The 69,617-nt window shown below is 50.3% G+C and overlaps 2 protein-coding genes and 1 long non-coding RNA gene across 5 annotated transcripts; 2 read left to right on the top strand and 1 right to left on the bottom strand.

The window, feature by feature from the left end:
- Window positions 1-43,872: 43,872 nt before the first annotated feature.
- On the bottom strand, window positions 43,873-50,265 carry BAK1 (BCL2 antagonist/killer 1). 2 transcript variants are annotated; one of them, XM_070360832.1, is made up of 6 exons: window positions 50,018-50,265; window positions 48,042-48,121; window positions 47,039-47,174; window positions 46,587-46,730; window positions 45,342-45,522; window positions 43,873-45,222 (listed from the first exon to the last, which is right to left on the bottom strand). In XM_070360832.1, exons 2-6 carry the CDS (start codon window positions 48,109-48,111, stop codon window positions 45,118-45,120), a joined length of 636 nt encoding a protein of 211 aa, XP_070216933.1. In that variant the 5' UTR covers window positions 48,112-48,121; window positions 50,018-50,265; the 3' UTR covers window positions 43,873-45,117. The 2 variants fall into 2 exon arrangements, with proteins under 2 accessions (XP_070216933.1, XP_070216934.1); XM_070360833.1 differs by lacking the exon at window positions 50,018-50,265 and adding an exon at window positions 48,783-48,929.
- A 1,077-nt stretch (window positions 50,266-51,342) lies between these two features.
- Window positions 51,343-56,383, top strand: LOC102266829 (gametogenetin-binding protein 1). The gene is made up of 6 exons (XM_005891406.3): window positions 51,343-51,800; window positions 52,627-52,739; window positions 53,134-53,228; window positions 53,388-53,537; window positions 54,497-54,636; window positions 56,173-56,383. The coding sequence occupies exons 1-5, from the start codon at window positions 51,343-51,345 to the stop codon at window positions 54,515-54,517; spliced, it is 837 nt and encodes a 278-aa protein (XP_005891468.2). The 3' UTR covers window positions 54,518-54,636; window positions 56,173-56,383.
- Window positions 56,384-62,332: 5,949 nt separating this feature from the next.
- LOC138984980 (uncharacterized) lies at window positions 62,333-69,113 on the top strand. 2 transcript variants are annotated; one of them, XR_011462214.1, is made up of 5 exons: window positions 62,333-62,752; window positions 64,155-64,435; window positions 67,486-67,626; window positions 68,123-68,298; window positions 68,433-69,113. It is a non-coding gene; the product is annotated as an uncharacterized lncRNA (long non-coding RNA). The 2 variants fall into 2 exon arrangements; XR_011462216.1 differs by lacking the exons at window positions 62,333-62,752; window positions 64,155-64,435 and adding an exon at window positions 67,170-67,280.
- Window positions 69,114-69,617: the final 504 nt, after the last annotated feature.

Below are 69,617 nucleotides of genomic sequence, written 5' to 3'. Positions count from 1 at the left end.
GGGTCGTCCCAGTGCACCAGCCTCAAGCATCCAGTATCGTGCATCGAACCTGGACTGGCAACTCATTTCATTCATGATATTATACATGTTTCAATGCCATTCTCCCAAATCTTCCCACCCTCTCCCTCTCCAACAGAGTCCATAAGACTGTTCTATACATCAGTGTCTCTTTTGCTGTCTCGTACACAGGGTTATTGTTACCATCTTTCTAAATTCCATATATATGCGTTAGTATACTGTATTGGTGTTTTTCTTTCTGGCTTACTTCACTCTGTATAATAGGCTCCAGTTTCATCCACCTCATTAGAACTGATTCAAATGTATTCTTTTTAATGGCTGAGTAATACTGCATTGTGTATATGTACCACAGCTTTCTTATCCATTCATCTGCTGATGGACATCTAGGTTGCTTCCATGTCCTGGCTATTATAAACAGTGCTGTGATGAACATTGGGGTACACGTGTCTCTTTCAATTCTGGTTTCCTCGGTGTGTATGCCCAGCAGTGGGATTGCTGGATCATAAGGCAGTTCTATTTCCAGTTTTTTAAGGAATCTCCACACTGTTCTCCATAGTGGCTGTACTAGTTTGCATTCCCACCAATAGTGTAGGAGGGTTCCCTTTTCTCCATACCCTCTCCAGCATTTATTGCTTGTAGACTTTTGGATCGCAGCCATTCTGACTGGCGTGAAATGGTACCTCATAGTGGTTTTGATTTGCATTTCTCTGATAATGTGTGATGTTGAGCATCTTTTCATGTGTTTGTTAGCCATCTGGATGTCTTCTTTGGAGAGATGTCTATTTAGTTCTTTGGCCCATTTTTTGATTGGGTAGTTTATTTTTCTGGAGTTGAGCTGTAGGAGTTGGTTGTATATTTTTGAGATTAGTTGTTTGTCAGTTGCTTCATTTGCTATTATTTTCTCCCATTCTGAAGGCTTGCTCATTTTCACCTTGCTAATAGTTTCCTTTGATGTGCAGAAGCTTTTAAGTTTAATTAGGTCCCATTTGTTTATTTTTGCTTTTATTTCCAATATTCTGGGAGGTGGGTCATAGAAGATCTTGCTGTGATGTATGTCAGAGAGTGTTTTGCCTATGTTCTCCTCTAGAAGTTTTATAGTTTCTGGTCTTAGGTTTAGATCTTTAATCCATTTTGAGTTTATTTTTGTGTATGGTGTTAGAAAGTGTTCTAGTTCCATTCTTTTACAAGTGGTTGACCAGATTTCCCAGCACCACTTGTTAAAGAGATTGTCTTTAATTCATTGTATATTCTTGCCTCCTTTGTCAAAGATAAGGTGTCCATATGTGCGGGGATTTATCTCTGGGCTTTCTATTTTGTTCCATTGATCTATATTTCTGCCTTTGTGCCAGTACCATACTGTCTTGACAACTGTGGCTTTGTAGTAGAGCCTGAAGTCAGGTAGGTTGATTCCTCCAGTTCCATTCTTCTTTCTCAAGATAGCTTTGGCTATTCGAGGTTTTTTGTATTTCCATACAAATTGTGAAATTATTTGTTCTAGCTCTGTGAAGAATACCATTGGTAGCTTGATAGGGATTGCATTGAATCTATAAATTGCTTTGGGTAGTATACTCATTTTCACTATATTGATTCTTCCAATCCATGAACATGGTATATTTCTCCATCTATTAGTGTCCTCTTTGATTTCTTTCACCAGTGTTTTATAGTTTTCTATATATAGGTCTTTAGTTTCTTTAGGTAGATATATTCCTAAGTATTTTATTCTTTCTGTTGCAATGGTGAATGGAATTGTTTCCTTAATTTCTCTTTCTGTTTTCTCATTATTAGTGTATAGGAACGCAAGGGATTTTTGTGTGTTGATTTTATATCCTGCAACTTTACTATAATCATTGATTAGTTGTAGTAATTTTCTGGTGGAGTCTTTAGGGTTTTCTATGTAGAGGATCATGTCATCTGCAAATAGTGAGAGTTTTACTTCTTCTTTTCCAATTTGGATTCCTTTTATTTCTTTTTCTGCTCTGATTGCTGTGGCCAAAACTTCCAAAACTATGTTGAATAGTAATGGTGAAAGTGGGCACCCTTGTCTTGTTCCTGACTTTAGAGGAAATGCTTTCAATTTTTCACCATTGAGGATAACGTTTGCTGTGGGTTTGTCATATATAGCTTTTATTATGTTGAGGTATGTTCCTTCTATTCCTGCTTTCTGGAGAGTTTTTATCATAAATGGATGTTGAATTTTGTCAAAGGCTTTCTCTGCATCTATTGAGATAATCATATGGTTTTATTTTCAATTTGTTAATGTGGTGTATTACATTGATTGATTTGTGGATATTGAAGAATCCTTGCATCCCTGGGATAAAGCCCACTTGGTCATGGTGTATGATCTTTTTAATGTGTTGTTGGATTCTGATTGCTAGAATTTTGTTAAGGGTTTTTGCATCTATGTTCATCAGTGATATTGGCCTGTAGTTTTCTTTTTTTGTGGGATCTTTGTCAGGTTTTGGTATTAGGGTGATGGTGGCCTCATAGAATGAGTTTGGAAGTTTACTTTCCTCTGCAATTTTCTGGAAGAGTTTGAGCAGGATAGGTGTTAGCTCTTCTCTAAATTTTTGGTAGAATTCAGCTGTTAAGCCGTCTGGACCTGGGCTTTTGTTTGCTGGAAGATTTTTGATTACAGTTTCAATTTCCGTGCTTGTGATGGGTCTGTTAAGATTTTCTATTTCTTCCTGGTCCAGTTTTGGAAAGTTGTACTTTTCTAAGAATTTGTCCATTTCTTCCACGTTGTCCATTTTATTGGCATATAATTGTTGGTAGTAGTCTCTTATGATCCTTTGTATTTCTGTGTTGTCTGTTGTGATCTCTCCATTTTCATTTCTAATTTTATTGATTTGATTTTTCTCCCTTTGTTTCTTGAGGAGTCTGGCTAATGGTTTGTCAATTTTATTTATCCTTTCAAAGAACCAGCTTTTGGCTTTGTTGATTTTTGCTATGGTCTCTTTTGTTTCTTTTGCATTTATTTCTGCTCTAATTTTTAAGATTTCTTTCCTTCTACTAACCCTGGGGTTCTTCATTTCTTCCTTTTCTAGTTGCTTTAGGTGTAGAGTTAGGTTATTTATTTGACTTTTTTCTTGTTTCTTGAGGTATGCCTGTATTGCTATGAACTTTCCCCTTAGGACTGCTTTTACAGTGTCCCACAGGTTTTGGGTTGTTGTGTTTTCATTTTCATTAGTTTCTATGCAAATTTTGATTTCTTTTTTGATTTCTTCTGTGATTTGTTGGTTATTCAGCAGCGTGTTGTTCAGCCTCCGTATGTTGGAATTTTTAATAGTTTTTCTCCTGTAATTGAGATCTAATCTTACTGCATTGTGGTCAGAAAAGATGCTTGGAATGATTTCTATTTTTTTTGAATTTACCAAGGCTAGATTTATGGCCCAGGATGTGATCTATCCTGGAGAAGTTTCCATGTGCGCTTGAGAAAAAGGTGAAATTCATTGTTTTGGGATGAAATGTCCTATAGATATCAATTAGGTCTAAATGGTCTATTGTATCGTTTAAAGTTTGTGTTTCCTTGTTATTTTCTGTTTAGTTGATCTATCCATAGGTGTGAGTGGGGTATTAAAGTCTCCCACTATTATTGTGTTATTGTTAATTTCTCCTTTCATACTTGTTAGCATTTGTCTTACATATTGCGGTGCTCCCGTGTTGGGTACATATATATTTATAATAGTTATATCTTCTTCTTGGATTGATCCCTTGATCATTATGTAGTGACCATGTTTGTCTCTTTTCACAGCCTTTGTTTTAAAGTCTATTTTATCTGATATGTGTATTGCTACTCCTGCTTTCTTTTGGTCCCTATTTGCATGGAAAATCTTTTTCCAGCCCTTCACTTTCAGTCTGTATGTGTCCCCTGTTTTGAGATGGGTCTCTTGTAGACAACATATGTAGGGGTCTTGTTTTTGTATCCATTCAGCCAGTCTTTGTCTTTTGGTTGGGGCATTCAACCCATTTACGTTTAAGGTAATTACTGATAAGTATGATCCTGTTGCCATTTACTTTATTGTTTTGGGTTCGAATTTATACACCGTTTTTTGTGTTTCCTGTCTAGAGAATATCCTTTAGTATTTGTTGAGAGCTGGTTTGGTGGTGCAGAATTCTCTCAGCTTTTGCTTGTCTGAAAAGCTTTTGATTTCTCCTTCATATTTGAATGAGATCCTTGCTGGGTACAATAATCTGGGCTGTAGGTTATTTTCTTTCATCATTTTAAGTATGTCTTGCCATTCCCTCCTAGCTTGAAGAGTTTCTATTGAAAGATCAGCTGTTATCCTTATGGGAATTCCCTTGTGTGTTATTTGTTGTTTTTCCCTTGCTGCTTTTAATATTTGTTCTTTGTGTTTGATCTTTGTTAATTTGATTAATATGTGTCTTGGGGTGTTTCACTTGGGTTTATCCTGTTTGGGACTCCTGGGTTTCTTGGACTTGGGTGATTATTTCCTTCCCCATTTTAGGAAGTTTTCAACTATTATCTCCTCAAGTATTTTCTCATGGTCTCTCTTTTTGTCTTCTTCTTCTGGGACCCTATGATTGAATGTTGTAGCGTTTAATATTGTCCTGGAGGTCTCTGAGATTGTCCTCATTTCTTTTAATTCGTTTTTCTTTGATCCTCTCTGATTCATTTATTTCTACCATTCTATCTTCTAATTCACTAATCCTATCTTCTGCCTCTGTTATTCTACTATTTGTTGCCTCCAGAGTGTTTTTAATTTCATTTATTGCATTATTCATTATATATTGACTCTTTTTTATTTCTTCTAGGTCCTTGTTAAACCTTCCTTGCATCTTCTCAATCCTTGTCTCCAGGCTATTTATCTGCGATTCTATTTTGATTTCAAGATTTTGGATCGATTTCACTATCATTATTCGGAATTCTTTATCAGGTAGACTCCCTATCTCTTCCTCTTTTGTTTGGTTTGGTGGGCATTTATCCTGTTCCTTTATCTGCTGGGTATTCCTCTGTCTCTTCATCTTGTTTAAATTGCTAATTTTGGGGTGTCCTCTCTGTATTCTGGCAGTTTGTGGAGTTCTCTTTATTGTGGCATTTCCTCGCTGTGTGTGGGTTTGTACAGGTGGCTTGTCAAGGTTTCCTGGTTAGGGAAGCTTGTGTCGGTGTTCTGGTGGGTGGAGCTGTATTTCTTCTCTCTGGAGTGCAATAAAGTGTCCAGTAATGAGTTATGAGATGTCTATGGTTTTGGGGTGACTTTGGGCAGCCTGTATCTTGAAGCTCAGGGCTGTGTTCCTTTGTTGCTGGAGAATTTGCTTGGTATGTCTTGCCCTGGAACTTGTTGGCCCTTGTGTGGTGCTTGGTTTCAGTGTAGGTATGGAGGCGTTTGATGAGCTCCTGTCAATTAATGTTCCTTGGAGTCAGGAGTTCCCTGGAGTCAGGGTTTGGACTTAAGCCTCCTGCTTCCAGTTATTGGTCTTATTTTTACAGTAGTTTCAAAACTTCTCCTTCTATACAGCACCACTGATAAAACATCTACGTTAAAGATGAAAAGTTTCTCTACCGTGAGGGTCACCCAGAGAGGTTCACAGCGTTACATGGAGAAGAGAAGAGGGAGGAGGGAGTTAGAGGTGACCTGAATGAGATGAGGTGGAATCAATAGAGGAGAGAGTGGGCTAGCCAGTAATCACTTCCTTATGTGCACTCCACAACTGGACCGCTCAGAGATGTTCACGGAGTTATACAGAGAAGAGAAGAAGGAGGAAGGAGACAGAGGTGGCCAGGAGGATAAAAGGGGGGAATGAAAAGGAGGGAGACAGATCCAGCCAGTAATCAGTTCCCTAAGTGTTCTCCACCGTCTGGAACATACAGAAATTCACAGAGTTGGGTAGAGTAGAGAGGGATTAGGGAGGAGACATAGGCGACCTGGTGGAGAAAAAGGAGAGTCCAAAGGGAGAGAGAGCAGTCAAGCCAGTAATCTCGCTCCCTAGTGAAAAATGGGTACTGAAGATTGGGTTTTTAAAGGTACAAAATTGGTAACAAATACATAAAAGCAAAAATTAAAAATCTAGAGTAGAATTTGGAATTTCACAAATATGATGTTAAAGAAAAGAAGAAGGAAAAGAAAGAGAGAAAAAACGAACAAACAAAAACAAACAAGATTGTGAAAATTATAAAGAAAATATAGGTACAAAATTGATAACTAATACCAAAAAGCAAAAGTTAAAAACCTAGAGTACAGTTTGGAATTTCAAAAATACAATGTTAAAAAAAAGAAGAAGAAGAAAAAGAAAGAGAGAGAGAAAAAAAAAAACAAAGTTGCAAAAATTATAAAGAAAATACAGGTACAAAATTGATATCAAATACCAAAAAGCATAAATTAAAAATCTAGAGTAGAGTTTGGAATTTCAGATATACAATGTTATATAAAAGAAGAAGAGAAAGAAACAGAGAGAAAAAAAAAAAAAAAAGTCACAGAAATTATAAAAACAACTATAGGTACAAAACTGATAATAAATACCAAAAGGCTAAAATTAAAAATCTAGAGTAGAGTTTGGAATTTCAAAAATACAATGTTAAAGAAAAGAAAAAAAAAAAAAACCAAGGTCAAAAAATTATAAAAAATATATATATGAAGTTTGCTGTAAAAAAAAACAGGTCTTTTTTTTTTTTTGCAAAGTAATGGGTTATAAAAGTGAAAATTAAAGGAATAATAGAGGACTTAAAAAAAATTTTTTTTTTTAAAAGAAAGAATGATCGTAAAAATAGTAAAAATATACCTAGGACTTTCTCTGGTTTTGTTGTGAGTATTGTGGGTTCAGTTCATTTTTGGCTAGTTCCTTGGTCCGACTTATATTTCTCAAGATCTATAGGCCCCTTGCTATGTAGTCAGTAGTAACCACAGGGTTTTAATCTATTGCCTGTAGCTTCCAAGGTGGTTCCCTCTGTTATAGATTCTTCTGTTTGCTGGACTCTTCAGTGTCTGGTTTCTGCCCTGACACAAAGGGGACGGTGGAGGAAACTTTTTTTTTTTTTTTTTTAGGCTCACTAGTTCAGTCGTGCTGAGGGGAGGGAGGGAGGGATGCTGCAAACAAATAACACTGGCGTGTGCTCGCAGTGCCTCAGCCACGCTGGGTCTGCCCCCGCTCATGGCGCGTGTAGCCTCCCTGCCCACACTGCTCAGGCTCTAGGTTGCTCCGCCGGGAACCATCCGTGGCCGGCCCTGGGCTGCCTGCACCTCCCAGGTCCAAGCCGCTCAGGATCAGGCACTTGGGTAGTCCTCAGAGGCACAGACTCGGTTGGGCCTGAGTTTTGTGCCCTTCCCAGGTCCGAGCAGCTCAGGTGATGAGGTGTTTGGCAAGCACAATTGCTGCAACTTATCGCCTCCCCGCCGCTTGGCTATCTAGGTGTACAACTGGCGCACCTTCTCAGGCAGATGTTGACCGTCCAGACCCCTAAGAAGTTTTAGTTAGCAAAGAAGCCTGCTTACAGATTTATAGATAATGTCTCTCTGGGCCTGCGATTGCCCCCTTCCGGTTCTGCTGCCTGTCACCGGAGGGGGACGGTCTGCAGCCGGCTATCTCTGTTCAGTCCTTTGTTCCGTGCGCGGGCCTGGCGGTGTCTTAGGTTAGGGCTGGCTTTTCGTGTGATAGATATCCCACAGTCTGGTTTGCTAGCCCAGATTATTTTGCTCAGATAGCGCTCAGGGTATTCAGGCCTGGTCCTTACTCTAAGCGATGCAGCCCGCGCCGTGCCTCCCTGCCCAGCCCCCACTTGCTAATGGTGTGTGCAGGCGTCTGTGCTGCTTCTCCGCTGGGGGAGTTACCATAGGGCTCGCAATCTGCGGGTTTTAATTGTTTATTTATTTTTCCTCCCTGTTATGTTGCCCTCTGTGCTTCCAAAGCTCGGCACAGATTTGGCAGTGAGGTTTCCTGGTGTTTGGGAACTTCTCTCTTTTTAAGACTCCCTTCCCGGGACAGAACTCCGTCCCTCCCTCTTTTGTCTGTTTTTTTGTCTTTTATATTTTTTCCTACCTCCTTTTGAAGACTTGGGTTGCTTTTCTGGGTGCCTGATGTCCTCTGCCGGCATTCAGAAGTTGTTTTGTGGAATTTACTCGGTGTTTAAATGTTCTTTTAATGAATTTGTGGGGGAGAAAGTGTTCTCCCGTCCTACTCCTCCGCCATCTTGGCTCCTCCCCCCTAACAAAAGATACTCCTATCAATCAGGAAATTCCAAGGCTTAGAGATTTCTCTGACAGGAACTGGGCACAAAAGCCAAATATATTCTAAGCACAGGAAGGAATGCAAACCTTGGTTGAGTGGCATGGCAAAGTTTTGGGAAAGAAACCACAGAAACAAGGCTTCCCAGACCCAAGTGCTAAGGTGGGAGCTGCCATGACCAGAGGGGAGGTGGGCACTTTGGGGTCACAACTGGCAGAGGCCGGAGCAAAAGTTTGGATGAAAAAAAAAAAAAGCAGTCCCCACTTTGTACACTGACCAACTCCCATGACCAGGGAGGGGTCACACGCACAAAGCAGGAATATTTATGGGGGTGGGGTTGGGGGGAAGGAGTGTGCACAGCCCAGCAGTTCTGAACCCTCACCCAAACCCACTTCAGAAAGAAACTCTAAGGCTGACAACGCATCCCACCTCCCTCAAGTGGGAGGATAAGTTAGGTAGGCCTCACTCTTTAAGAATTTTAAAATCTACCCGTATACACCCTAACCAGCCTAACTCAGGAGGCTAAACAAGTAAACAAAAGTATCACAAAGGATAAACCTCCATTGGTCAAATAGATATAGCATATCTACATAGTGAAATACCACGCACTATGAAGAGAATAAAGTAGATCTCTATAGAAAGACTTGGAAATGTTTTCATGATGCAGGAAGTTGCTCTAAGTGGAAAAACAAGGTTCAACTTGGTCCTTCTACAAAATATACATTCATATAAAATCTGGACGAATTTATTCTAAATTCCTGAAAAGAAGGATTGAGAGAAGTATTTGCTTTCAGTATTTTTTTTTTTTTTAAACACGAAGAACCTGTACTATTTTCATGCATATTTTCTGGCAGTCCAGTAGGTAGAACTTGGCGTTTTCACTGCTGAGGGCTCAGGTTCAATATCTGGTTGAGGAAGTAAGATTCCACAAGCCACATGGCTTGGCAAAATTTAAAAAAAAAAAAGAAGAAGAAGAAGAACCTGTATTACTTTCATTAAAAAAAAAGTTTTCTTTCAAATATTTTTATTATAGTGAAATAAAAACATCAGGATTTCCCTGGTGGTCCAGTGGCTAAGACTCTGAGCTCCCAACACAGAGGGCCCAGGGTGCGGTCCCTGGTCAGGAAACTAGATCCCACGTGCTGTAACAAATGACTCGGTGCAGCCAAATAAATAATGAATATTTTTGAAGATGTTTAAAAATATAACATGAAATATATTTACTCTTTAAACAGCAGCAAAGATTGATTTCTCACTCATATCACGTGAGGGCTGTAATTGGCTATGGCTTTGCTCCACGGCATCCATGCCGAAAGAACAATCCCAAAGCAGGCTTTGTCATGGTTGAACCCAACCAGTGATCACTCTTTTTTAAAAAGTTGTGGCAAAATGTATTTACACTTTAATGATGTTTAAGTGTGTAGTTAAGTGGCATCGGGTGCATTGCCACTGCTATAGAACCATCAGCACCATCCGATCTCGATAGAATTTTCTTCATCTTCCCAAAGTGAAATGCCTTTCTCATTAAGCAATAATTCCTCATCCCTTTTTCTTCTTGAAACTGATTGGATGTCATTTTGGGGGGCTCTGAAGAGCTCCGATACCATAGTCCTTTATGTCTCAACGCAGAAAAGAATTAAATGAGCAGCAGAGTTGTAGATAAGAAGTGATGGATTAGAATGGCACACTGGTGAGGCTTACAAGCCAACTGGTGGAACTTACTGGGTTACAGTTTTATAATCAAAGGAACAGTGGAGCGGAGGAGAAGACCTTTGTCTTTCCTGAGTAGACATCATGCTTCCATCATCAGCTCCTCCTCCAGGCTGGGCAGGGAAATTTCCTTGTTCCTACATGGTCAAGCTAGATCCACAAATTATTGTTTTTTTAATGTATGCAGGGAGCACGTCCTAGGATCACTAACTTGCTGAGCTCACGGGCAGCATGTGGGTCTCATACCACCAATGTTTTATTGTTTTGGTGCGTATCTCATGTTGCTAAGCAAGCCTGTATGGTTTCGTGGTTAAGCAAACCTGATTTCTTGAGTAATCATTAACTTACAGGGATCGCCCATATTTTTTCTACTTACAATTCCCTAGTGGGATTAACTATTTAATCTTAATCACCTATTTGTCCCTATCATTCTGAGTCCCTGGTAACCACCATTCTGTTGCAGGAAGAGGGACCCCTTCCAGGCCCTGAAACTGGGCTTTTATGTAACACTTGGAAATGAATTGTCCAAGGAGACACATGAGCTGACAAAGCAAGAGACTTTATTGGGAAGGGGCGCCCGGGCGGAGAGCAGTAGGGTGAGGGGACCCAGGAGGACTGCTGTGCCGCATGGCTCACTCTCGGGTTTTATGTGATGGGATTCGTTTCCGGGTTGTCTTTAGCCAATCATTCTGAGTCAGAGTCCTTCCTGGTGGTGCAAGCCTTGTTCAGCCAAGATGGAGGCCAGCGAGAGGGATTCGGGGAGGTGGTCGGACATATGGTGTCTCCTTTAGACTTTTCCTGAACTCTTCCACCTGGTGGTGGCTTATTTGTTCCCTGTTCTTTACCAGGATCTCCTGTCCTAAAGCAACTCATGCAAATGGTTACTAGGGTGCCTGGCTAGGGTGGGTGGGTGGAAGCCAGTGTGCTTCCCCTAACAATTCTATGTTCTGTCTCAAAAAATTTGATTCCTCTAGGTACCTCATATAAGTGGAATCAAACAGGGTTTGTCCTTTTGTGATTGTCTTATTTCAAGAGCATAATGTCCTCAAGGCTCACCCATGTTGTAGCATGTATCACAATTTCCTTCATTTTTAAGCCCAAATAACATTCCGCTTTTTTTGTTTGTTTATACATATATATATCACACTGTTTATCCAGTCATCTATTGACTACCTGGGTTGCTTTCACCTTCGGCTATTGTTAAAACGGTGCTATGAACACGGGTGTGCAACTATCTGCTGGAACCCCTGTTTTCAGTTCTTTTGAGTATCTACCAAGAAGTAGAATTGCTGGATCATATGGTAGTTCTATCTTTAATTTTTCAGAAGAACTGCCATACCATTTTCCACAGCAGCTGCACTAGCGCTGCTCAGGGTTCCAATTTCTCCACAGCCTCACCACCACCGGTTATTTTCTGTTTTTTTCATAATAGCCATCCTAATGGGTGTGAAGTGGTATCTCACTGTGGTTTTGATTTGCATTCCCCTAATGACTAGTGATGTTTAGCTTCTTTTCATGTGCTTATTAGTTATTTGCATATCTTCTTTTGGAGAAATGTCTATTGGAGTCCTTTACCCATTTTTTTTAATGGAGCTTTTTTGTTGTTGAACTGTAGGAGTACTTTATATGTTCTGGATATCTTTCAATTTTTAAAAACTTCTAAAAAAGACTTTTGCATGGAAAATTTAACTGCAGCAGTAAACATTCTGGCATTCTTATTTCCTTTTCCAGGTCTTTCTTTTTTTCTTTTTTTTTTTTGGCATGTGGGATCTTAGTTCCCTAACCAGAGACTCAAACTGTGCCTCCTACATTGGAAGTGCAGAGCCTCAACCATTGAACCACTGGGGTGGTCCCCATCTATCAGATCTTGATGACTGAGAATATCTCAAAAAGATTTCTTACAGCTGGATCAGGATCTTGGAGATTTTTTTTTTTCCCCTTTATATTGACATAGTGATAAATCTACAAGGTATTAGATCTTCGTATCTTTCCAGCATCACAGGAAATTTCCTGGTGGTCCAGTGGCTAGGATTCCCCGCTTCCACTGCTGGGGACACATGTTCAATCCCTGGTCAGGGAACTAAAATCCTGCAAGCTTTGAGGTGAGGTGAAAAAAATAGAACAAATAAAGCATCCAGGTGAGTTTTAAAAAAGAAAAATAACATTACAGGCTGAATGTAAAAGGAAAGCATATAAGCAAAGTCAAGCAGGAGAGCTGGTCTCTCTTAGCTCATCTTGGCCCCTCCTAAAGGCCACATTTTTCCACGAATCAGAATAGGAAACTCTAGGAAAGAGACTTTGTAGCCAGGGAGAATGCTAAGGTCCATCACTTAATATTACAGTTATTTTGGTTTCATGGAAAACATCCTTGGGAAAATATTTCTATAGTGGAAAGGCAGTGGAAATTGCACTTTCTACCAAAAATGAACTGCAGCTATTAATGGGACAAAAAAAATTTTTTTAAGTTTCCAATGTGATCTGAGTCACCTACTAATACCACTCTCTCCTTTCACACTAACAGAAACACATTGCATTCAGGGTGAGCAAGTGCTCACCTAAAAAGACCACATCTGGGACTTTCCCGGCGGTCCGGTGGTTAGGAATCCACCTGCCAATGCAGCGGACCCGGGTTTGCTTGTGCACCACAGCTACAGAAATCTACGTGCGCTGGGAGCCCGAGCCCCACAGAGCCACACGCAGTGAGAAGCCCGCACACCGCAACTGGAGAGTAGCCCCTGCTCATAGCAACAAAGACCCAGCACAGCCAAAAACTAAGTAAATAAATAAATAAGTATTTTTTAAAAAATAAAAAGACCGCGTCTCCCAGTCTTTCCCGTGTCAGAGCTGGTTCTAGGGTATGGTTCTGGCCATAAGATGAAAGCAGGAGTCACCGGATACAACTTGCAGAAAGCTCTTCAAAGCCTTTGAAATGTGATACTTTGTTAGAAATACAGAATCCTAGGGAAAATGCCAGCTCTTCACCTGGAAACTATCTACTATGTAGAAGGAAGACAAACCCCTGTGTACTAGTCAACAAAGGTATGGATGAGGAGACCCTGACATCAATGGTCTTTGATGCAGCTTGGAAGGCTGCAGTATAGACAGTTGTATCCAAACAGGTTTTAACAGGCTACCACCTGGCTTGCTGACCCTGCTTATTAAGGTCAAAGCCCCCTTTCTGAATTCAGTGATATAGTTTGATTTTCCACATACTTTCTTAGAGGGAAAGATGTGTGACCAACTTGCAGAAATAGTCTTGTTTGCTTGCCAGATATATTTCTCATTGTAAATCTGCAAGTTGGTGAACTATAACAGCTTGGAAGTTACATAAATGTCCAACAATAGGGAATCAGTTAAGAACAAAATTCATTATAGTGCATATATATAAGGCGATGCAGGCGTTAAAAAACATGACGTAAAAGAGTAGATACTGCCATGGGAAAATGTTCACAAATGAGGATGTTTAGAAAATCAGGTTATAAAACAGATGTACCAAATGATCCCAGCTATGTTTAAAAATATATGTACTCAGGGAAGAAAAAACCTGGTAGAATCTTACTAACATCGGGTTATGTCTCAGGGTGCAGTTAGAGATGATCCGTGTTATTTTGTAATTTTATAAATTTATGTCTTTGTTTTTGTGTATTTTCCACTTTCTGTCATGAACAAGAATTACTTCTACGATCAGAAAAGAAGCAATTATGTCATTTTAAAATGATAATTTAAAAAATTATCATTTGGATGACTTTAGGCAAGATAATCAACCTCTCCATGCCAATTACTTTAACTGTAAAATAGGGATAAAAGCACCTCCCCCTTAAGGTTACCCAGACAGGTAAATGCTTTACTTAGAGCAGCCCTGGGCAGGCGGGCGTTGCTCAGCGATGGTTAGTGGGTAGCGCTGAAATGAAAATAGCATAGTTTTGCGGATACACCAGTCTGTCTCACCTGGGGGACCCTGCTTGTCAAACCAGGCCGAGAGACCAGCAGGCTTCTCCCTCCTGTGAACAACAGGTAACAGACAGAAAAGGAAGCTTAGAGCTGAGCTGACAAATTCGCAGTTCTTTAGGCTGTAAAAGTGAATGTGAGTGAAGCAGCTGGAATCGGACAAATTGGTGGGAGGTTATGGCTCCCTGGCAGAGAAGGCAATAGCACCCCACTCCAGTACTCTTGCCTGGAAAATCCCATGGATGGAGCAGTCAGGAAGGCTGCAGTCCATGGGGTCGCTGAGCGTCAGACATGACTGAGCAACTTCCCTTTCACCTTTCACTTTCATGCATTGGAGAAGGAAATGGCAACCCACTCCATTGTTCTTGCCTGGAGAATCCCAGGGACGGGGGAGCCTGGTGGGCTGCCGTCTATGGGGTCGCAGAGTCAGACACGACTGAAGCGACTTAGCAGCAGCAGCAGCAGTATGGATCCCTGGAGATGGGGGACTGCCCAAAAGTACCTCAGTTCAGTTTGCTTATTGACTGATTGATTGATGTATAGTTGATTTACAATGGTGTGTTATAATTCAACTCATTTTGCTTCTTCATTTCTGTAAATTAATTCATTTACTGGCGGTGCTGGGTCACTGCCGCTGTTCACCGGCTTTCTCTAGCTGCAATGAGCTGGGTCTACTCTTGATTGTAGTGCTCAGCTTTCTCATCACAGTGGTTTCTCTTGTGGAGCATGGGCTTTAGGGCACAGGGGTTTCAGTGGTTTTGGTGGCTGGGCTTAGCCCTGTGGCATGTGAGATCCTCCTGGACCAGGAATTGAACCTGGGTCCCCTGCATTGCCAGGCATATTCTTTACCAAAACTGTCTACTTAGGTGGCGGGAAGAGTTCTCTTCAAAACACTGGATCTTAAGTAAATAACTCAAAGATGCATTTCAAGGTTCGACTGCACACAAGTTTGGGGTCTCCCTCTCTGGACATCCTGGACAGAAGGGAAGGCAGCAGTGATGAGCTGATCTGTGACTCTCAGTTCCTTGGTCCCTCCTGAGATTCCTGACCCCATACCAGCCTGGGGGAGGGCAGGAGAGGGTCTGAGCAGAAGCTCCACATGGACTCAGCGGGCCAAGGGCCACCCCATGAGCCAGCCTCTGCTCCCCTTTCCTCACTAGACCCCAGGGCTTACGGGTCAGCCACTGGCTCAAAACCCACTGATACAGCAGTGATAGCAGAGGTCATGATTACAGACCTAAAGAGCTTGTGAATGGCTGGGATCAGCTGGGGCTTAAGTTTGGTGTGTGTTCCACCTAACAGGAATCTTCCACATTTGACAGATGGAAAACAGGATTCCATTACATCCCCACGTTCCGTTTGATAATTATCCCATTCAGCCCTTTTCCTTTCTTGGTTGTGAAGTTTGAGCTTCTCAGATTTGCCTTTCTTTTCCCTCCTCCTGTCCTAACTACCAGAACTACCAGGATACCAAGTCTGACTTTGCTGGTGAAAAAGTCTCAGCAAGGGGAAAAAAAGTTTCTCTATTCTCCTATAGCTGCTGAAAAGCAAATACTATTCAGTATTGTAAAGCTGCTCTTGCCAAGGTTATTGTTAAGTAGTCTTTCAAGACCCCTGGACTTCAGAGATTGTTACTATTAATATATGCTGCGAAAGTGATCTTTAACTTTTAAAGTTTCTGATTCTGATTGGTTACTTGATAATTTGTAGTCCTGGAGGCACTGGTTAAACAGATATACAAGGTTTTCTGGAAGGTGTGATTTTCATTCTTAAGCCAGGAAAGGGTCAGTGTTGGCAACCTCCTCTACTCATAAGACCGTGGAGACAAAAATTAATAAAAACCATAACTTTATTAGATTTAGTTGTTAAACAAAAGTCTAATCACTTTTTAAAAATATTTGTTTTTATTTATTTATTTGGCTGCTCCAGGTCTTAGTTGCGGCACACAGGATCTTTGATCTTCAAGCTGTGGCACGTGGAATCTTTCGTTGCAGCATGCACACTCTTAGTTGGGGGCTTGTGGGATCTAGTTCCCTGACCAGGGATCGAACCCAGGCCCCCTGCACTGGGAATGGGAGTCTTAGCCACTGGGCCACCAGGGAAGTCCCCAAAGTCTAATCAATGTAAGTCGAATGTTTAGGTTAACCTTATCAGCAATAAAGCCACAACTGTTAAATGTCTGGTGGTTGGAGTTATCCTTTTACCTTTAGGAAACCTGTGGAGAGGGTGAACCCAAGTTGTCTCTCTTGCACAGGAGCACATCCGTCCTGCACTACAGCCAGGGCCAATTCCTCAGCAACCGGGAGTGCCTTAAACAGGTGAGGGCTCTTGGTCCTCCACGAAACCAGGGAAGGTCTCCATCTTTAAAGGCCAAAACAGCCTTTCCTGTTGAGAGAACTTTCCAGTCCTCTTCCCATTCCCCTGGAAACAGGATTTCAGTTACTGTTCAGAGATCCATGTCAGGCTGCGGCAGTAAGAGTGACAAATCCTAATCACGGGACACAGGGACCAGTGGCCAGTGACAAGGCCGTGACCCATCAACTGTGTAGAAAGGAATTTTCACAGAGGTGGGAAGTCCGGGTAGACAGACACACAGGTCGGCCAAGAGAGAAAGAGACACGCCCTCGTGGTTGTTTGACTCACTTCTGTGGGGCATTGCTTCCAGGTTCCTCTCGGCCAATCATCTTGCTTTGCCTGGTTCTGAGTCCATGTTTAGTGTATCTCAGGGGCCTTCCGTGTGTGCACACACATCTCAGCCCAGGCGGACTCCAGCGGAGAGGCCTGGGAGTAGGCTGCCATCACTTACTACAAGGTGCCGCTCTCTCCCTTCTTGACCATCAAGGAGACTTTCTGCGCATGTGTAGTCAGGAAGGTCTCCTTGACGTCAAGAATGAGGACTATGTGGACTTTCACCTCTTAACTGGGCAGGGCTGAGCTCTTCTCTTGCTCCTGCTATTTTGGAGTATCTGTTCACAAACTGTGGCTGCCCAGCCTGGGGTCCACCTACCTTCTGCCTCAGCTTCACCAAGAGGACAGAGGTGAGGAGGGCTGTTAGAGGTCCCGTCACCATCACGCAGACACCTTTTCTCAGTCCAGGGTCAGAAAAGAGACCACTGGATTCAGAACCAGCAGATTATTTGAACATGGAGGTTCTGAGAATGTGGGGATTCTCTATCCAAGAGCCATTCTCAACTCTGCTTCTATTTCCAAAGGAAACTGACAATGCAACTTCGAAATAGAGCACACAAAAACTGTAAATGCTACACTCTGCTCGCTTAGAAATCCTAAGTCCATTGGGCCCTGATGAAGGTGTTAAGAGACCCCACCTTGAGTCTTCCTTCATAGGAACCGTGAACCAGAGTGAGACCTGAGAGAGAAAGGCTGGATAATCACTGGCAATGGTAAGATCAACCAGGAGGAGCCTATGTTCTTACGAATGAGCCTATATCCTTAACAATGGAACTCATGTTGCTTTGGAATTACTATAATCAGCACGAGTTGAAGGCAGGGCCGGTCAGTGGCCCCAGGACCTTCCTGCACTCACCCATCTGGCTCAGGTTCTTTGTCCAGCCCTTGTGTCTAGGCACACAAGGCCTCCCCTTTTTCCAAATGGCTTAACACTTCAGGTTTATAAACTGCAAACCCTATTTGTAAGTAAGGAAAAGGGTCAGTATGTCAAGAAATCAGGGTATCAGGACAACTCTGATGGGGAGCCCCCTGATCCCAGGGCTCCAATTGAGAAGACTGTCCTCTTTGTCCCTGCTGCTGGCTCCTTCCTGCAGGCTCTAGATACTCACTTCCTTCCTTCTGTCCTTTCTCCCCAGAACAAGCTGAAGACTTTCCAGATTTTGGCTTTTCTGCCGTCCACTCTCACCTAAAAAATCTTAGATAAAAATTTTCTGCTGGTCACTATGGAAATACAGACAACGGGTAAGTAAAGTCTTGTCTTTATGGTTGACCCTTGAACATGGAGTTAGGGGCGCCAATTCTCTGAGAGTCAAAAATCCCCTATAACTATAGAGTGAGGCCATACTATCCATGGTTCCGCATCTGCGTATTCAACCAACCACAGATCAAGTAGTACTGCAAGAGGTATTTAGGGAAAGATCTGGCTTATAAATGAATCTGTTCAAACCCAAGTTGTTCAAAGGTCTACCGTATTTCTGGTTTTCATTTATTTATTTATTTGGCTGCCCTGGGTCTTAGTTGTGGTGTGTGGGATCTAGTTCCCTGATCAGAGATCAGACCCAGGCCCCCTGCTTTGGGAGCTCAGAGTCTTAGCCACTGGACAACCAGGGAAGTTCCCGGTTTTCCTTTTTTAAGATGCTATCCTGGGAATCTCTTATCACTCCATTCTTAACTACTTTCTCCAACTCTTGGCGTGGGAACTCACAGTAAGAGGGGCTGGCAAAGGAGTCTTCCACATTAATGTCCCCCCCTCCATCTAATCTAATTAAATAATTCTGTTACATGATTACAGTAACAAAAGGCACTAAGGATTCGTTTTGTTTTTCTTTTTTCGGCTATGCCACACAGCTTGCAGGATCTTAGTTCCCTGACCAGTGATCAAAACTGTGCCCCCCTGCAGTGGAAGTACAGAGTCCTAAACAGTGGACTGCCAAGGAATTCCCAGCAGACATCTATTATATTTTGGGAATTTGGAAAAATATACTCTCTCTGGAGAGTCAGAATATACTGAGGCCGGGAAACCAGTGTGGTCCTGGTGAGCACATCTTTTTTGTACGACTGTGTGCAAGTATGTTCAGCAGCTCAGTTGTGTCCAACTCTTTTTAACTCTAAGGACTGTAGCCCACCAGGCTCCTCTGTCCATGGGATTCTCCAGGCAAGAATACTGGAATGGCTTGCCATGCCCTCCTTCAGGGGATCTTCCAGACCCAGGGATCCAACCTGCGTCTCCTGCATTGCAGGTGGATTCTTTACCCACTGAGTCACCTGGGAAGCCCTCTGAGTGCTTGGGATGACGTGAAAGACAACAGCAGTGGACAGCCACCCTAGAAACCTACCAGTTGCTCCCAGGCCTGTGATCCTGTTTATAAAGAACTGCAGGTATAAGAAAGGCAGTAACTGAGAATGCTCAAAAACTGCACACTTTTAACAGATAAGAATCTGGAGACATGAGTTGAGGAGTAGAAATATCTTGCCTCAGGGCCAAGGAGCCCCTCAATGGTTTCTGTCTTTCCTGGGGGATCAAGAAATGTACGGCTTCAGCCAGCAACACTCTCACCAGAGTAAGTGTGTGTGCGTGCTCAGTTGTGAAGCCGGTTGCCATTTCCTGCTCTGGGGATCTTCCCGACCCAGTGATCAAACCCTCCTCTCTCGCAATGGCAGGCAGCTTCTTTCCCACTGAGCCACCAGGGAAGCCCTTATACCAATAAATGGAAATCAAAGTCACTCAGTTGTGACATTCTGAAGTGAGTGGGTAGCCATTCCCTGGATCTTCCCTGACTCAGGGATCGAACCCTGGTCTCCTACATTGCATGCAGATTCTTTACTGTCTGAGCCACCAGGGAAGTCAATAAGGGACACCGGCACATTCCAAGCCTTTTGCCTGACATAAAAAGAAATAAAGCCTAAAAGAAATACAGACAGAAAAAACAAATGCAGACCAAAAAAAAAAAAAATTAGAAACTTAAGCTCAGAGGTCTACTTGGACAAATTCTGGAAGCTTTCCAGTCCCTGAAACATTTCATAGCACAGGAGAGGGGGAAGGCAGAAGGAAGATCCATTAGAAAAAAACAGTTAAGCCTTCCAGTTGGACCAATTGTGGGTCAGAGGAAAGTCCTTACTCAGTGTGATAACAATTCCAAAATTCTTGGGCATCAAGTCTATTGTAGAGGGCCTCTTGAGGGGAGTCCAGAGGCTTCCACTCTTTGTATCTGAAGTCCAGGGCTACATCATCCAAGGTCAGGCTCCTGGAACTGGAGGTTTGTCCAGTATGGCCCAGGGTCATCCCATCACCTGCTTTGCCAAGGATCAGCAGGGCTGCAAACTTGAGAAGTGGGAGATGGACAGGGACCACTGAAGGGGTAGAACCCCCGTGACCCCAAGCCTGGGGGCTCGGGACCCACGCCCACTGTTACCTGGGGCACAGGCAGCATTGGGAGGTGAGGTCAAGGGGTGCATGGGGGTAGAACGCAGCCAGCCTGTCCTCTGCATGGATTCTATCAATGCCTGTCCAGTTGTCAAACGTGGTGTCACCAACCGACCACCTCGGCTCCGCCCCCAGTCGACTTTCGGTCCTCTCCAGGGTGCCTGGAAGACCCTGAGTGTCTGTGGGCGGCGTGGGATGCGTGGGTACCGCAGGTCCGGGCCTTAACCTGAAACGTGCTGCCCGGACGCTGCTGCAAGCCTTGGCCTAGTCACATTTTAAGTAAGTCATCTTTCAAAATACTTTTACCCAGTGTAATTCCCACTGGACACCTAAAAAATAACAATAAATAGAAACAAAAAAGCAATGTTATCCCTAACATACGGAAATAACGTATGTTATCTTAATGAATTTTACCCTGATGATATTCTACACATAGTTTGATGTTTTTGTGTTTTTGTCATCTCCAATTTTCACACTTAATTCTTTCACGGGAGCACTCCTTCTCCACATCCCGTACTATGACCCAAGTAATAATTGCCCATTTACTGGATCATCATCCTTTGTACACAGAAGAACTGTACAAAAAAGATCTTCATGACCCAGATAATCACAATGGTGTGATCACTCTCCTAGAGCCAGACATCCTGGAATGTGAAGTCAAGTGGGCCTTAGAAAGAATCACTATGAAAAAAGCTAGTGAAGGTGATGGAATTCCAGTTGAGCTATTTCAAATCCTGAAAGATGATGCTGTGAAAGTGCTGCACGCAATGTGCCAACAAATTTGGAAAACTCAGCAGTGGCCACAGGACTGGAAAAGGTCAGTTTTCATTCTAATCCCAAAGAAAGGCAATGCCAAAGAATGCTCAAACTACCACACAATTGCACTCATCTCACACGCTAGTAAGGTAATGCTCAAAATTCTCAGGCTTCAGCAATATGTGAACCTAGAACTTCAAATGTTCAAGCTGGTTTTAGAAAAGGCAGAGGAACCAGAGATCAAATTGCCAACATCTGCTGGATCATTGAAAAAGCAAGAGAGTTCCAGAAAAACATCTATTTCTGCTTTATTGACTGTGCCAAAGCCTTTGACTGTATGGATCACAATCAAATGTGGAAAATTCTGAAAGAGATGGGAATACCAGACCACCTGACCTGCCTCTTGAGAAACCTGTATGCAGGTCAGGAAGCAACAGTTAGAACTGGACATGGAACAACAGACTGGTTCCAAATAGGAAAAGGAGTACATCAAGGCTGTATATTGTCACCCTGCTTATTTAACTTCTATGCAGAGTACATCATGAGAAATGCTGAGCTGGAGGAAGCACAAGCTGGAATCAAGATTGCCGGGAGAAATATCAATAACCTCAGATATGCAGATGACACCACCCTTATGGCAGAAAGTGAAGAACTAAAGAGCCTCTTGATGAAAGTGAAAGTGGAGAGTGAAAAAGTTGGCTTAAAGCTCAACATTCAGAAAATTAAGATCATGGCATCTGGTCCCATCACTTCATGGCAAATAGATGGGGAAACAGTGGCTGACTATTTTTCTAGGCTCCAAAATCACTGCAGATGGTGACTGCAGCCATGAAATTAAAAGACGCTTACTCCTTGGAAGGAAAGCTATGACCAACCTAGACAGCATATTAAAAAGCAGAGACATTACTTTACCAACAAAGGTCCGTCTAGTCAAGGCTATGGTTTTTCCAGCGGTCATGTATGGATGTGAGAGTTGGACTATAAAGAAAGCTGAGTGCCAAAGAATTGATGCTTCTGAACTGTGGTGTTGGAGAAGACTCTTGAGAGTCCCTTGGACTGCAAGGAGTTCCAACCAGTCCATCCTAAAGGAGATCAGTCCTGAGTGTTCATTGGAAGGACTGATGTTGAAGCTGAAACTCCAATACTTTAGCCACCTGATGCGAAGAGCTGACTCATTGGAAAAGACCCTGGTTTTGGGAAAGATTGAAGGCAGGAGGAGAAGGGGATGACAGAGGATGAGATGGTGGGATACATCACCGACTCAATGGACATGGGTTTGGGTAGACTCCGGGAGTTGGTGATGGACAGGGAGGCCTGGCGTGCTGCGGTTCATGGGGTCGCAAGGAGTTGGACATGACTGAGCGACTGAACTGCACATCCTTCATCTACTCATTCTATGTCAGATCACCTGGATTGATCTGGGAGTGCCAGCCTTCTTTAGAGTGGTGGCACTGAGTTTGTTTACCTGTCCTCTGGGAGGTGCTCAAGCTTGTTTTTGTGTTTTTTCCATAAAGCTCTTGACGATCGTGCCAGTTCTTACTCAGCCTCTCTCTACCCAAAGGTGGACCTTCTTATTATCTAGCTTTCCAGAAGAGTTGAACTTTTCTAAAGCAATTTGTTAGTTTTGGACACGTGGATCCTTTGAGTTTTGAATTTGAGTCGTGTTGGCTGCTAGAAAGCTTAAAGCAAGTCTTCTGGATCAAGAATATACGACTTTAGCATGTGTATTTTTTTGTATTGCTAGTGGTAGTCTTAGCCCCTCTCCCACTTTGCAGATTTTGTTTTTTATCCTTTTGCCTTATACTTCTTGTTTGTTTTAAGTGTTTTTTTTTTTAATTTCTAAAAAAATTATGTATTTACTTATTTTTGGCTGTGCTGGGTCTCCATTGCTCCCCACAGGCTTTCCCTAGTTGCAGCGAGCAGGGGCTACTCTTCCCTGCAGTGCGCACGCTTATAGCAGTGGCTTCTCTTGCTGTGGAGCAGAGGTGTATGGGCTTCACAGGCTGATGTATGTGGGCTCAGTATTTTCGGCTCCCAGGCTCTAGAGCACAGGCTCAACAGTTGTGGCCTACGGGCTTAGTTACCACATGGCATTGCCGACCAGGGATCCCGTCTCCTGCGTTGGCAGGTGGATTCTTTACCACTGAGCCACCAGGGAAGCCCTTAAGCATATTTTACCTTTTTCTTTGGTTTAGGCCGCTGTGCGCCCTTTTGAAACAAGGTAGTATATAAAGGGGAGAAAGAAACGGCAACCCACTGCAGTATTCTTGCCTGGAGAATCTTGTGGACAGAGGAGCCTGGTGGGCTGCTGTCCATAGGGTTGCATAGAGTTTGACATGACTGAAGCGACTTAGCAGCAGCAGCAGTATATAAAGGAATAACTAAAAATGTTCAACAATTCCCTAGTGGTGAAATAGACAGTTCTAATATTTAACTCTTTGAAATTTTGCCACAGATGAACATTTTTGACCATAAAGTGCTTTTTCTAATAAGGTTTTTCTGTAAGCCAAACTCTTAGAAGATGCTGCGTCAAGATAAAGGACATTCAATGAGTATTTCTTTTTTTTAACTAAATTTTAAAATTATTTATTTATTCACTTATTTTTGGCAGTGCTGGGTCTCTGTTGCTGAGCACAGTCTTTCTCTAGTTGTGCTAAGCAGGGCCTCCTCTTAGTTGCAATTTATGGGCTTATTATTGCAGTGGCTTCTCTTGTTGGGGAGTATGGGCTCTAGGTGCCCGGGCTTCGGTAGTGACAGCTCCTGGGCCCTAGAACACAGGCTCAGTAGTTGGGGCACAGGGGCTTAGTTCCATGTGGCACGTGAGATCTTCCTGGGCCGGGGATGGAACCTATGTCCCCTGCATTGGCAGGTGGATTCTTAACCACTGGACCCCCAGGGAAGTGCTCAGTGAGTCTTTCTTGAGACTTGTGGATGCTGCCAGATAGAGAGATGATTAGGTGAGGGGGAGATGTCACATTTTTTGAGAGTTTATTCAAAGTCAGGTACTTGCCAAACTCCTCACGTTAGTCCTGCTCTCCAAATCCATGAATGTGCAATCTGATAAAAGTTACATAACCATAAAGGACAGGGCCCAGTGAAAGACTTCCCAGTGATAAGGGCTGTCACAGATCAGGGGAAGGGCAATACTGAGAGATGGAGGTAGTCCAGTGCCAAGGAGGCGGGCATCCTAGGAACACATCTGAGAGCAGAAAAGACTGTTTGTAGTTGCTTCTATTTAAATTAATTTTCAATTAATTAAAGTTGTAAATTTACAAACAAATTTTCTTAAGTTTAACTTACCTAACTTTGATGTTTTATTTAGAAATATTATAAATTTTGTGTAAAAATTAGAGCAAGAGTTTGTTCCTTGATTAATGTTCAATTAGTCAGCGGATTTGACATATTAGATTTGCTTGAACATTATTCATGCCATTTACAAAGTTAGTTAATTAGGATCTCTTAAATATTTAAGCTACATTTACAAATTTAATATACTTGCTTTTTTTCAAGCACTTCAAATGCCTCGTAGGACAGATTTACAAGTCAAGCAAAAAAAAATCTTCTTAATCATGTAATAATTCCCCAAAACCTATTAATTCAAGAGTCTACTTATGGAAAGTCAAGTTATCGTCAAGATTTCAATGCCGTTTACAAATGAAATCAAATTATCTAATAACTTTCAGCTTCAAATCACAAGTCTAAGACAAAGTTTTGTTGTTGTTCAGTCGCTAAGTCATGTCCACCCCAAGTTCCTCTGTCCTCTGCTATCTCATGGAGTTTGCTCAAACTCATGTCCATTGAGTCGGTGATGCTATCCAACCATCTCATCCTCTGCCACTCTCTTCTCCTTTTGCCTTCAATCTTTCCTAGTATCAGGGGCTTTTCCAATGAGTCAGCTCTTCAAATCGGGTGGCCAAAGTATGAGAGCTTCAGCTTCAACATCAGTCCTTCCAATGAATATTCAGGATTGATATTCTTTAGGATTGACTAGTTTGATCTCCTTGCAGTCCAAGGGACTCTCAAGAGTCCTTTCCAGCACCATAGTTAGAAAGCATCAATTCTTTGGTGCTCAGCCTTCTTTATGGTCCAACTCTCACATCCAAACAAGACTACTGGAAAAACCATAGCTTTGACTAAACAGACCCTTGACAGCAAAGTGGTGTCTCTGGTTTTTAATACACTGTCTAGGTTTGTCACAGCTTTCCTTACAAGGAGCAAGTGTTTTTTAATTTCATGCCAGTCACTGTGAGCAGTGATTCTGAAACTCAAGAAAATAAAATCTGTAACTGCTTCCACTTTTTCCCCTTTTATTTGCCGAAAAGTGATGGGACTAGATGCCATAATCTTGGTTTTTCATACTGAGTTTCAAGCCATTTTTTCCTACTTTCTTCTTTCACCTTCATCAAGAGGCTCTTTACTTCCTCTTTACTTTTTGTCATTAGAGTGGTGTCATCTGCATATCTGAGGTTGTTGATATTTCTCCCAGCAATCTTGATTCCAGCTTGTGATTCATCCAGCCCAGCATTTTACATGATGTACTCTGCATGTAAGTTAAACAAGCAGGCTGACAATATACAGCTTTGATGTACTCCTTTCCCCCAGTTTGGAACCAGTAGGATGTTCCATGTCCGGTCCTAACTGTTGCCTCTTGACCCATGTACAGATTTCTTAGGAGACAGATAAGGTGGTCTGGCACTCCCATCTCTTTAGGAATTTTCCACAGTTTGTTGTGATCCACACAGTCAAAGGCTTTAGTGTAGTCAATGAGGCAGAAGTACATGTTTTTCTGGAACTTCCTTGCTTTCTCCATGATCCAACGAGTGTTGGCAATTTGATCTCTGCTTCCTCTGCAGAGATCTTTGAAACCCAGCTTGTACATCAGGAAGTTCTCAGTTCATGTACTGCTGAAGCCTAGCTTGAAGGATTTTGAACATAACTTTGCTAGCATGTGAAATGAGCACAATTACAGTGTAGTTTGAATATTCTTTGGTATTGCCCTTCTTTGGGATTGGAATGAAAACTGACTTTTTCCAGTCTGTGGCCACTGATGAGTTTTCCAAATCTGCTGACATACTGAGTGGGGCACTTCAACAGCATCATCTTTTAAGATTTGAAATAGCTCAGCCAAAAATAGAAGGAAAAAAAAAAGGAAAAAAAATAGCTCAGCTGGAATTCCATCACCTCTGCTAACTTTGTTTGTAGTAATACTGCATAAGGCCCACTTGACTTCACACTCTAGGATGTCTGGCTCTAGGTGAGTGACCACACAGTGGTGGTTGTCCAGTTCATTAAGATCTTTTTTGAATAGTTTTGTGTATTCTGGCCACCTCTTCTTAATCTCTTCTGCTTCTTTTAGGTCCTTACCAATTCTGTCCTTTATTGTGCCCATCCTTGCATGAAATACTTCCTTTCTATCTCTAATTTCTTGATGAGATCTCTAGTCTTTCCCATTCTATTATTTCCCTCTAATTTTTTTGCATTGTTCCTTTAGGAAGGCCTTCTTATCTCTCTTGGCTATTCTCTGGAACTCTACATTCAGCTGGGTATATCTTTCCCTTTCTCCCTTGCCTTTCACTTCCCTTCTTTCTTCAGCTATTTCTAAAGCCTCCTCAGATAACCACTTTGCCTTCTTACGTTTCTTTTTATTTGGGACGGTTTAGGTACTGCCTCCTGTACAATATTATGAACCTCCATCCATAGTTCTCCAGGCATTCTGTCTACCAGATCTAATCCCTTGAATCTATTGGTCACCTCCACGGTATAATCATAGGGATTTGATTGAGGTCATCCCTGAATGGCCTAATGGTTTTCCCTACTTTCTTCAACTGAAGCCTGAATTTTGCAATAAGGAGCTCATGATCTGAGCCACAGTCAACTCCAGGTCTTGTTTCTGCCGACCGTATGGAGCTTCTCCATCTTCGACTCAAAGAACATAATCAGTCTGATTTTGGTATTGACCATCTGGTGATGTCCATGTGTAGAGTCATCTCTTTTGTTGTTGAAAAGGATGTTTGATATGACCAGTGTGTTCTCTTGGCAAAACACTGTTAGTCTCTGCCCTGCTTCATTTTGTACTCCAAGGCCAAAATTGCCTGTTATTCCAGGTATCTCTTGACTTCTTTTGCATTTCAACCCTCTATGATGAAAAGGACATCTTTTTTTGGTATTAGCTCTAGAGGGTGTTGTAGGTTTTCACAGAACCAATCAACTGCAGTTTCTTTGGCATCAATGGTTGGGGCACAGATTTGGATTACTGTGCTGTTGAATGGTTTGCCTTGGAAATGAACCGAGATCATTCTGTCATTTTTGAGATTTCATCCAAGGACTGTGTTTTGAACTCTTGTTGACTATGAGGGCTACTCCATTTCCTCTAAGGGATTCTTGCCCACAGGAGTAGATATATTGATTGTCTGAATTAAATTCGCCCATTCTCACCCATTTTAACTCACTGATTCTTAAGAAGCTGATGTTCATTCTTGCTACCTCCTGCTTGACAACGTCCAATTTCCCCTTTATGGGTCACAGTCTTGTCGTGGCAACGGGGCTTGCATAACTCAATGAAGCTATGAACCATGACAGGCAGGGCCACCCAAGATGAGTCACAGTGAAGAGTTCTGACAAAATGTCGTCCCCTGGAGGAGGAAATGGCAACCCACTCTGATATTCTTGCTTAGAGAACCCCGTGGACAGTATGAAAAGACAAAAAGATATAACATCAGAAGATGAGCCCCCCAGGTTGGAAGGTGCCCAATATGCTACTGGGGAAGAGTGTAGAGCAATTATTAGTGGCTCCAGAAAGAATGAAGCAACTGGGCCAAAGTGGAAACGATGCTCTGTTGTGGATGTCTGGTGGTGAAAGTAAAGCCCAATACTGTCAAGAACAGAAGCATTCAGGAAAGGGCAGGAGAGAGGAGACTCCAGTCCACACGTCTTACCAAATTCCCAGAATCATTCTCACTGGACTCCATCCTGGATGAGTGATGTGTGCCACCAGGAAGGACACTGAGTTGGAGTCATTGGCCAGAGACAACTCAGAAACTGAAACTGTTTACCTCAGACTGGGACTTGAACCCTTGTGCTGGGACTCAAACCCAGCCAAAACCCATGGTTTCAGGCCCTAATGAAGCTCTGGTTCTTGACGTCTCATCACAGAAAAAATTCAGTGAGAGACAAAGTGATAGGTAAGAAGTGGGTTTATTCAGATTCAGAGAGAAGCACACTCAACAGACAGAGTGTGGGCCATCGCAGAGAGGGCAGTGAAGCCACAAAATGTGGCATGGTTAGTTTTTATGGGCTAGTTAATTTCACCTCCTAATAAGTGGGAGGATTATTCCAATTGTTTTGGGGAAGGGCTAGAGATTTCCAGTAATTGGGCCACCACCCGCTCCCTGGTCTTTTGACAGTGCCTTGGAACTGTCATAGGGCTTCCCTGGTAGCTCAACTGGTAAAAAATCCACCTGCAACGCAGGAGACCCTGATTTGATTCCTGGGTCGGGAAGATCCTCTGGAGAAGGGATAGGTTACCAATTCTATTATTCTTGGGCTTCCCTGGTGGCTCAGATGGCAAAGAATCCACCTACAAAGTGGAAGACTTGGATTTTATCCCTGGGTTGGGAAGATCCTCTGGAGAAGGGAATGGCTACCCACTCCAGTATTCTGGCCTGGAGAATTCCATGGTATAGTCCATGGACAACAAAGAGTTGGGTACGGCTTTCACTTTCACTTTTGGAGCTGTCATGGCACCTCTGGCATGTCATTAGCTTGCCAGTTGACGTTCAAAGACTTATCTGCCAGCTTGGACTCATCTGATTCTAATCGGTTTATATTGTGTCTTTGGGCTATGCCATTTTTTCAAAAGTTGTGCCCTGCCCTTTTCTCTCCTGTTACAAGGCCAACCCCATCACCATAAAACCCAAGACTGTGAGCCATGTGGCAGAGCAGTTCTCCTGTGTTCCCTCGCCCTGCTGCTATCTGCCCGGGCACCCCTTCACAGTAAAGTCTTTTGCTTTTTTTGCATGTCTTTTGATTGTTAGACAAGAGCCCACTCTTAGGCCCTGGAAGGAGTTCCCTTCCTGCAACAGATTGGGAAGCCACTCTGAAGGAGAAAAACCAGGTCTCATCAAGGAATATTCCCCAACCCCAGAGAAGGGGGACCTGGCTGGATTTGCCTAGCTGATTTTGTTACCAAGTCCAAGCTGACTCTGCTCACTGCACAAGAGGCCAATGAATCTGAGAGATGAGGTGTTTAGGACAGAAAATGACTTTATTCGAAAAGTCAGATGACGTAAAGATAGCAGGCTAATGTCTCAAAATAACCATCTTGTCGGTCCCTGGAGGCCAGTTTCTTTTATAGAACAGGGAGGGGAAGGAGTTGAGGAAGTAAAGTTAAAAGGCCATTATCTTGCAAGTATCTCCTGGAATCCTTTGTGGATCACAACAAACTGTAGAAAATTCTTAAAGAGATGGGAATACCAGACCACCTTACCTGCCTCCTGAGAAATCTGTGTGCAGGTCAAGAAGCAACAGTTAGAACCGGACATGGAACAAACAGACTGGTTCCAAATCAGGAAAGGAGTACGTCAAGGCTGTATATGGTCACCCTGCTTATTTAACTTATATATAGTACATTATGCGAAATTCCAGGCTGGATGAAGCACAAGCTGAACTCAAGACTGCCAGGAGAAATATCAATAACCTCAGATATGCAGATGACACCACCCTTAGGGCAGAAAGCAAAGAACTGAAGACCCTTTTGATGAAAGTGAAAGAGGAGAGTGAAAAAGCTGGCTTAAAGCTCAACATTCCAAAAACAAAGATCATGGCATCCAGTCTCATCACTTCATGGCAAATAGATGGGGTAACAATGGAAACAGTGACAGGCTTTATTTTCTCGGGCTCCCAAATCACTGCAGATGGTGATTGCAGCCATGAAATTAAAAGACACTTGCTCCTTGGGAGAAAAGCTATGACTAACCTAGACAGCATATTGACTAAGCACAGGCGGTTAATGCAAAGAAATAGCATTAATGCTATTTCCTCAGCGATCAATGCAAAGAAATAGAGGAAAACAACAGAATGGGAAAGACTAGAGATCTCTTCAAGAAAATTAGAGATACCAAGGGAACATTTCATGCAAAGATGGGAACAATAAAGGACAGAAATGGTATGGACCTAACAGAAGCAGAAGATATTAAGAGGTGGCAAGAATACACAGAAAAACTATACAAAAAAGATCTTCACAGTCCAGATAATCATGATGGTGTGATCACTCTCCTAGAGCCAGACATCCTGGAATGTGAAGTCAAGTGGGCCTTAGAAAGCATCACTACGAACAAAGCTAGTGGAAGTGATGGAATTCCAGTTGAGCTATTTCAAATCCTGAAAGATGATGCTGTGAAAGTGCTGCACTCAATATGCCAGCAAATTTGGAAAACTCAGCAGTGACCACAGGACTGGAAAAGGTCAGTTTTCATTCCAATCCCAAAGAAAGGCAATGCCAAAGAATGCTCAAACTACTGCACAATTGCACTCATCTCACATGCTAGTAAAGTCATGCTCAAAATTCTCCAAGCCAGGCTTCAGCAGTACGTGAACCGTGAACTTCCAGATGTTCAAGCTGGTTTTAGAAAAGGCAGAGGAACCAGAGATCAAATTGCCAACATCTGCTGGATCATTGAAAAAGCAAGAGAGTTCCAGAAAAACATCGATTTCTGCTTTATTGACTATGCCAAAGCCTTTGACTGTGTGGATCACAATAACCTGTGGAAAATTCTGAGAGAGATGGGAATACCAGACCACCTGACCTGCCTCTTGAGAAACCTGTATGCAGGTCAGGAAGCAACAGTTAGAACTGGACATGGAACAACAGCCTGGTTACAAATAGGAAAAGGAGTACGTCAAGGCTGTATATTGTCACCCTGCTTATTTAACTTATAGGCAGAATACATCATGAGAAACGCTGGACTGGAAGAAACACAAGCTGGAATCAAGATTGCCAGGAGAAATCTCAATAACCTCAGATATGCAGATGACACCATCCTTATGGCAGAAAGTGAAAAGGGACTAAAAAGCCTCTTGATGAAAGTGAAAGTGGAGAGTGAAAAAGTTGGCTTAAAGCTCAACATTCAGAAAATTAAGATCATGGCATCCGGTCCCATCACTTCATAGGAAATAGATGGGGAAACAGTGGAAACAGTGTCAGACTTTATTTTTTGGGCTCCAAAATCACTGCAGATGGTGACTGCAGTCATGAAATTAAAAGATGTTTACTCCTTGGAAGGAAAGTTATGACCAACCTAGATAGCATATGCAAAAGCAGAGACATTATTTTGCCAACAAAGGTCTGTCTAGTCAAGGCTATGGTTTTTCCTGTGGTCATGTATGGATGTGAAAGTTGGACTGTGAAGAAGGCTGAGCGCCAAAGAATTGATGCTTTTGGACTGTGGTGTTGGAGAAGACTCTTGAGAGTCCCTTGGACTGCAAGGAGATCATTCTGAAGGAGATCAGCCCTGGGATTTCTTTGGAAGGAATGATGCTAAAGCTGAAAGTCCAGTACTTTGGCCACCTCATGTGAAGAGTTGACTCATTGGAAAAGACTCTGATGCTGGGAGGGATTGGGGGCAGGAGGAGAAGGGGATGACAGAGGATGAGATGGCTGGATGGCATCACTGACTCGATGGACGTGAGTCTGAGTGAACTCCGGGAGTTGGTGATGGACAGGGAGGCCTAGCGTGCTGCAATTCATGGAGTCGCAAAGAGTCTTACACGACTGAGCGACTGAACTGAACTGAGACAGCATATTAAAAAGCAGAGACGTTACTTTGTCAACAAAGGTCCATCTAGTCAAAGTTATGGTTTTTCCAGTAGTCATGTATGGATGTGAGAGTTGGACCATAATGAAGGCTGAGCACCGAAGAATTGATGCTTTTGAACTGTGGTTTTGGAGAAGATTCTTGAGAACCCCTTGGACTGCAAGATCAAGCCAGTCAGTCCTAAAGGAAATCAGTCCTGAATATTCATTGGAAGGACTGATGCTGAAGCTGAAGCTCCAATAATTTGGCCACCTGATGCAAAGAGCTGTCATTTGAAAAGACCCTAATGCTGGGAAAGATTGGAGGAGAAGGGGACGACAGAGGATGAGATGGTTGGATGGCATCACTGACTCAATGGTCATGAGTTTGAGCAGGCTCTGGGACTTGGTGATGGACAAGGAACGCTGCACTCCATGGGGTTGCAAAGAGTTGGACTGAACGGATCTCTTGGAATGTTTAACTTCAAGGAGGGGATGTGTTGCTTCATTCTTGTAGCCATTCACAGGTGGGCACCTGTCAGATCTGCCTCTGAACTGAACAGTCACTTTTAGTTTAACAGTCAGGCAGAGGGGCAGGATTCCCTGAGGCAGTCCATTATATATGATTGTAATAACAAAAGCACCAAAGAGGAGGGGGAGGTTAAAGAAACAGATCCACCCTGGAGTCAGAAATGGCCCTTCCCTGCAACAATTTCAGAAGTGTTCTGGACCAGTGACTTCTGTATGCCAACTATTCTTCCTTATTCTTCTTCAGAGGAGTGTCTATTGTGATTATTCTGGCCCAGACTCACCATGGTATTTTGGGTGTGTATGAGATAAATAACTTGCCTTTTTAGATCATAGGCATTCCATTCAAGAGCTGCGTTCAGACCTGATGTAGATCACAAGATCCTGGACCTTGGGCTTAATGTCATGATTGATGCCTCTTTATGGCTTCCTGAAGTGGGGATGAGCATACTTTGCCTGGAGGGAGAACAGAAATAATTGTTGGAGGACAGATTGGTAGGTTGATTTAATTGATGGCTCCAACTCATCACTCTTCCCTATAGCCACTTCCTTTGTCCTGTAAATTTGTGGTTTCTTGTGATAGCTTATGGTGAAAGACGTTGGATTCGTAATCTTGGAAGATTTAGCTTCGGTACCAGAGAACAGGCTTGATCACTCAAGAGCTTTTGGGTATCAGAGTTTTATTAAAGTGAAAAAGGACTGAGAAAGCTTCTGACATAGACGTCAGAAGGGGGACGGAGAGTGCCCTCCTTATCAAGGCCTTATATACTTTTACCAGACCCACTCCCACAACATAGGTCTTAAGACAACAAGATTAGTCAGAAGGTTCTTGTTAAGAAGCAGAAACATGTCCTCAAGCAAGATACATTGTTATTGTATAATCATTAGCACAGAACTTAAGGAAAAACATACCCTTGAGAAAGATGAGTTTTGTTGTGTAATCATTAGCTCTGGGCTTAAAGAAAATAATGTCTTAAGTGACTAAGAGAAAGCAATGCAGAAAAGAAAGTTTGTCCTTTTCTCCTCTGAACCCCATTTGGAGGAGCAGAGGACTTCTTATCAACCTAAGAATTAACTCTCTCATTTGCATAACAGAAGCAGAGTCAATTTCCCCACCCTCTTTTTTGAAAAATATTTATTTGACTGCACCTTTATTTAAAATATGTATTTTATATAAAACATATATTGCATATTTATAAAAATATATAAAATAAATGAAAAATATTTATTTATTTGACAGGCCTTATTTGTTGCACTCAGGATCTTTGGTCTTTGCTGTGGCATGGGAGACCTTTAGTTGCAGCATGCAAGATCTAGTTCCCTGATCAGGGATCGAACCCATACCCCCTGCATGGCGAGTATGGAGTCTTAGCCAGTGGACCACGAGGGAAGTCCCTCCCCAACCTCTTGAAGAATTAGAATTTAGCCATGTGGCCTGCTGTGGCCATTGTAGTAATGTTGACCGACTTGACGAAAGCAGAGGCTAGAACAAGTGTGATTCTGCTACTTCTCTTGGTCCTCTGTGACCGCCATGAGAACACGTGAATGTGAGGTCATGCCAGGCTTAAGCTGCGGAGGGACGACGCGTGACGGAAACTGAGCTGGCCCAGCTGAGGTTATCTTAGACAAGCCAGACGGTAGCAGACCTGCCGGGTGATGACGAAGGCATGAATGTACCCAACTAAGAACAGCTAAGCCTGGCCCAGTCAGCAGAATTGTCCACTTCAACCATAATCTGTGGGAAAAAATAAATATTTCTGTCACGCGAGTATATGTTCCTCGGTTCTTTGTCTCGTCACAACAAAGATTTGGAGCGACGGACATTAAAGTCCTCGGCGCGTCACAGCTCTCAAGTCTTGGACAAACCGTGCTACAGCTCTTAGGCAAATCAGTGTTACAGCTCCATTTTATTTAGAAGATAGCAGGAGAACCCAAGACTCGAAGAGAAGAGAATGGAGGAGTGCGTGGGGTGGGGGGGGGGGCGGGAAGAGAGAGAGAGCGCGCACGCTCGGGAGAGAGAGAGAGAGAGAGAGAGAGAGCGCGCGAGCGAGCCGGCGCACGGACGTGGGAGAGTCGGTGAGAGAGCTCTTTGCCTCCTCCTTTTACGTTTTTTCCCTCCACCTGGGCCTGCCCTATGCAAATTGGGCTTAGCCAGGACTGCTGTTTGTTCTGCCTGAAGTCTTCACTCTGGTCCTTGGACCTCCCTTTGACCTTCCTTGTCTTTTAGCCACCGCCATTTTGGACTCCTTTTCCCTATTCTACCTACCTAACATTCCCACAGAACTAATAGATGATTTTTGTTTTAAGTTGCTAAGCTTTGGGATAGTTTTGTTACGTAGCAATAACTACCTGATACATGGTTATTGGTTATGAATGTACATTTTTTAAAGATTAGGAAAGGACTAGATAAATGTTAAGAAAAATGAATTGTGGTGATTTTTAGTTTTTTCTTCTATTATCCCTAATAACTATGTTTCCCAGTTATAATAAAAAGAAAGCAGAATAACATAATGGTAAAGATCATAGACCTCAGAGAAATCTTAGGTTCTAATATGTTAACTAAAAAAGATGCATAACGTGAGAGTTACAAGTTAAGTTTTATCTGGTTCAAAATGAGGACTGCAGCCGACAGCACCTCAGATAGCTCTGAGAAACTGCTCCAAAGAGGTAGTGATGGAAAGGCAATATATATGATTTTGGTGAAGGGGGAGTTCAATACAATCAAGCACTTATTTTATTCATACAAAAAGTTATCTGCTAGTCATGAGGAGCTGATGTCATCATGAAGGGATTTAGTGCTTGTCCAGATACGAGGAATGTAAGAGGGTCATGAAATCAGGGCCTGAAAATGTGGTGGGTTAGTCCCTAAGTCGTGTCCAACTCTTGGACTCTTGCGACCCCACTGACTGTAGCCTGCCTAGCTCCCTCTGTCTATGGGATTCTCTAGGGAAGAATACTGGAGTGTGTTGCCATTTCCTTCTTCAGGGGATCTTCCCAACCCAGGGATCAAATCCGGGTCTCCTGCATTGAAGGCAGATTCTTTACCAACTGAGCTATAAGGGAAGCCCAAATGAGGAGATGCAAGGGGAAATCAGTTCCTGAGAATATGTAACTATCTGAAGTCTTGTTTCACCAATTTCTCTGGAGCACAACGTGCCTCACTCTCCACACTGAACTCCCTTCCGGGTGTGTTGAAAGTCAGCAGCCGCAGCAGCACAGGATTCAGTCTCTGCAGAGGCAGCTGACAAATGCCCTTGTTGTTCAGTCACAGGCAAATACCCTTGGCAAGTGCTAGTTTGTAGTATGCTTGTTTTTTTCACTCAGACTCTGGGAGAGTTACTTAGTCATCCTAAACCTCAATTTCTCTATCTTCTAAATGGGTATATTTCATAAAGTTGTGAAAATTAAACAAGATAAACTATATAAAGAATATAGTATGTACATGTACATATAATGTGTATTTTGGCCCCATCACTTCATGGCAAATAGAAAGGGAAAAAGTGGAAGCTGTGACAGATTATATTTTCTTGGGCTCAAAATCACTGTGAACAGTGACTGCAGACATGAAATTAAAAGACATTTGCTCCTTGGAAGGCGCAAACCTAGGTTTGTCTATGGCAAACCTAGACAGTGTATTAAAAAGCAGAGACATCATTTTGCTGACAAGGGTCTGTATAGTCAAAGCTATGGTTTTTCCAGTAGTCATGTATGGATGTGAGAGTTGGACCATAAAGAAGGCTGAATGCCAAAGAATTGATGTTTTTGAACTGTGGTGCTGGAGAATTCTTGAGAGTCCCTTGGACTGCAAGGAAATCCAACCAGTCAATCCTAAAGGAAATCAACCCTGAATAGTCACTGAAAGGGCTGATGCTGAAGCTGAAGCTGAAGCTGAAGCTTTAATAGTCTGGCCACCTGCTGAGAAGAGCTGACTCATTGGAAAAGCCCCTGATGCTGGGAAAGATTGAAGGCAAATGGAGAAGGGGGTGGCAGAGGATAAGATGGTTGGATGGCATCACCAACTCGGTGAACATGAATTTGAGCAAACTCCAGGAGATAGTAGAGGACAGAGAAGCCTGGCATGCTGCAGTCCATGGGGTTACAAAGAGTTGGACATGACTTAGCGACTGAACAACAACAGCAATGTATCAGACACGTAATAAAAACTCAGATTTTATCATTAATAATAGAATATTTTTGAAGATTACAATGAGGTCCTATTTTTTTGATTAGCAGTATTGATGAAATTCAGTAGCTTCAACTCAAAGTTTCTACCCTTAAATCATATACATGACAAGACAAATACAAATACTCAAGCTAAATTCCATTCCCTTCTGGTTTATAGAGCCTTCATGGTATTCAGTAAATGTTTGTTGAGTGAGTGAAAGAAAGCATGAATTCTTATTTTGTTTTACATTTAGAGGGACTGGCCCAAAAGCTATGTAAGAGGCAGACTGAAGACTTATACCCAGGTCCCAAAACTTAAAATGAAATGCATTTCCTAACTAGTGGTTAAAAACCTAATGGTTAAAACCATTAACCTTACATAAGATCTAAAGAACTGGAGATCTATATATATCCCTTATATATCTGAGAGATACCCAAGGAAAAATGAGACTTCCTGATTTAGCTTACAATTCAGGATTAAATACCATCTTGTAAGTTTATTTAAATTTTTTAAAAATTAATTTATTTCTTTGGCTGTGTCAGGTCTTAGCTTTGGCATGCTGGAATTTCGATCTTGGTTGTGGCATGTAGGCTTTAGTTCTCTGAGCAGGGATCAAATCTGGGCCCTCTGCACTGTGGCTCAGAGTCTTGGCCACTGGATCACCAGGGAAGTCCCTAAATGCCATCTTAAAAGGGAAAGGGGAGGGCTTATATAGGCCTCTCAGGGGAGAGTAAATGACTTTTAAGGAAGATAAATGGGCCCTTAGGAGAAGAGATGGGAGATATGACAGTTTGTGACAAAGTTTGTCTGATACAACGTGGACTTCAAGTCTCCTTTTTGAAGATAAATAAGTCTTCTCTGGTTGATGAAACTCCTGGGAGGGGAATCTATGACAATTCATCTAAAGGAGGATCTGTCTTTAGACAGATGGGGGGATTCAGAGAAACCCTTTCCCTGCATTTGCTGTTTTTCAAATGCCTACAGCTCAAAATATACCGAAGTGTCATATTTTGAAGTCAAAAGTATGTCCTTCTGATGTCAAAGTATGAAGAAGCATGTTGAAACAAAGAAAGGAGGTGGGTGGGGAACAGATCCCGTGAAATGTGGATTGGGGCACAGGGAGGAAGTGGGAGGGGCTTTGAAGACCGCAGCACTGGGACCGTCAGGTAGGAGTCAGAGGAAAGGGAAGGTCTCAAACGCCTGTCTGTTCCCTCCTCTGAGAAGCCTCCTTGGCTCACCCCCAGACCTGGCTTGATGCACCTCCTCCAGGACCCCACGGCCCTGCCCTGACACTTCTCACTTGAGTCATCATCACTGCTCGGCACCTCCTCCTTTGCGTGGAAGCTCCTGAGGATAGAGAGACACTGACTTCCCAGTGCCTCCACCAGGGATCGGCAAAGAGGAGGCCAGCGTGATGAGCAGAGTGGATCCAGTGGATTTGAAGTAGGGATTCGACATGGAGAAGACAGTGTTTTGTGAAGTGTGGTGGTGGGATTGAGTGGAGTAGGACCCAAGGAAGGGCCACTAGCTAAACTTGGAACATGGAGGATACACCCCGGGCCGTGGCAGTGGGACTGGGAAGGCAGAGATGGGGCGGTGAGGAGCAGAGATGCTCCAGGTGCAGTGCTGACTCAGGGCAGCCATGGGTGCATCGGGGCTCCCACATACGAAGCTGTGTGCCTGGAGGGCCCTGGGCAGCAGGGAAGAGGCGTCTCCCATGGACAAAATCCTTCTGGGTCTCCCCCTGACAGGCACCGAGGCCGAGACAAATCCCATAGCATCACACAGTGTGGAAACTGGCTTTCTGATATTGTGATTTGTAATAAGAAATACATCTTTGGTTTTTGTCCTTATTCCTGGCACTAAATGCCTAAAACCCTTGACATTTCCTAAGTGGTATAAGAGCGATATATTAAGGTGCATTTTTTTAAAGGTGCATTTTGTTATTCATAACAAGGCCCTTTCAGCCACATCTGAGTTTATGTTAATCAGGTGACTTTTGGGAAGCCCCTACAGATGGGGGCAGGGTGCCAGGGGAACCAACTGTGATTGGAGAGTTGGAACTTTCAGCCCCGTCCTCCCATCCTGGAGAAGGGGAGAGGGGTTGGAGGTTAAATTAGTCACTAGTAGTCGTGTAATGAAGCTTCCATAAGAATTTCTGAGCCATTAGGTTTGGGAGAGCTTCCTGGTTGGTGAACACCTGCCAGGAGGGTGGCACACCCCAAACTCCACGGGGACGGAACCTCTTGTGCCCTGGACTTTTCCAGACCTGGCCCCAAGTATCTCTTCATCTGCTTGTTCATTTGTATCTTTTATTTTTAGATATTTACTTATTTGGCTGAGCCGGGACTTATTTGCAGGAGGCGGGATCTTCTATCTTAGTTGTGGCAAGTTAACCTTTAGTTGCAGCGTGTGGGATCTAGTTCCCTGACCAGGGACTGAAGCCAGACACCCTGCATTAGGAGTGTGGCATCTTAGCCACTGGACCACCAGCTAAGTCCCCACTTGTATCTTTTAATATCCTTTGTAATAAACTAGGAATCCATTTTTTAAAATGAATTCTTTTTTAAAAAAAGCATCATTTATTGGACTGCCCCAGGTCTTAGTTACTGCATACGGGATCTTTAGGTGAGATGTACGAATTCTTAGTTGCGGCACGTGGAATCTAGTTCCCTGACAGGGGATTGAACCTGGGCCGCCTACTTTGGGAGCCTGATGTCTTAGCCACAGGACCACCACAGAAGTCCCTAAACTAATTAATCTAGTAAGCAAGCTCTTTGCTGAACCATTCTAGCAAATGGATCAAACCAGAGAAAGGGGTTGTTGGAACTTCTGATCTATAGCTGGTCTGTCAGAAGCATCCGAACTTCTAATTGGCCTTTCAGGGACTGAGCCCTTAACCTGTGGGATGTGATGCTATTTCCAGGTTGACAAGTGCCAGATTTGAGTTAAACTACAGGACACATAGCTTTGCCGGGGAAAGAGAAAACAAGGTCAGTAAGAGAAGCAGCCACGCCCCCCGAGCCTCACCTCATCAGGAGGAGGTGAGCCAGGCTGGTGGCAGCTGGTCCTGCTTTACAGTGTGCCCTCCAGCCAGAGGGCTTCATGCCATCACTCTGCCCTTGTATGGAGCTGGCATGGGAAAGCAGCCTTGTCGGTGAAGGAACACCAGGCTGCTTGGCACCGCACACAGTCTAAATTCAGGGAGCCAGCCCATTACAGGAATTGTCTGAGGATGCTGGTAACTGGATACCTCTGGCCTGTGAATATTACCAGGTTCCTAACCAGCCAAGGAGGGGAGCACAGAATACTCCGATTAGCCCCCAGTCCAGTGGTCAGCTGAACTTGGATGTGGCTCCTGTCACTGGCAGAAGGAAGGAGGGGGTTAATTCAAGCCAGTTCCATTGTTCAGGCCAGCCAAGGTCATGTGAAAATAATCTTGTCTGTTACACTACACATCACAACCTGCGGACTCTGCCACCTCACCAGGACTGGATTTGGATTTAGCCTGCACGCAGCCCTTCTCACAGGAAATGGCAACCCACTCCAGTGTTCTTGCTTGGAGAATCCCAGGGACGGGGGAGCCTGGTGGGCTGCCGTCTATGGGGTCGCACAGAGTTGGACACGACTGAAGCGACTTAGCAGCAGCAGCAGCAGCAGCCCTTCTCACACACAGCCTACTAGTTGCGTTACTCAGGTTCCTGGAAATCTTCTTTTTCAGTAGACATGGGAACCCACCTCCCAGAGCCCAGCCCAGTGCTGCCTGTGCCTGGATTCACAACATCCACAGTTCAGAGATGCTGGCCATGTCAGATTCAGCTGGTGGGGTCCTCCTGGGGATTAAACAAGAAAATGTTCTCACTCTTGAGGAAGCCTAACCGTCTGCTAGAAATGATTTGGAGAAATTGCTCTCCGTAGGGTCAGAGGTCAGGTCAAACAGGGGTCAAGTCAAAATATGAGCAGGCTGGTGAGCCCAGCTTCCATGCAGCCAATCATCACAAAAGGAAGAGTTGGTTAAGTGGAGCTGAGTGGTATATTCATTTCCATGTTGATTTCAACATGGATGCCCACTCTGGTGTTACCCTGCCCCCCAGCGCAGGAGCACACTCAAATACTCAAAGGCATCCACTGGTGCCTGCTTACATTCGCTGCCAAATCCCACCCTTCCGGTGGAAAGGGATTCTCTGGCTTTCGTCTCTTCAGCTATTGACTTTTTCAGAAAAGTCCAATTTCTGCCCATCACTTGATCTTGGTCTTGTGAGGCTGCTCTTCTTTTGATTCATTTATACACTTTGCCAGGGATCTGCTTCTGGTCAGGGGCTCAACAGCCCAGACTACTTCTTTTTGTTCTTAATACCTAGTAGACTGAATCTCTCATCTTCCCCCATTTTTATACTCCAGAATGGGGGAGCCTGGTGGACTGCCGTCTATGGGGTCGCACAGAGTTGGACACGACTGAAGCGACTTAGCAGCAGCAGCAGCAGTCTGGTGTTCACCTTTCTAATGTGTTTGGCAATTGGTGATCACATCCCATAACCTGGGTTTTGCTAATTTTTTGGTCCTGGACATTTAAAAACCTCTGGCAATCTCGCATAATGCCATTCTCTCTCTCTCTCTCTCTTTCACACACACACACACACACACACACACAATCTGTTCCGCTTAGATTGAACTAAATCAGATTTACAAGTGTCTTTGATCTGGACCTCTACATCCTTGGTGTGCACAACTGGAGCAGGATATGGTTGTTTTATTTATTTTAATTAATGAATTAATTTTAATTAATTTTAATGCCATTCAGATGGTTGGGCTTCTCCAGTGGCTCAGAGGGTAAAGAATCCTCCTGCAGTGCAGGAGACCTCAGTTCAGTCAGTTCAGTCACTCAGTCGTGTCCGACTCTGCAACCCCATGAAATACAGCACGCCAGACCTCCCTGTCCATCGCCAACTCCCGGAGTTTACCCAAACTCATGTCCATCGAGTCAGTGATGCCACCCAGCCATCTCATCCTCTGTCGTCCCCTTCTCCTCCAGCCCCCAATCCTTCCCAGCATCGGGGTCTTTTCCAATGAGTCAACTCTTCACATGAGGTGGCCAAAGTACTGGAGTTTCAGCTTCAACATCAGTCCTTCCAATGAACACCTAGGACTGATATCCTTTAGGATGGACTGGTTGGATCTCCTTGCAGTCCAAGGGACTCTCAAGAGTCTTCTCCAACACCACAGTTCAAAAGCATCAAATTCTTCCGCGCTCAGCTTTCTTCACAGTCTAACTCTCACATCCATACATGACAACATCTATTCCTGGGTTGGGAAGATCCCCTGGAGGAGGGCATGGCAACCCACTCCAGTATTCTTGCCTGGAGAATTCCATGGACAGAGGAGCCTGGCGGGCGGCAGTCCATGGGGTTGCAAACAGTCTGACACGACTGAGCAACTAAGCGTGCGCCTCTGCGTGCACACACGCACACACACACACACACACACACACGCACACACACACAGATGGTTAGGTCAAAAAAACTTGTTCAAACAACGTACCAAGTGGTTTAGGCAAAGGAAGGATTTTCTCATTTGGATGGACAGCCAGTGACCTAAAATAAACTTTATTTTTTAATAAATTTATTTATTTTAATTGGAGGCTAATTACTTTACAACATTGTAGTGGTTTTGCCATACACTGACATGAATCAGCCACTGGTGAAGGTAAACTAGCAAACTCAGGAAGGTACGCTTGGGGTGGGGGTGGGGAGGCAGGCACTGGTGCAAGGCGGGGCAGGAATTTATACTGACCCTGCACAACTGAGCGGGTGACAGTTTTTCCTTCCGCGGGCAGGCTGCACTGCCTCTTCTCAGTGGTACCACAGACCAAGGAGTCTAGACCTCTCTGGAGGAGACGAAGCAACAGTTTCAGAAGAACCACAAATCTTGAGAATTTAACTTCCTTAATACCTACAATGGAGAAGGCAATGGCACCCCACTCCAGTACTCTTGCCTGGAAAATCCCATGGATGGAGGAACCTGGTAGGCTGCAGTCCATGGGGTCGCTCAGAGTCGGATACGACTGAGCGACTTCACTTTCACTTTTCACTTTCATGCATTGGAGAAAGAAATGGCAACCCACTCCAGTGTTCTTGCCTGGAGAATCCCAGGGACGGGGGAGCCTGGTGGGCTGCCGTCTATGGGGTCGCACAGAGTCGGACACGACTGAAGTGACTTGGCAGCAGCAGTAGCAATACCTACAAAGCCCATCTGCTCCCTGTACCCCAAGAGCCCCCTAAGAATGTATTTATATTTCTCTTGGCAATTTCATCTTGACAGAATACAGGGTGGCGTGGAAGCCTAGACACAGGCCAAAAGTTTTCCGGGCTGCGCCCCAGGCCTTTCAGAAGACCACGCAGCCGCCGCCACCGCCCACCCTTATTCCAACTTTCCGCCGGGATTGGGTGGTCGGTGCGCCCCGAGGCCCCGCCCATGAGAGGGCACGCTTGCGCGCCTGAGGCGGCCGCGGCCATCTTTGATCCAGGCAGTCCGCTCTCCTCCCGGCGTTCTCAGGGAGGTCGCGGTCGCGCGGTTCCCGCCTGCGCGGCGGGTAGGCGATCCCTGCCTCCCCACCTCGCCCTGTGGCTGACCTGTGCTGGAGACCAACGGCCCCGGCCCCCACCCCTCTGGGCTCCACGTGAAACCTCGAGCCAGTGTCGTGGCCAGTGCCAGCTCCCCGCCCTTTCTACCCGGTGACTCCGGGCAGGTACCTGAGTTTCCTTATCTGTAAAATGGGAGTTTAACAACCCTTCTCGCCACAGCTATACCTGCTGATTGTTGGGCACGTATGATAAATTCTCGGCATAAAGCTTCGCAGAGTGTGTTCCATAAAAACTGTCTACGAGCTTTTCCTGCAGAAAACTGCAAGGGGCCTTGTGGCCACCACCCTTCCAGCCACCACAGCTCGCAGGGGTCCCCTCTCAACGACTGCAGGCAGGACGTGGACTCTGAAGACGAAGTCGGAGGGCCCAGGGGATTGGCAAGATGCCCTCGGGGAAGTAAAAGAGAAGCCCGAGTCCTTTAGGACTTGCGTGTGACCCCTTTTGGAGAGGTGTCAGAAAACAGACCAGGGTGCCCGGGACTAGAAAGACTTCCTCGGTTTTGGAACATTTAAACGCCTCCGTGCTTGTTATTTTTATCACCCCTGGCTGCCTCCCCATAGGGACTCCCATGCAGCAGAGAACTCCTAGAATGAAAAGCCTTGTGTGTGTGCGAGCTGTGGGGGACAGGCCGAAGAGGGAGCCGGGATGCTGCGTCCCAGGTGGAGCCAAGCGTGGGTGGTGGTCCCCGGAAGGGAGAGTTCAGACCAGGCCTGTGGGGGTCCCCAGGCAAGGGCAGCTGCTCCAACAGCTCTGCAGCCAGAGCCTAGCAGTTTGGGGACCCCTGACTTCCTGTGGGAATGGGAAACTCGCCTGGAACCCCAAGAAATGAGGAAAGTTCCCAGAGAAGGGGGTAGCTAGTGGAAGGGGCCAAGGCCTTCTAGAGGGCTGGAGAAACACACCCAGCCCTCCACAGGGTTTTGGAGGCTCCAGAGGAGACCCGTCAGTAAAAACCAGGTGAAAGTCACTCATGCCCAGGTTCCCCCAGTCAGCCTGATGAAGAGAGGGGTAGTGGAGAAGACAAAAGGGATCAAGTCTGAGTGGGGGTTGCAGTTTATTTTCAGACACACTCAAGAGGGTGGGAGGTGGCCAGGCGGCTCCCTCTGCGTCCCCTCCCTGCATTTGGTTTAATCAAGAACTCCTCTCCCCTGACCTCTGAATCCCTCAGCTGTGCAAGATAGACGAGGCACTTGACCCCACCATCAGGAGGGGCTCAGGCAGGTGTGGGGTGCGGAGGGTAGAGGTTGGGGGCGGAGTTCAAGTATTCACAGTTCCCCTGTGCATACCCCCGGATTACACTGTGCCCAGGCCAGAAGGGAGGGCCCCAACCCTGGGGTTTCTAGTGGTGTTTCTAGCCCTTCTCTCACTCAGAAACTTCAAGATGGGCTCCCTACCCCTCCTTTCCCTGACAATGACAAACTGCAGTCCTAAACCCTGTAGCCCAGGTGAGGTGGGGACCCGGGCAGTGCACTCAGACGAGACCCCTCCCTTCCTCACCTGGAGTAGGTGGGTGTGGTGAGCTGCGCTTGTAGTGATGGGTGGGAGCAAGTGGTAACGTGGGGGGACAGAGGCCCTCAGGAGCTCTGGCCTGCACCCCACTCCACCCCACCCCGAATCCCTGAGAGTCCACCTGCAAAGTTAGTATGGGCCGGCCGGGCGGGGAAGAGGGTAGCAGGGGCTGGGGGGGAGCCGAGGAGCACCTTCCCCGGCACCTGGCCCCGCCCCGCCCCAGTCCTGTTCCCGGGGAACCTGATGCTTAGGAAAGGCCAGGACTGGGCTCCAGGCCCAGCTTTCAAGCTCAACCTTCCAGAACTGCTAAATTCTGGGGAAGGGTAGAGCTACTAACCCCCACAGCCCAGCTGTCCTGGCTTTGGGCAGAGTGGTGGGAAGGAGGGGTTCCCTCCTAAGGGTATTATAAAAAGCTAAAACCGTTAACGACGACTTGGGAGAAGTGGTTCCCAGCTTCTTGCTTCCCCAAGTTATCAGTCTCCCCAGCACCGAGCAGACAGGGCTGAGGGGGTCCCAGAGAGCTAAGGGAGAGGCCACCGCCCCACTCTGAGAGGGGGTCCGTTAGCACCATGCAATGTTGGAGCACCCAGCAGTCTGATGGATGCCCCTGGGCAGGGGCGCTCCAAAGCTGGAGTGCCCACTTACTAAAGCTTCTGTGCTCTTAATGGGGGGCAGGGGGACACCCCTGTTAGAGAGGAGGTGAGAGGAGAAGCCGGGGTCAAAGTCCACAGAAGGGTCTCAGGACCCCAAAGGGCCCCTCCAGGAGTCATGACTTGAAGAATCTTCGTACCACAAACTGGCCCAACAAAACCACAGCCAGAACTATGGCTACGCTCTTGATGGGGCCGTTCCCCAAGTCCAGGGCTGCCACCTGCCAGGAGAGACAGGAGGGTCATGGGCGGAGGGTGCTGGTGGCTCCCGGGGCCAGGGTGGGGCTGGGAGGCGGGGCTCCAGTAGCAGGGAGAGGGTGACCAATGCTCAGGCACTCACCCAGCCACCCCTCTGCGCGATCCACCGGGCGATGGAGCGACGCAGCATGAAGTCGGCCACGAAGCGGGTCACCTGGCCCAGGAAGCCGGTCAGGCCGCGCTGGTAGACGTGGAGGGCCAGGCGGTAGCCAAAGCCCAGCAGAGCCACCACGCGGCCCCAGTTGATACCGCTCTCAAACAGGCTGCGGGCAGGGGAGATGCCGTTGCTGGAGACCCCTGGGGGGGCCTTCTACTTCCTTCCCCCTCCCATCCCTTTGGACCCCCTGTCCCCATCTCCTCCCTGCTGGAAAGCAAAAATGGCTTAGCCGTGAACTGGGGGGGCAGAGGCTGCCCCAGCCTGGCCTCGATCTGGGAAGAGCCCGTGTCCCTGTGAAAGGAGAAAGCTCAGAGGGCAGATGAGTGGGGCGCTGCTGCTGGGGCTCAAAGGTACACAGAATGTGGAGGGCAGAGCAGGTGGGTAGAGGCAGCAGGGAGATTACCTGTGGGTGCTGCTGCTGGCCTGGCAGCCCGGGACGGCAGAGAGAAAAGGACAGAAGAGGAGGTTAGGACAGTCTTGGAATCACAGCGGAGTTGGCGGTGGCCTCTAAGGACACAGGCAGGGTGTTCAGCTCTGAGCACTGATTCCATCTCCTGCTCCTGCCGTCACCCTCAGCCTCGAATCTACTCCGCGACTGACTTCCTTAATCCGCATGGTGACAACGGCTAACACCTCTAAGTGTGCACGCAATCCTAAGCGTATTCCCCCTAGTTTACGGACCAGGAGACTGAAAACTAGGATGTGTCATGAAGCCGGTAAATGGCGAAGCTAGGATTCGCCCAGGCTGCTGGTCTCTTGAGGCCAGATCTCAGCATCAGGAAGTCATTTTCAGGACCCGGTGGGCTGAAGCCAGGTCCAGCAACCATTTTTGTGTGAAATGTGGCTCCCAATCAGAACAACAGCTGTGTCCCAGCAGTGCTGGGGAGCTCTGGGAACACCCCCACTGCGAGCCCCACCCCACACACACAGTCCTGATCTACCAGCTCATGTTGGTATCAGGGCTTATGAAGGCTGTGCCCTTGTGTACAAAGATGAGGAGTCTGGGCTTAGAAAGAGAAAGACGGGGGCCCAAAGCCACACGTGAGTTAACAGCAGAGGCAGGGACAGAAAACATGTCTCCTGACACCAGCAGAGAAGCTGTCTCCCGTTTCACGGGCAGGGCCTGGCGCGGTGGGGACAGCGCCGTGGAGGGGCGGTGGCCGGGGCTACCTGGACGCGATCTTGGTGAAGTACTCATAGGCGTTGTCTGCTGTTGGCTGCAGGTGCTGCAGCATGGCCTGGAACTCCGCATCATAGCGCCGGTTGATGTCGTCCCCGATGACGGCGAGCTGGCGGCCCACCTGCCCCATGGTGCTGGAGGAGCGGGAGGCGGCCAGTGAGTTGGGGCCTGGGCTGGCAGCAAACCGCTCCTGCCTGAGATGCCCTGGCCTCGGGCGCCCCTCCTGGGAAGTCCTGACCGTGTGCTCAGACATGAGGGCTGGGCCCAGGCACAAGGGGCAGGCTGTGCTGAAAAGGGTGCCGGTTCTGGGATGGGAGCGGTGACCCGAATGCAAAAGGGCAGCAGCAGGAGAAGCCCCCAGGCTTGCTCAGCTGCCAGGACCAGCACGGTGACCCTGCCTGAGTCTCCGCTTCTCTCAGCATGTCCAGGGGCCGCAGCTCACCTGCTAGGTTCTGGGTGCAAGGTGACCATCTCTGGGTCAGTAGGCGCAGCCGCCCCCTCGGCCTCCTGTTCCTGCTGATGGCGGTAAAAGACGTAGCTGCGGAAGACCTCCTCGGTGTCCCGGGCTACCTGCTCCTCTGGGGACCAAAGCCGGGAGTCAGGGAGGAAGTGCTCTGGGGAGGAGGGTTCCCTCTGCTGGGGGACACATCTGTCCCACCTCTAGCCCTCAGGTGACACCTAGGGCTGACTCTGAGTAGAGCTGTCTTCTCACAGCAGCCTCGTGGAGGCGACCGCCCCGTTTACAGATGAGGAAACTGAGGCACGGTGTTTGCATAACTTGCGTGAGGTCATGTGGCTGGAGTGAGCAGTGTGGCCAGGATAGATTCCCAGGAGTTTGGGTCTCTGGCTTTTAGTGTCCAAGGCACCCGGCCGTATGGCTTGGCTTAGGGAACGGACTGCAGCCCAGGAAAGTCACATTGGGACATAGTGAGTGGCCTGGGATGGAACCCAAAGTCCAGGAAGCAGCCTGTGCTGGGTGGCAGAGCTGCCAGCCTTCCGGTGGTCCCCTTGGAAGAGGGCACTCTCTTCCTTCCTCCCCAGAGTCTAACAGCCCAGTCTCCCTGTTGAGCAGCCCTGATCAGGTGATAAGCTGCCTCACTTCCTTATTTCTCCAGCTGGGATAAGACAGCCCCGCCCCACGCCTTCCCTCCTGCTCACCCATCCTGCCCGGCTGCCCAGGAAGGGCAGGGTGTCCTCCTCAGACTCACCGCCCCCTCCCTCGGCCTCCACATGTCCTTCCCCACTCTGCTCCTGGGGCTTGGTCTTGCCGGCACCCCCGCTGGTGAGCCAGTGGGCCGCCCACACTGGGTGGGGAGGTGCTTTTCTCCTTTGTGCAAGGCGGGTAAACTGAGTTGGGCCCCTGGGACTGTCCAGGTCTGCTCTCGCCAACCTCCCAGCTGGCCCCGGTGGTTATGGGGTGGGTGAGGGGGCAGACAGACCCTTACCTGAGGTGGAGGAGGGGTCAGGCTCGTCGCAGTCCTGCCCGGGGGGACCTGGGCCTTGTCCGGAAGCCATTCCTCAGGTCCTGGGGAGAAAAGCAGCTTCAGTCTGTGTTGGGGGCAGATAGGAAAGCAGAGGTGGGACCAGGGGCTCCGGCAGTCTGTGGAGGCGGGGAGGGCCCCCTCCTGAAAGACCCACTGACCCAAGAACTTATCACTTCACTGGCGGCTCTTCAAGGAAGACTGGGGCTGAGAAAGGCCAGGCAGCCAAGACTGCCCCCGCTGGGGACCAGCGCAGGCCCCGGGGCGGGGAGGCCACAGCAGTGCCCAAGCAGCTGTCTAGTCACGTCTTACCCCGTTCCTGGGCCAGGGAGGTGAGTTTCAGAGGCAGGGTTTCCTTCCGCTGCTGCTGGGGCCCTCTGAACCCCATCCAGTCCACACTCACCGCAGACTCACTACCTTCCAGCCAGTGACCCCTGAAGGCCGTCCCTGAAGGCCCCACTTCCCGTCCGGCTAGTCAGAGCACGCCTGTTTTCCAACTCGGACCTGTGGTGTCCTCCTCACACGTGCGGGAGGAGGTGTGGGACGCGGTGGGTAGCGTGGCAGGGTAGGCACCGTCATGCCCACTGCACAGGTGGGAAAACTGAGGCTCAAGGAACGCCCCGGGCCACAGGCCTTGTCAAGGCGTCAGGGTGACTGAATTTCCACACGTGTCCATGCTCTCCTCAGCGCTCAGGTCAGACTTACTTCCCAGTTGCCGGCGTCGGTCTCTGCCTTTGCCCCGCCTGCCTAGCAGGTGGCTGAGGAAACCACGTGTAGCCCTTGCCCTCCTGTCTCCGGCCCCCGTTTCCCTCCTTTTCCGGGTTCTGGCCACAGCCCCTGGCGGCTCAGTGAACCCTGGGCAGAGCAAGTGTTTCCTGGACATAAGCTGTTTCACTTTCAGTTTGCACCCTCCTCATTTCCCCGCACCCCAAAGCTGCCTCCATCACCCAGGCAGGAAGCCCCCTCCTCTCCCCACTCCGGAGGGCCCAGCCTGGGCCCAACACACAGGCCACCCTCTCCCCCCTGGGAGGGCCTGTGTAGCCCTCCTCCCTGGGAGGGCCTGTGTACGCCCTCCTCCCTGGGAGGGCCTGTGAACCGTATACCCTACCCCGCTCAGGCCTGGGGCCATTTTCCAAAGGGCCTCAGGAGAAGGGTGGGGAGGGTCCACCTGTGCGCCCCACCTCTTCACTGCCAAGGGGGCAGGGACAGGGAGAAGGGACTCGCCCCTCCTGCAGCCCGCGGTCCCCCTCCTGCTTAAGACAGACCTTTGCCTGACACCCCGCATCCTAGAAGCTGCTTCCCAAACAAGGCGCCTTTCTCCCTCCCTTGGTACCCAAACGTGGTGCCCCCAGGACATCAGGGCTTAGGATGCTAACTGCACCTCAGCTCCCTCTCCCACTACCCCTGGGGCTCACGGCTGGGGATGAGGTGGAGCCTTGGAACCCGCCCCAGGGCCAGAGGCCTGAGCCGACCCGGGACTTCCTCTGCCCCCATCCAAGCGGCCTGACTTCCTGGTGGGGAGAGTCCGCTGTGCCCCACCTTTTGGGTTGGCCAGGCCCAGGATGCTGCTGGAGTTGGGGGGGAGGGGGCAGATCCCAACCTAGTCTTAGGACTCCTGGGGCAGCAGGAAGCACTGTGAATGGTCTCCCGCTGCCCTTGACCTTGACTCTGACCTCCACTCCCATCCCCCAGACTGCTAAAGAACCTGGCTCTTTGGCATGCAATTCTCGGGCAGCCAGGGCCAGGGCAAGAGGGCCGCCTCAGGGGCAGCCCGAGGGAGCCCCTGCTGGATAGGGCCACCATCGAGGGTTGGTGGAGCTGCCCGGGCAAGCTTCACAGAGGCATTCCTCTCCCCAGAGGGCTCCCCAGGGGCTCCCTGCCTCACCCCGGGCCTGGGGCTGCCCAGGGAAGGGGGCATGGGCAGGACTCTCCCAGCTTACCTCCCCGGACCCTGGCCCAGGCCCGGGATGGCCCAGCGGGGCGGAGGCCAGAGATCCTGAGGGGCCGGGGGCTGCTCCCAGGGTCGTGTCCCCAGGCCTGGCTTCCAGGAAGGGGAGTCAGTGGATCCCCGGTGTCTGGAGTGCAGCCTCTGCCGGTCCCAGCGCGGCCCTGGGGACCCACGGGGCTGCAGCGATCATAGAGGCGCCGGCGGCTCCCGGCTCCCATCAGCTCCCTCTAGAGGAAGTTGCTCAGTGGCCGCCGGATGCGAAGCCGCAGCCCCGTGGCCTGAGGCGGGTCTGGGCTCCGCAGGAGAAAGTGGCTTCCCCTCCTCCTCCCCCACGGCTTTTCCCCCACCCTGGTTCCCAGTCCTCATTCTTGATTTGTCCCCTGCTCCCTTCCATCAGTGCCAGCAAAACAGCCAGGATGGGGTGGTTCCTTGAGCCCCACTGTGTGCCAGGCACTTTAAAAGCCCTTTGGACAGACTTCCTTTGGTGGTCCAGTGGCTAAGACTGTCCTCCTAACGCAGGGAGGTCTGGGTTCGATCCCTGGTCAGGGAACTAGAGCCCACACATAGCAACTAAGAGTTCACGTGCTGCAACTCAGACACAGTGCAGCCAAATAAATAAATATTAAAAAAATAAATAAGAGCACTTTGGAACAACCCTGGGAAGTTGGTGCAGTGGGCCACACCCATCTTACAGGGGAACAAACTGAGACTCAGCTGATCTAAGGAACCTCTCCCAAGGTCACTGAGACGGGTTTATAATCAGGTCTCCGGGAATAATACTAAATTGAGATTCAGCGTGCAGTTAAGACTGTGCACCAGGCACCTACCTTGGTGGTCTCCACAGAGGAAATGTGACGTCCCCCTGACTGTGCCGGGCAGGTACGAAGAAAAGAGGGCACGGTGGGCCCGTGCCAGCTGGACGCTGAGAAGGGAGGGAAGGGGGAGGACAGCTGCCGGGGAATGAGTGCTTCCCAAGGACGGCAGCGGCTGCAGGGGGACAGGCGGGGAGGAGAAAGCCCTGGGCCACCACCCCATCCTCAGAGCTGGGGTTCCTCTGGACTCCTCTGCCTGCCCCCACCACTGTCTCCTGGGGCCTCCCCAACCCCCAAGCTCCCCCCACCCCAGCTGGCTCCCTAGGCCTCGTCAAAACCCCTGCACTGTCTGCCCCAACGAATCCCCCCTCCCCCCTCTGCCTTCTAGAACTCCTGGAAGTTTCCAACTGGAGGTTTTCAATTTGAAAACCCCCTTCTGTTCTTAAGCAGTTGGTCCTGTGGTGTCTGCTGCGGCCCCTCCCTCTGAGTCAGGGACCCTTTCAGGATGGAGGCCCCTGCTTCAAGCCCTCGACCCCGAATTTTGGGCCGCTCCTCCATGTTCTGCTTTTTCCGGAGGTTGGTGGGCAGCAAGCGCAGCCCGAAGAACTCAGACAGGGCCCTGCGGAGGGGCCAGTCGTGGCCCCTGAGGGGGCAGGACGCCGTCCCCTTGATGACCGACTGTCAGGGACGAGCCGGGAGGAGGGAGTCCAGGCCTCCCGCCACGCTGCCCTTCGCCCGCCCTGGGGCCCTGCCGCAGCCAAGCCCCTCAGGGCTGGAGATGGGGGACCCTGGGGCCCAGACCTCCCCTCCAGCAGAGGTCCTGAGGGTCGTGGCTCAGGGCGTAGAGGTGAAGCCAGTCCTGCCCAGAGGAAGCCAGGAGGTGCTGGGCCACTTGTCTGAGCTGGAGGAGAGGGAAGAGGCGGCCACAGGGGAGGCCTCAGGGAATACGGGGACCTCAGAAAGGTGAGGGGCTGGGCCGCGAATGGAGGAGCTAGGGGGAGCCAGGGTGTCAGGAGGGAGGGGGACGTGGGCCTGAGGTTTGACAACCAGAACTGGGGAGGGACCAGGGGCTTCCCTGGTGGCTCAGCCAGTAAAGAACCCACCTGCAAGGCAGGAGACCCCAGTCTGATTCCTGGGTTGAGAAGATCCGCTGGAGAAGGGATAGGCTACCCACTCTAGTATTCTTGGGCTTCCCTGGTGGCTCAGCCGGTAAAGAATCCACCTGCAATGCGGGAGACCTGGGTTAGATCCCTCTGTTGGGAAGATCCCCTGGAGAAGGGAACGGCTACCCACTCCGGTATTCTGGCCTGGAGAATTCCATAGACTGTAAAGTCCATGGGGTTACAAAGAGTCCGACATGACTGAGTGACTTTCACTATCAGGAACGGACTCCTTGGGTGGGCAGAGGACTGGGTGGGCATGGTCGTTCACATCAAGGGTGGAGAGGGCAGAGGGAGGCAGAGACAGGGCTCCTCCTGCAAGTGAGGGGTTGTGTATAGGGGCACCAAAAGGACAAGGGCACAGGCCAGGGACGAGGAAGGGTGCGTGTGGGGTGAGCTGGGCCTCCCATCACTTCCCAGCTCCTTGCTGGGCCCCTCCCCTCCTCATCCCCCTCTCACCCCACTTTTGGGGGTATCATCTCCCTCTGTGAAGACCCCAGAGGGCAGAGCAGGGAGCAGGGGGGAGCAGGGGGGTGGAGGAGCTGAGCGGGGCTTCCACGGGGGTGTGGGACCTTCACCACCTCTCAGGCCCCACCTGCCACCCCCATCTGACTGTGCTCTGGGGTCAGGGGCCACTCTGCCCAGGCCTTGGCGGTGGAGCCGGGATGCGTGCGGAGGGCCGTGGGGCCACTGGAGTTCAGCCCCGAGGCCTTCACCAGGGAGGAGGAATGTCTGCTCGATGGTGAGTGCGGTGGCCACAGGCCCCGGGGGATGGCCAGGGCATCGGGCCGGGGGTGGGGGGGGCCCGGGGGACGCGGGGCAGTCTGAGCGGAGCTGGATCCCAGCTACACTCGGTGCAGGTGTGAGGGCGGCAAGTCGCTCAGTCTTTGTGCATCTCAGTTTCCCCATCTGTAGAATGGGAGTGTGATAGCACCTCTGTCAGAGGGCCTTAGCAAGGATTAAGTGAGACGTTCTCTCTCCGTGAAGTGCCTAGAACTGTGCCTGGCACATAGCTGGCGTTTGCCAAAGGACACAAGGAAAGCTGGCCGTAGCTCAGCCCTCCCGATGGACCCGTGCTCCTCAGGCTGGGCCTCCACCCTTTGCTGTGGGCTCCCAGTGACCACTGCCCTCCACAGGTGACCCAAGGCTGGCCTCCTCCAAGGTGGGGGCAGCTCCCTGGAACCGCCTCCTCGGCTTGTACAAGCGGCTGCAGAAAGGGGCCATAGCCAAGGTCCGTGGGGCCCCGGCGCGAGGGGGCGGGCGGAGGCAGGGCTGGGCCCGGGAGAGTGCGTCCGTCTTGCCGCTCCTGCTTTCTGCTCGGGGGCCGGGGTCGGGGTGGGGCCCGGGCTCAGGTGCCCCCCTCACCTGCGGGATGGCCGTCCACCCTCAGTTCCCTCTCAAGGAAGGCCTGCCCGAGAGGAGCCCGGCGAGGAAGAGGCGGCGGCGGCGGAGGAAGACAGCGCCCTCAAGCTCTGCGTGCCGGGCGTCGTCACTCTCCAGTCCCCGCTGCATAAGGCCTTCAGGTCAACGGACACAGTGGGTGGGTGTGCCGCCCGTACCCCCTCACCCCGCCCCAGCCCCGCTTTGATGGAGCGGCTCTCGGATGCAACACCGGTTAACACCACCAGGGGGAAGCACAGGACTTAAAATGATCGCTCAGGCCGGCTGACCTGCGGGCGCCTGTCCCCAGAAGAAGCTGGGTGTGGGCCTGGGAGGGGGGGAAGGCTTGAGGGGTGGGGGGCGGGTTACGACAGGTACCGTGGCTCCTCCAGCAGCACCCTTTCCCAGCCCAGAATTCTAACTCCTTCAGTGGCGCCCCCCTGCACCCCCAGTTTTCCCCTCAGGTGTGCACTTGATGTGACGGTGCCCAGGGGACCCCCTCCTCCCATTGCAACCACCTCGCCACCCTGGTGGGGCGAGCAGATGGCTTAGTGGTAATGAATGACAGCCTCCAGTAAAGTCTCCATTGACATTTGCCTTACCACGAGCCAAACCCTCTCCTAAGCACTTTTCATGAAATACTGCATTCTGACTCTGAGGTCGGTCCTGTTATACCGTCTTCGCTTCCCTGTGAGATCACTGGGTCCCAGAGGGGTTAAGTAATTTGTCCATGATCACCTCGCTGGTCAGTGGAAGAGCTGGGGCTTGAACCCCCGTGGTTTGGGTTACTCCGGGTTGGTACGCTGGAATTGATGGCTGGGGGAGGCGGGGCGTGGTGAAGGAAATGTCTGCCCCTCGAATGAACACTGTCCCCCCCGGAGGCAGGTAAAGAGATTCACGCTCGGGATGGGAGCAGGGAGCCCAGTGAGCATCCTGGGACAGGCTGGGCGGTGGGGAGGTGGAGTCTGGCGGGCTCCAGGGGCCCGACTCGGGGTGACCAGGGGCCACGCAGGACAGGGAGAGGTTTGGAGAGCTGGGGCCACTTCGTCTTCCTCAGATCCCCGGCAGGCTGCAGCTGCCCGCTCCTGCTTGTCCCATGCCCTTCTCTCTGGCTCTCAGGTTTTGTGGAGGCGGAGCTAAAGAAGCTTCTGGTCGTTCAGCGGGAGTCCCGCCTCTGGAAGATGGGCGGCTATGACGGCCGGGAGCTGCTGACCCAGCCAGAGATCACCCTGGAGGAGGCGGGCGTCGTGGATGGCCAGGTACACCCACCCTCCCACCACCCCGCCCTGCTTGCGGCCCGGGAGCCTGGGGCTGGAGACCTCCCCTCTCCGTAGGCTGCGGGCCCAGGCTCCAGCCACCCACGCACCCTGCTGGGCAGGAAGGGCACAAGTCCTTCTCCATGGTGGTCTCTCTGAGAGCAGGACCCCGGCCTCCTAAGCACACACTTCTCCATCTGGCTGGCTCTCACTTAGCCCAGAGCCCGTTGCTAAGGCGTCACTGCCGTGCATTTGCTGTGTGGTTCCGGGCAAGTCCCTCGCCCTCTCTGGGACTCAGTTTCCTCATCTCCACGAAGAGGGAGTTTATCAGGCGGCTTCATGGCTTTCTTGCGCCTCTGTCATTTGCATAAGGTCGCTCTTTTTCCGTCTCCCATTCACATCCACACTTCCTCCCACAAACACACACAGGCGCAAGTGAGTTGCCAGGGGTAACAATGGGGACCACCCCCAGCCCGCCCTCTTTGACGTTGGCCTTAAATGTTAGGTCTGTCCAGGCTTCTCTGAGTGCACACTGATAGATCTGTTGATGACAAAAATGTGTCGATTTCCTTTCTGGGTTAATTTCCATTCATTCATCAGTTCACCCTTTCCTTCAGTGGACATCTGCCCCCTGCAGACTGTGCAAATCACAAAAGGAAGGAGCAAAATCTGTAGTCTGTGACTTTGAATATGGGCTTTGGTGTCTTCACCTGGAAAGGGGGCCATTGGAAGATGAGATGAACTGAAGAGTGTGTGGCAGTCAACTGCAAAGGGCACTCCAGTGTCAGGGATTATGACTCACCTCTCGAGGGCCATGAATACCAGGAACCCTTGCTTCCCCCTCATCCTGAGCCTTAGGCCATGCCACAGGGTGCCCCCGGGTGCTCTGGGGAGCCTCACCCTACACCACACAAGTCCTGTCTCTGGTAGGGCTCCTGCTTTTTTGCCTTTTCCTGCTGAACGGACCTCTCCTCCCCAGCGCCCTCCAGGGCCGCCCCCTGGGCTGGCCTGCCCTGTCCCGGGCGTCCCGGGCGGCACAGTCCTAGGGTCGCCTGAGCACACAGCGGGCCATCAGGGGGTTTCTGGATGGTGGCTCAGGCGGTGCCTCACCGGGGGCGGGGCAGCCTGCTGGGGGCGTGTCGAGGGGCCTGTCCTCATCACCACCCCCTGTCTCCTGGTCTGCCCTCAGGGACACCAGGCTGAGGGGGAAGGAAGCCAAGCCCCGGCCTTTGGGGAATGCTGGGGCCCTGGGAGAGGGGCGCCGAGGCCGCAGAAGCAGCGCCCCGAGCTGGGGGTAGGGGTGCCGAGCCCCCTCGGCAGGGTGTCCAGGACAGAGGTGAGGGAGGGCTCGGGCCGGCTGGGGCTGCTCCCCCCAGGCCGCAGGGAGGCGGCTCTGGGTTGGTGGGCTGGGCCAGCTGCTGGCCCCTGGGGGCAGCTTTGGAAAGTGGTCTTGGGGTGCTCGTCTCTGGGGGTGCCGAGGAGGAAGAGGAGAGCTCAGAGACGCCAAGGCCTCTGCTTTCACCCACTTGCAACCCCCAGCACCTGCTTCTGGAGGAGATGGACGAAATGGGAAACTGGCCTCCAGAGTGAAGCCGGCGCCGCCCGGGGTCCCTGCAGGCGCGGAGGGACGGAGCCCCGCTTCTCAGGGCACCTCAAGGAGCCCCTGGGGCCAAGGAGTCTCAAGATAACCCGTGTCTGTGCATCTGCAGGGTGGGCCTGCCCGGCTGACTGCTCCCACTTGTCAAAGTCAGGCCTGTCACATTACTAATAAAACTCAGTTCGGCATTGGGCTCCTTGACTGTCTGTCTGCGGAGCCCGCCCCCCGTCCTGCACAAGCCTAGTGTACCGGAGTCCCGATCTCTCTCGTCGGGGCCCACAGGCCCCAGGCCACCCCAGCTGCAGAGCCCCGGTCCCCATCTGAGCTGGAAGACGGCAGGTCTGGTGCACCTGACCGCGGTGGGGAAGGACCTGGGGCACCAAGGCCTGCAGGCCCTGACTTCCCTTCCTCCTGAGTTCCCAGGCCCGGCGTGGGGCCTCCTGGGAGGATCCGGGAATTCTCCAGCAGGAAGTCCCTGCCCAGCCGGCACGGGGACAAAGCCAGGAAAGCAGACCGTGGGGACCTGCCCCAGGGGCTGGGCTGGGGCAGGTGAGGGGCCCCTGGGTAAGTGGAGGTATGCCACAGCGGTGCGGGGCCAGGCCCCACCCTGCTGCCCTGGTCAGGGCCCACTCTGCCAAGCGGAGTGCTGGGCACCTCTGGGGACCCTGGGTGTAGGGAGATCCAGACATCTAGAAGAAGACATTCCTCCAGCTCTACCAAATTCCAGAAGCAAAGGTGGGGGTGAGTTCCTCATGGGAGGCACACCTTCATCCCTGGCTTCGTGGGCATCCAATGAGGGGGAGGGCTAGGTGCAGTTTGGACACCAGGAGGTGCTGTTTGCCGGGAGGGCCGGCTGGTTGCCCGTGGGATGCTGGTTCATTGTCTCCCGTTGGGGTCTGGGCTCTGAGCCCCCAGCGTACATGTGAGAGCTCACACTGCCCCAACACTTATCAGCACCACTGCTATTTACAGACACGTCTGGCCTTCTCCACGGGGCTCCCACTGGGTCCAGCCCAAGGCCTGTACAGAGCTGAAGATCAGTGTCAGAACACGGCCGCTGCTTGAGTAATTATTGTGATTGCAAACAGCAGCTGCCTGTCAGGTAGTGCTGGGGGCGCGGTGAGGGGCGGCCAGCAACCCGACCTCCTGCCCCGCCCCGCCCAGCCCAGCGAAGGTGAGCGCCCTGCCTCCCACCCCCAGACCGGGGCTCAGAGCCGGGCTTGGAGACAAGATGGCTAGTGATTCACAAGTGGGCCGGGGCTTCCCAGGCAGGCTGCCCACCCCCTGGAATCCTTGACTCAGGCCCTGAGCTGGGACCGGTGGAAAGGCCCATGTGGACTGTCCCCCTGAGTCAGCTGGGAGGTGGCCTTGCGATCAGATGACTCACCTGGGCACTGATTCCTTCCTCCAGGGTGTTGGCTGGTGGGAAGCCTGGGGGCCTCGGAGGGCAGACTGTGGGCTCCCTGGTGTCTCCTGCATGGACGCAGCCCTCCTCACGGACCCCACGAAGAGGGTACTTCTCTGCCTTCCCCCTTCCTGGGAGGCCCCCAAACCTGGTGCCAGCCATGCCCAGGCTGGAGGGGGACCCTGAGGTGCAGAGCAGTCCAGATGCCACCCTGCCCCCGCCCCTGGTGTCTTTGGGCAGCAGCAGCGGCCCCTGGGCACAGGTGGGCACCATGGTGGGTCAGGGTAGGCTGGGCCCTGCGGGCAGCTCAGGCTCCTCGGCTGCTCACCTGAGCCAAGTGGCGCTAGATTCTTGGGGAGCATCTCAACCTTGGGCCCCCGCTCCCTGCTCCTCTCTTTCTGTCAAGTGAGGGTCCTGGCACCGCATGGTCCACCTCGCTCCCTGGGTTCCTGTGAACCCCAGGGAGGAAGGTCAGTGAGGCTGGGAGCAGAAACGGGCTCTGAGTCAACGCAGGCTTGAGGTCCCCTCCCTGGCCCCAGACGGTCCTTGGCCAGCTTCTGTGGATGGGCCTAGCTTGAAGCTCATGAGCGGGGAAGGCAGGGATGACAAGGCCCAGGGACCTGCTGGGGGGGAAGGCCTGGGGGGCTCGTGCAGGGGGCTGGGCACAGGCCCACCCTGCAAGGGGCCAGGGGCCAGGCAGGTGTGTCCGAAAGGCTTTCGGGGAACGCTGCCGATGCATCTGTGGGTCTGACCCGAGGCCTGGGCGGCACTGAAAGCTGTCTTCCCAGGACTTACTTTGAAGTCCAGTGTTCAGGACACTGCGCTTCCACTGCAGGGGGCACAGGTTCGATCCCTGGTCTGGGGATTAAGACCCGGCCTGCCGTCCCTGGTGTGCAGACAGCGAGGGGAGGGCGGCTGCGCACCACTTGCAGGTTGGGTCCTGTACTGGGGGCTTGGCCCGGGGTGAAGGGCTCTGAGACCCCGAGAGCTGCCTTTTTCTCATATGCGCAAAGGGACCAGTCAGGGTGGTGGTGCCCTCGGCAGGTCCAAGTCGAGCTGAACGTCAGAACTTGCCAGCCGCTGCCCCTGCCCGATGTCTCTCTCCTCCACCCCTCATCTTCCGTCACCTCTCACTGTTGGTAGCTGCATATGGGCCTCTGTTTCTCTCTCTCTTACTGTATATCTGAGGGAAACAGAGGTGAGAAACAGCCCCTGGATCCATTCTGAGGGCACATGGGGGATGGTAGGGGCTGAAAGGAAGGCAGTAGGTGGTGGTGGGGGCAGTAGGGTGGATGGAAAGGTGGGCAGGGTGAGAGGCAGGCCTGCCTGCCTGGGGAGACGGCGGGTGGGGCTCCTGGGCAGGGCCTTCGAGGAAAATGCCACCTCAAGCCCTGCGTAGAGGCAGTGGTGGTCAGGATTGCCTCTCCCCAGGCAAGGGAAGGGCAGCACCCCCTGGGTTTTTTTCCAGGTGGGAAAGCTGCTGCAGGAGCAGGGGGGAGAGGCTCTGCCAGGTGGCAGCAAAGCTCCAGCTTGACAAGCTCATGTGACTGCAGGCAGGCCCCTGACCTCCCTGAGTCTCAGTTTTCACATCCTGGAAATGGGCGAATCACAGGCTTCTCTTGCAGGCTGAGAGAAGGGCTGTTTGGCAGGGATCAAATATCAATACTGATTAAGCACCCACCACTTCTCCTTCTTGGAGAAGGAAATGGTAACCCACTCCAGTACTCTTGCCTGGAAAATCCCATGAATAGAGGAGCCTGTTAGGCTACAGTCCATGGGGTCGCAAAGAATCGGACACGACTGATCGACTTCACTTCACTTCATTACATCCTGTTCTAGGCACTGGAGTAGGTGGGGGGCAAGGTGGGGGGGAGCCTTGAACAAGACGCTGATCCTCCACTATATGAGCACTTAGGATTGCTAGCAGGATGAACTGAACAGAAACTGGACCCGGGCGTGGCAGGTGCTGTGAGGAAGCTGCTGGGCGGCTGTCTCAGAGGGTGGGACAGGGAGGCCTCTCTGAGGAGGTCCTGTTGACCACAGGAAGGGAGGGCAGGGACCGCGGGGGCGTCAGGGAATGCCCCAGCCCGGGAGCAGCAGGGGCCGATGCCTTGAGGCAGGAGCAGGCCCGGAGCGTGTGAGGAACCGGAAGTAGACCTGCGTGGCCAGAGCGGGAGTGAGATCAGAAAGGAAGGAGATCACATCCTTTGTTGATTGGGTTTTGAGAGTTTGTTTTTACTTATCTTAAAAGTTTGTCTTTATTTGTCAGTGGCAGGTCTTAGCTGCAGCAGCCAGGGTCTTTAACTGCAGTTTGCAGCATCTAGTTCCCTGACCAGGGATCGAACCGCGGCCACCTGCATTGGGAGTCTTAGCCACTGGACCCACCAGGGAAGTCCCTTGAGGGGTTTAAGCTTATCAGAGCGAGTGCCCAGTGGTTAACATTTTAAAAGGCCCCCTTGGCGGCTGCATAGGGACAAGACCGTAGGGGTGAGCGGCGGGGGGGGGGGTTGTGAGGCGGGGGGTACCGCGCAGGAGGTTGCTGGGGTCGGGGGTGAGTTCCTCGCTGGCGGCTGCTGTAACTCGGAGGGCAGTGGGGCGGCGTTGAAATGGACCGTGAGGAGTACCGGAGAGGCTCCACCACCAGGGGGCGCCGCCGGTCCTCGGCGGTCAGCCGGGCCCTCGCCGCGCGGAATCTCTCAGCCGCATCCCGCCGCCGCCTCCGGCTGGACAGGGTCAGCCTCGGGGTGTGCAGTCGGAGGAGGGCCTGCCGGCCACCGTGGGCGACCGCGCCTCAGCAGGGCCTGTGCGCACTCAGGCCCCGCCAATGCGTCCTGGCCTCGACGGCCCCGCAATCCGATGGTGCCCCCTCCCGCGAAGGTGCGCTCCTGGGCCAGATGCCCAACGGTGGGTATTTCCATGTCCCCCTCACCCCCCACCCCCGGATCCCCGGGTCGCGGAGGGCTGGGGCTGCCTCTACTGAAGGCAGTTCGATTTAACCTGTCCGGAGACCAAGCAGAAACGACTGCCTCCCTGTCCTCGTGAAATCCACAGTGGGCACGTGGGGTCAGGGCAACCCTGCAGTAAAAATCAGAGCAAGATGTTGCTATAACACAGGTTTGGAAAGCAGAGGAAGGAGCTAGTGATTCCATCAGGGAGGAACCTAGAAGGCCTCAAAGAGGAGGAGGCACCGTCTGTGACTTGGGCTTGCAGGAGCAGGAGGGATTTGACAGGTGAAGTAAAGGGAAAGGGCATGCCTGCCAGGGGGACCCACCGGGGATGGGGGGAGTGTCCAGTCGGCACCGGGGCCCCACTGTCTGCCTCTCTGATCCAGACGGAACCACCCTGGTCTCCCCTCTCCCAGGTCTCCCTTGGTGAGTCTGCCCGTATGTGAACTCAGTCCTTGGCTCCCTGCCGATTGTCTCTCTGTACACGGGCAATATCGTGCCTTGGCTGGGCCCTGATCACAGCCACACTTCCCAAGCCCCTCACAGCTGCTGCCCCCAGATCGTCCCTGCTCCTTCTCACAGCCCTGCCCATCCTATACAGCTCGACTCTGGCACCTCCTCTTCTAGGGCCCTCACAGCTCCCTGGCTATGGAACTAATGGGATCCACGTGTTTCCCTGCTCCCCCCTCCCCTGGACAGACACATCGTGAAGGCAGGCTTCCGGGAGCTTTGTCCCCAGGTCTGGGTGCCCAGCACCGTGGCTGGCAAAGAGCAGGCTCAGCACAAGGTACCAGGCTGGGCAAGAGAGGGAGGGCAGCGGCACGAGGGCCTCGAGGACAGAGCCGCAGCTGTAGGGCCGGGTTACACAGGGCCGCGGCACCAACCTCAGCGGCTTGCTGTGCATCCTCAGGGCGGTGGGAGCCATCGAGGGCCATAGAGTGGGGAGCGGCTCTGTCGTGGCATCTAGGATGAGGCGTGCGGTGGAGGAGGCAGGGGCAGTTAGGGGCTGTTACACTTGTAGGGAGAGGTGCGGGGCTGAGCTGGGACAGAGGCGGGCGGGGCGGCTGGGAGACCCTCCGGCAATGCTTCTCACCTGGGGCTATTCCATCTGCCCAGGGACATTCGACATTTTTCATTTGTCACAGCGTGGGACGGGGTGCTGCCAGCATCTCATGGTGGAGACCTCCCTAGTATCAGTGTATGCTCATCTTTAATGAAGATTATTGGGAAGAGTGAATGGGCTAATACATATTCATTGTTTCGAAGAGTGGCTGATATGTATTAAGCACTAGGTAACATGGGTTACTGTTGCTTTTTCCTTTTTAGCCACACTGTGCGGCTTGCAGAATCTTATTTCCCAGATCAGGTCAGAGATTGAACCTGGGCCCCAGCAGTGAAAGCGCTGAGTCCTAACCGCTGGACTTTCAGTGAATTCCTGAGCTACTGTTATTTTAAAACATAAACGCTTAAAAAATACTAAAAAAAAAAAAAAATTAAACAGTTAAAAAAACAACTAAACAGTTAATGTTAATAATAAACAATTCCTCTGTTGAAAGCCCTACACTGCCTCTCCATCGCCCAAGTGAGAGCCAAGTCCTCCCACGGCCGCTTGCCGTCTGGGCCCTCTGTCTCCAGCCTCGCCGGCCGCCCTCCTGCTGTCTCCCGCGCTCCGGCAGGCCGGCTCTGCTGTTTCCTGCCCTCTGGCCTGGCGGCCCCTGCTGTCTCCCGTGCAGTTTACTGCGCAGGCGCAGCCCGCTCCTGCCTCAAGGCCTTCGCACTTGCTGTTCCCGCTGCAATGCCGGCTTTGCTCCTAGGAATTTGCACGACTCACTTCTTTACCTACTTGACGTCTTTCCTTTGCTGTCACCTTGTTAATCACCCCGTATAAAGAAAAACCATCTCTCTCTTCCACGCCACTCCCTCTCTGCGCCCCTCCTCTGCTTCACTTTTCTTCAGAGCACTTCCGTCATCTGACACATCATGTGTTTAGTTTGTTTATGCGCTTGTGGCCTCTCAACTGGAGCGTGAGCTTCCCGAGGGCAGGCACTGGGGGCGGTTTTGTTTGCTGCTCTGTCCCCAGGGTCTAGAGCCTTACTAGTACCTTCCAAGCACCCTTACACAGTGCTTAAATGAATGAACGGAGTGAACGCAAAGCCCCTCCAGGACTGAGAGGTAGGACGGGAATGGAGAGAAGGTAGGACTGTGAAGGGGAAGGGGGCGCCCGAACGCATTTCTGGAAGGGCCAAGGTCCTGGCACCGCCTGGAGCGTGGAGCCGGCGCATCCGCCCTCCCCAGACCTCCCGCCCCAACCTGCTGGCTGGGACCCTCCTGTTGGCAGTGCCCTGCCCTACCCGCCAGGCCCCGAACATGCCACCCCCAGTCTGGGCGAGTGACCAGGCCTGAACAAAGTGTCCTTTCCCCTTTGATAAGCTGCCTCCTTCCAGGGGCACTCAGGCCAGGATACGTCCTGCTGCTCAGGAAGTGCCTGAAGGCCTGGGTGGGCCCCTGGAGTGGGCACTGGCTGCTGCAGCAGCCACCCTGCCCAGAGGCCCAGCAGAGGAGCGAGGGCAGTAGCCGGGGGAACCCCTGCCCACAGCCAGCCCCAGCACGCACCTGCGCCTTCTTCCTTCAGCGGAAGCCTCTTGAGAGCCTTTTGGGTACACAGCTGTGAGCAGGGGCCCTGGTGGGCACCGGCGAGGGAGGGCAGAGGCTGGTGACAGGCTTTGTCACACGTGGGGTGCTGGCCTGCCTGGGCCACTTTGCCCTGGGGACTGTGGGGCAGGCGGGGTGCTGGGGGGCATTTTACTTCTTGGCTCAGGGAGGAGCTGGAGATGATGTGTTTATCTGGCTTCCCTGGCCCCCCATGCCCCCTCCCCCCGTCTCTGCAGGTCTTTCCGTGGTTGACTGTGCCACCAGGAAGCTGTCCATGGCTTCTGATGATTGTCACCCTCTTCTTGAGAGCCCTGAACCCCGAGACCCCAGGATCTGACTCCCAGCCCACAGGCTTCGTTCTCGCTCAGCCCCTCCCCGTGAAGCCCTGTCCTCCCCGTGGTGCTGCCTTGACTTCCCCGTCAGCCCTGCAGAACCCAGGTCCTCAGGGAGGGGTGGAGCACAGTTTCTTCCAGGGAGGAGACTAACCCTCCCCCCTCCAGCCGCATGCACGCATCCTCGCGGGCACACACACTCGCACTCAAACACCCCCGGGCCCGTGCACCACCACCCACACACACCTCTCCAGGTTGCTCACCCATCCTGGGGCTCAGGGCCCAAGGGCTCCTTGGCCTTCACTGTCACAGACGGGCCGGATGGAGCTGAGGCAGGTGCAGAGGCCCAGGCCCTACACTCTCAGAGCCCCAGTCTTTGAATCTGTAGGATGGATGCTGCCTCAAAGTCTCCTAGTGTCCCCCGGGCCTGTAACCTGTGAGATCCCAGGTAGCACAGGGAGAGGGACCTGTTCTGAGATGTCACCTGAGCTCAATCTAAAACATGGCCCCTTTGGCTCTCTTCCCAGGGAGAGGGGAACTGTGTCCTTCTCCCCTTGGTTCTGAAGGGCCATGACTGCCTCCATCATCAGGTACCGTGGGAGTGATGCTCTGTGACTGCTGAGGCTGAGTTAGAGAAGACCACCCAGGTTCCACCTCTTCCCTCTGGGATAAAGCAGCCCCCCTGTAAGAAGTCAGAAGCCACGTGGACGGGGTCCCATCTGCAGCTCAGGGGCGCTCCCCCTGCTGGCCGTGCCGGGAACAGCTGTCGTGCACCACCAGCCCACGAGCCTTGTGATGACTCCAGCCCCAGCTGGCATCTGATGGCAATCACACGGCAGACCCCCAGCAAGACCCACCTTCAGGAAGCCAGGTACTTCCCGAATCCCTGACTCACAGAACTTTGAGCAAAATGAAATGGCCGTTGTTTCACACGACCAGGTTTTGGAGAATTTGTTAGGTAGCAGTAGTCATTAGAACACTGTGCCCAAATATTTCTCGTCTTCCCTTAGTCCTCTCCCCAGCTTGTCTCTCAGGCTGAACCTGCTTGGACTGGACTCAGAGCCCTCAGAGATGGCGGCCTGGGGTCTGAGAATGCAGGGGGAGCTGGGTCAGGCTACCCACCCTCCCTCCTGTACCTGATGGCAGTGATCTGCCAAGATCTGATTGTGAGCCTCCGGGCGGCACCTCCACCGGGTCCCTCCTGTTTGGCCAGGACAAGGGCTTCCCTCGTGGCTCAGATGGTAAAGAATCTGCCTGCAATGCGGGAGACATGGGTTTGATCCCTGGGTTGGGAAGATCCCCCAAAGGAGGGCATGGCAACCCACTCCAGTATTCTTGCCTGGAGAATCCCCATGGACTGAGGGGGATTCAGAGCCCCCATGGAATCTGCGGGCTACAGTCCATGGGGTCGCAAAGAGTCGGACACAACTGAGCGACTGAGCACATTCACATACACAGAGTGTTCTTGATGCCTATCTCTGTGCCCAGCTGGCTCTCAACCAGGCTCAGCCCTCAGCCTGTGGCACCCCTGTCTCCAAGGCTTGGCCTCCTGTCCCTGTCTGTTAACTGAACAAGGCAGGAGCCTTGGATGGTCCGTCAGCAGGGCTCAGAGCTACAGGAAACGGGCCTGGCATGTAGTTGGGGTTTGAGGCCAGCGGGGGTGAGAAGGGCACATCAGAGACTGACCCGGCTCCCCGAGCTCCCCAGCAGGGCTGGGCTCCACAGTGGGAGCTGGTCGACATCACCGCCATGCCTGCCTCTGTCCCTTCCCTGCCTCCCCTCTCCCGTCCTCTATTGGGGTTCACTCTGGTCACCTCTATGTATGTGTGTGCCCTTGAATCTTTGTGTCCTGGGGAACCCAAACCAAGACTGAGATGTCCAGGTGAGGCCTCACTGAACTTACAGAGTTAACATGATGGGGAGCCAATAAGAGAGCATATGAAATAAAATCAGCAATGACAGCCTGCCTCTGTTAAGCGCCCTCTCTGTGCCAGGGACTGGTTGCAGGGCCTTATGTCTGTTACCTCACTGAACGCTCACCACCCTCCTCTGTTGTTTGGTGCTTCATCATTTCCCTTGGCAGGTAAGCAATCAGATTTAGGGATGTCATTTGTTCCAGGTAAAGAGCTAGGAAACGGCAGGTTGGCCTGGAGAGCTGGGGCTCTGATTAGCAGTGGTCCCTGTGGGCAGCCCTGCAGAGGGCAGAGGTCCTGGGCAAGAAGTGGGGCATTTAAACTTAACCTTGAAGGACGAACAGATGTTGGGAATATGGGGAATCCTGGAAGAGGCCTCGAGCCTCAGTTTCCTTGCTGTCAAGTGGACATAAGGACCATAGCTTTCTTAGGGCCATTTGAAGGTGACATGAGCTGACAGAGACAGAGAGGGACCGCAGTACGTGTTCAGTGAGTGCTCATTCTTTCTGCTGCTGTACGGGACCAGTGTTTGCTGCAGGTATGGGCCTGGCTGCAGGTCTGAACAGGTTCCGGAGGCAAGCTTCCAGCTCCCACTCCAGCACTCGGGCCCAGAGGGGAGGAAGCTGGAGGAGCCAGAGGAAGTGGATTAGTCCGGAACCCCTGAATTTGGATTCTCACTCAGGCAGCCTAGCATATTCCTCCTTTAAAGGACCCTACCTTCTCTGGTTCCCAATTCTCGAATCTCCCATTCCTTACAACCTGGAAGTCGTCTCTGCTGTCTAACCTCTTTCCCTCCTGCTGTGCATTTTGTCTGTTGGGACAAGGGGGAACTAATGAATCATGGTGGTTGGCGCTGAAATCTGCTGGAATTAGGGTAGGTGCAGCCTGTGTGTGGCCCGCAGACGGTGGTGCCCAGAGGCAACCTGGCCCTGGTGCGGAGGCCCGCCTGGCCCAGGATGGAGGGAGCCAGGCCGGGCCCCTGGAAGGTGGAGTCGGAGGAAAGAACTAGGTGGCAGCCGGAGGTGGAGGCTGGAGGCACAGGCCTTAGTGGAGTCCCTGTCCCAACTGCAAGGGTTCCCCCCCTCCCCCGCCCCCGGCTACCACTGAGGAGGGGTTTGGGGCAAGGTCTGCAAGGGCAGAGAAGCCGCCCTCTGCCTGGAATCTCCGAGAACAGAGTCTTTCCAGGCTCCCTCTCTGGGGCCCTCTGCAGCCTGAAGATGGAACCGTGGGCTCCGGGGCCAGGCCAGCCTGAGTGCAAGCCCAAATTCTGTCACTTGCTAGCTGTGTGACTTTCGGTGGATCTCTTCACCTCCCTGAACTTTCTTCATCTGAAAAACGGAGACACTTTAGTGGCTGTGCAACCTTTACCAAACTCTTCAGTAACAGAATTTCCCTTCCCTGTCCATCAGCTATTTGTCTCCTTAGCTACGGTGAGCCGCAGCCTCCTCACCTATAAAAGGAGGATGGCAGGCTAAGAAGGAAATGGCAACCCACTCCAGTCTTCTTGCTTGGAGAATCCCATGGACAGAGAAGCCTGAAGGTCTACAGTTCATGGGGTCGCGGAGTCGGAATCCACCGACGGGCTAACACGCACACACAAGCTTAAGTGCGCTAGTGCACCCAGAGCGCCACCTAGGGGTGGACACGAGGGGTCAGCAGTGGGTGGTGGTTTTTGTTTCTCTTTCTGCCCGGCGCCCCCTGCCCCTGCCGCCCCTGCTCCTCCTGCTCCAAGAGCCTGGCCTTGGGGGGCCTTCCTCTCTGCGCCCCCAGCCAACCCTGGACAAGGGCTGAGGGCCGGCTGAGGTGCTGGGGACACTCCTGGGAGTGGCTACGTTTACAAAGAGGGTGTAGAACAACAACAGGGCCAGGCTGAGAGGGAGCTGCTGGGCTTGGTTCTGCCAGCCCCAGCCCTTTGTCTGCTGGGGGTCAGGGGCTGGGCGGGAGCCGGGCGCCTGGTGACCAGGCTTCTCAGGCCCTCAGGGGACTCTCACTCTCCCGCCCTGTGCAGGGCCCTGCACGCAGCACAGATTTCATCAGTGCTTGTTGGGTCCCGGACTCAACCCTCCTCACCGGAAAGCTGCTCCGAAGGCCCGAGGCTGGGCTTATTCACTGCCAACCAGGAGACTGGCTGCCAACGCAGGAGACGCAGGTTTGACCCCTGGGTCGGGAGATTCCCCTAGAGGAGGGCGTGGCGACCCACTCCAGTATTCTTGCCTGGAGAATCCCATGCACAGAGGAGCCTGGGGGGCTACAGTCCATGGGGTCGAAAAGAGTTGGACACGATTGAGTGTGTGCGGGCACAGACCAGGAGACCCTCTTCCAGGGAGAAGCCTGCCCAGCGTCAATGGTCCAAACCCGGGGGGTTTCTGCAGCGTCGGGCCCTCAGCCTCAGGACTGCCTTTGGAGGTTCTGTATCTGGGTGGGAGTTGGGGCTGCCCTTCCTTGAGTCTCGGGCAGGCCCAGGAGCTGGATGGGGGCTGGGAGGAAGAGGCTGATGGCTGGGCCTGGAATCCCTCCTCTCCCCTGCCCCAGCCCCCGGCCGCTCTCCATCTGGCCAGCAGCTCCCCCGCTGCCCCAGGACAAGGGCCCCAGTGTCTGCTCCCTTCCTGGGCAAACAGCAAGCCTTTCTCTCCCTCTCCCCCTAGAGCGGAGTGCCTCGACCATGACCTCTCCCCGCCCCCTCCAGAGGGCATGGCACGCCCCTTGCTGCGCGACCTCTTCTGAATGCTCCAGAGACAAAGGCTGGCAAGCCGGGTGCAGGAGGGGGTCCTGTCTGCCAGGTTCAGCCCTCAGCCGGCCCCCAGGCCTCCGTCCTGCCAAGGTGGGTGTGGGGCGCAGCTGGAGGCAGGGCCCAACCCAGGTGGACTTGACATCACCCCACTGTCTCCTGCCAGACAAAGGCTGCTCCTGCCTGGGGCTGGTCCCAGGAGGGTTTTCACACTGCTTTCTCTACAGGCTCACCGCGTTGACATGAGCTCACTCCTCCAGACCTGCTTACCTTGCTGGCAGGTGGAGCGTAAGGGCCTGGACAGTTTCCCCTCACATGGCAGGGCCCCCTCCCCGAGCCTGGAAAGACGCAGAACTGCCAGAGGCCTCCCTCTTCTCCCGGGCTCCTGCCAAGGTCCTGACCCGGGCACCGAAATAGGGTAACCTCAGAGGGTAACGGGGAGCTGTAATCAGACAGCCTCCCCTGGAGCCTCCGCCACCCTCCAGTTCTGACTCAGAATGATAGGGAGCGAGTGCAGCCCAGCCCTGCACCCCTTACTTCCTCCTTCTGGCCAGTGGCTACTCAACAGCTGATTATTCTACTGGGGAGAGGACATGGAAGTCTGCTTTGTGGATAAAATCTTCTGTCTTATAAACGTCTCTCCTCCTAAAAATTCATGTTGATATGGTGTGTGTGCGTGCTCAGTCGCTTCAGACGTGTCTGACTCTGTGTGCGACCTGTGGACTGTGGCCCGCCAGGCTCCTCTGTCCATGGGATTCTCCACGCAAGAATACTGGACTGGGTTGCTGTGCCCTCCTCCAGGGGATCTTCCTGACCCAGGGATCAAACCCACATCTATTACATCTCCTGCATTGGCAGGAGTGTTCTTCACCACTAATGCCTCCTGGGAAGCCTTAATGTATGGCAGAAACCACCGATTAAAAATAAATACATTTTAAAAAAAAAGTCCCTTCTTTGGTCATCCTATTAAACAAAATTCCCCTATTAGGTTGTCATTTCTTTAGATTTATTGGTATTTATTGAGAACCCTGAGGACTATGCCAACAAGAACAATTATAGAGATATTTGCTGCTTGAGCTAAATGTTTTACAAAGTAGTTACTTATGTCATCAACAGATACTCTCCATTCATCGCCCCGCTCTGGATCCACTGTCCGCTGTTCCGTGCTTGCTCTGTGTGCTGAGTGGCTGGCCTCTGTGGCCTGAGTTACCCAGGATCCCTTGTCCTCTGAGCCAGCGGGAGGCACTGGAAAGAGACCAGAGCACTGGAAGGGGGAGAAGGTCAATGATTGATCCATTGGCCGCTTTCCAGGCCTGGACTCTCTCCGGTCACTAGCTCCCGGGAGCTGCACCACCTCTGGCTGAGCCCTGAACCCTGCCTACACCTCTCTCTGCAAGTCCGTCCACTCACTT

Source organism: Bos mutus, chromosome 23 (assembly GCF_027580195.1).
Source record: "Bos mutus isolate GX-2022 chromosome 23, NWIPB_WYAK_1.1, whole genome shotgun sequence".
Classification (NCBI taxonomy): domain Eukaryota; kingdom Metazoa; phylum Chordata; class Mammalia; order Artiodactyla; family Bovidae; genus Bos; species Bos mutus.
The sequence above is the reverse complement of the archived record's forward strand: the minus strand, read 5'-3'. Positions and strand labels throughout refer to the sequence as shown.

Coding starts and splice junctions, on each gene's coding strand:
- BAK1 (XM_070360832.1), bottom strand. CDS start 48,111: ATGGCTTCCGGACAAGGCCCAGGTCCCCCCGGGCAGGACTGCGACGAG. Junction 46,731..47,038: donor TTGCACCCAGAACCTAGCAG/GTGAGCTGCGGC, acceptor CCGCTCCTCCAG/CACCATGGGGCAGGTGGGCC. Junction 45,523..46,586: donor TTCACCAAGATCGCGTCCAG/GTAGCCCCGGCC, acceptor CCCTGCCCGCAG/CCTGTTTGAGAGCGGTATCA.
- LOC102266829 (XM_005891406.3), top strand. CDS start 51,343: ATGGAGGCCCCTGCTTCAAGCCCTCGACCCCGAATTTTGGGCCGCTCC. Junction 52,740..53,133: donor GGAGGAATGTCTGCTCGATG/GTGAGTGCGGTG, acceptor TGCCCTCCACAG/GTGACCCAAGGCTGGCCTCC. Junction 53,538..54,496: donor CAGGTCAACGGACACAGTGG/GTGGGTGTGCCG, acceptor TCTGGCTCTCAG/GTTTTGTGGAGGCGGAGCTA.